The sequence below is a fragment of the Hydra viridissima genome, unplaced genomic scaffold, assembly GCF_058129835.1.
Source record: "Hydra viridissima isolate aposymbiotic clone 2 unplaced genomic scaffold, HvirCarnegie_v1 scaffold_10, whole genome shotgun sequence".
NCBI lineage: Eukaryota > Metazoa > Cnidaria > Hydrozoa > Anthoathecata > Hydridae > Hydra > Hydra viridissima.
In genome coordinates, this window is record NW_028324309.1 from 17,968,104 (window position 1) to 18,025,000 (window position 56,897).

Genomic DNA, 56,897 nt, shown 5'->3' on the forward strand with positions numbered 1-56,897 from the left:
TAGATACATACATACATACATACATACATACATACATACATACATACATACATACATACATACATACATACATACATACATACATACATACATACATACATACATACATACATACATACATACATACATACATACATACATACATACATACATACATACATACATACATACATACATACATACATACATACATACATACATACATACATACATACATACATACATACATACATACATACATACATACATACATACATACATACATACATACATACATACATACATACATACATACATACATACATACATACATACATACATACATACATACATACATACATACATACATACATACATACATACATACATACATACATACATACATACATACATACATACATACATACATACATACATACATACATACATACATACATACATACATACATACATACATACATACATACATACATACATACATACATACATACATACATACATACATACATACATACATACATACATTCATACATTCATACATGCATGCATACATAAATACATACATTCATGCATTCATACATACATCTAAGTTGTTAATTTTTCAAATACTACTACAAGTTTTGTGAAATTTTCATTTTTCAGAAAATCTAATAATGATAAAAAACAAGACAAGCTTTGAAAGTACAAGGAAAAGTTGCAAAACCCAAATGTTTTTCAACAATCATCTTTAGTCAACCATGTCTTTTTCAATTGTCTTTAGTCAACCATAAAGTTTTAATTGGTGGTGGAGCGAAATAAAATCTATACAAATATAAGAGAGAAATTTTTTAAATTTCTTCCTTGAATTTCATTAAAAACTTTTTTTCATTATATGATAACTACATTATAAAGTGTATGAAATACAAGGTGCTGGATAAATATTGACAATTTTTAAATCCTTGTTTCTCATAGGATTGTTAAAAATATATATCAAGCACTCTTCAAAATGCAATATATCGGAATGAGATCATAGTGTTAAGCAGATTGTTTTATCGCAAAGCTAAGAAATGATAGCATTGAATACTATTTAATCACTTTTTTTACCAATAATTGATCACTTTAAATAATTGTGTTAAATCTTACAAAAGGTTTTCGCTAAACTTCATTCTTTCATCCAGCTTCTCCATTGTTAATTTTTAGAAAATAATTTGGAAAACTTTTGGAAGTTGACAAAGGCTGATATATCCAAGGTTATGTAAAGCACATGGCGGATCAGACTGATGGCAGGGCCAGTAAACCTAAATTTAATGCAATTTAAAAGACAATCTTTAACTGTATTTTGTTTTAGAAAGAAAATGTTTTACTTCTTTATGTTTATCTATACGTTTTTATTTCCTAAGCTCATGTAAGTTATTATCTCATGATTGGTTAGAGTCAAATATTAAGATGTAGCCTGTGCTTGGGGTAATAAAATTATTAGGAAAAATATACACCAGGGTCGACCATTAGCCTTTTTGTATAATAGGCGAGTGACAAATACCTCTTAAAAAATCAAAAGACCTTTAGGGGGTATTTTACTTCGTTTTTCCTATTTCTACCGTGCAAATTTCGAATTACGCAACAAACAAAAAAACTGTACTAAGTTGAATAGGTTTAGAACATTAAATTCGAACCTAAGAACATAGCTAAATACTATAATTGTTTTTAGATGAAAGCTAAAATTTTAGGAGGCCTAAAAGAAACCCATCATTCTCAAAAAAAATGTGTGAAGATATTTAGTGCCAATTTCTTCACATTTGAAGAAAGATCTAGTAAATTATCCAATTTTTTCATTTAGAAAAATTTGGTTGAACAAATAAAGGCATTTCTGAGCAGTAATCTCAAAAAGGATGTAATATTTTGGAAAACAAAAGTTCAAGAAGATCTTACACTTTAAATAGGTAAATATAATCATTTATATTTAATAAAAATAAAGTACTTTTTTTTAAAAAAAATATGAATGTATACATTTTATAGATGTATATTTTTATCTATTATCGGCTGTTTCTATAAAAACAATGTCGGCATTTGATAACGGTATACTTAACGTCTAACTCTTAATGCGATCAATCCCGCGAGGTGAAAACACGTCACATGCGTTTAAACAAAAATAACACAAAAAAGAAACGAAATTTTCTCAGACTGACGTTAATACACCCGAGGAGGTTTTGATGGAGCAATTATTCAGTCTCTGTAAAAAATGAAATAGTTCTAAATAATAAATTTTGCTGAAGAGATAAATCAATTTGTTAGTCACTCTCCGGTACTTTATATAAGAGGAGGTTGCTAATTAATTTTAAGATTTCCCATTGTTTCGCACCTTATAAAGACCCCCACTTTATCAATTTTAACAAAAGGTGTCAAAAATACAATTTTGTTTTTATATGCTTAAAGATTACTGCTCAGCGTAGTGTAAAGAAATCCATATACTTGTTCTCTTGAGAGTTGAACCTTTTAATAAAAAATAAAGATAACCGAGATCCCGAAGAATTACATTAGCACAATCAAAGAATGGCCGAAAAAGATTACCCTAACTAATTTGAAAATTTGTTTGAATAGAAATTGAAATTACTCTATTTCAGCTGTGCCTCAGAATATTTTTGAAGAAAAAATACACATTCCTTCTTGATTTACACAAAATATTTACCCTCTCAGTTATTTAGACTTCTTCTTGTATTAAGCATCCGAGAGAGTAACTGTTCACAATGGATATAAAGAATCCATAGCATATGGAAAAAATTTTAAGTCATTGTCTATTTCATATTACACGCTAATTTTGTTTTTTTCTTTATAAAAGAAATAAGTTAAAATGTATAAAAATTTTTAACACACCTGAAAACCAATAAAATAAACTATAACCTGGTGAATGAACATAAAAGCATGAAAAATTTACAAGAACTCTATACAGTCGATATCTATACTGTCGATATTTATTTATGATAACCATCCTGAATATAAAAGCAAGTAAGCAACCCTTATGAAACATAAGGAAACAACAGCTCAACGATGTTATAATTTAAACAAAAACAAACAAGACACATGTGAGGCTTCTGAATAAGTTACTGAAACTTTATTTGGAGACATTAATGTTGAATCCAGAACAAAAGTCAAAGCTCAAAAGTTTGCTCTAAATCATCATCAAAATTAATTAATGTAGAAAAAGAAAATTTAGATTTTGAAGAAAATCAAATTCCTGAATGTTCAAAGGTATTACCTTCTGAAACAAGTAATTTGAGTGAAAGTGATAAGGTATACGATTTTCTAAAAAGTAATTCGTGTTCGATACACACGAAAAAAAGCTGGACTACGGATGAAATAAACGAGTTGCATAAGTTGTTTAACATTTCTAACAATTTAACATTAACTCAACCTTTAATTCATGAAATTGTTGCAGAAAATGACATTCCAAAATTTCGATCTCCAAAGCAAGTTTACAATAAATTGCTCCAATTAAGAAAGTGTAAAATTGTAGCTCTAAATGAAAATGAAGAGCCACAGTGTTTAAAGTTTTCATATATCGGTGTGTGTGTACATTTCAAGTTCTTTTTTTTTTAATCAATAAATCGTTGTGTTGGACATGTTAAACCTCTCATATCGGGATGTAAGTGCTACATTCTTTTCAACAATGTATACTTAACTGAATTATGAGCTATCCATTTCTGGGTACGTTTCTTTTGCAACAATAACTTTTCATGACTTTATCCCAAAATTCTGTCACGTGTGGTTTAATCTAATAATTTAATTTATCAAAAACTGTATTGTAAACTGCAATTATTAAAGTAAACTGTAATTATTAAATAATGTATTTTAATAACTATAAAAGTGTATATAAATCTGATATAGATTAGATATTCTAAACAACCATGCGCCACCAAAATATATCCCCTATATAAAAACTTATTTTATAGCTAAAGTTTTTTGCTTGTTAAATTTGAAACAAATAGTACTAAAATGTTTGTATTACACTTGACGTAACTTATGACGCATGCAATGCTTGAGATCAAATCTCTGCTTAACCGGGCACGTCATCCTCTTTTTAAGGCGGTTTACAAAGACTGTTACCTTACGAGTTGTATTTAAAATTGAAGATGTATCCAATACAAAACTAAAATACTCATTTAAATAAGTATAGCTAAGATATAGGTAAAGGGGCGACTGTAGGAACGAGCATTTTCAGAATCTTAAATAAAATATATTTAGTTTACAAGATTTTTCATATTTATATGACCTAAACTTTATGAATCTCATTAGGCATGTAAATATTATATTTTGGCATTTTACGCAACATTACGCAATCAGTGAATTAGAAACAGAAAGTGAACAGCTAGTGTTTTTCTATAAAGAGGTGTGGCGTTGTAATAAAAAGATGTTTTATCACAACCCCACACCTCTTTACAGAAAAACACTAGCTGTTCATTTTCTGTATCTAATTCACTGATTGCATGATGTGCACATACGCATGAGCTGAGGGTTTTAGATACCTAAAAAAATTCCTACTAGGGCCGAACCTGTCATAAACATCCTTTTCAGATCCAAAAGTAAGACCCTAGAAATTCAAATGGGTAATAATCCAGCGCCAACTCATTATTCACATTTTTTTCTTTTTGTTGAAACTAAATTTTTGAAATTTTGAAAATAATTACTTTTCTAAAAGAAATATAATTAGATTATTTCTAGGATAAGCATTTTTTCTAGAATAGACATTTTTGACATAAAATAACCAAACAGCCACCCAAGTAGCAGCGCTCCTATAGGCCAGTGCCGGTGTAGCGTTTTTAATTTACTGCCATTAAAATTTTACTGCGCAGTAAAATTCCAACGTAAAAGTTTTACTGCGCAATAAAATTTCAACGTTGGAATTTTACTGCTATCGTTATTTTTTTACTGACTTTTTTAATATACAGTTTCTGGCGTTTATTTTTTTGGTGTTTTCAAGATGTACAAAAATATTAACTTTCATGATATCAGGAAATACTTGAATGACAAAAAGTTTCCTGAAGGTGTAAATGAGAGAGGAAAAAAGGCAAACTTTAAAAGGCAATGTAAAAACTTTGCAATTATAGACAACAAATTGATGTATTGCAAAAAAAAATAAGGGAAAATGCATAGCTTTACATAAAAAAGTGAATCAAAATCTGGCCTGGAAAGTAAACTATCATTTAATGTATGCATTAAATTATAAAAGTTTCATTAAAAGAAAAATTGAAGTAACCTTAGTTTTATAAAACATGTATATTTTTACCCGCCCCTCCCAAAAACTTTAACATCTCTTCTTTTCTTGATGACAGTAAAAAAATAACGAGCGCAGTAAATTTTTCACGCTATAATTTTACTGCGCAGTAAATTTTTAACGTTAAAATTTTACTGCGCAGTAAAATTATAGCGTTACAAAATTACTGCGCAGTAAAATTTCAACGGAGTAAAATGTTAACATGACACCGGCTACGCCAGTTCTGGCGATCCATTTACGGGCCATTAAAGTTCTATGAATGGCATGCCGGAGCCGATATGAGCCATTGTTGTACCGTGAAAGGTTCACCAGAGCTGGTTTACCAGATAGCTACTGCCCTGTGGTCCGTTTGCGGCATGCCAGTCCTGGTTAGCCAATAACGGGCCGATATATTTACACAGATAGCACGCCAGAGCTGGCTAGCCACAAGTGGACCACTGCTCTAAAACATAACTGAATAGCGTTTACGGCAATTATCTTGAAGCAAGTTTTGGACTCTCAAGATGGCGACGGAATCAACGAAAGCTTATGTGAAAATTATAAACTGATTATAATGAAGTTTTACATCTTCAGTTCAAATATTGATAAATATATAAGTTTCAAATAAAAAAACTGTTTTTTTTTTTTTAACATAACATTTTTTGGCAAAAATATTTACATAAATTTCAAATATGTATATGTATATTTTTTGCTTAACAAAACATATTCTTACAATAATTTGTAGCATGTTACCTTTTGTTTTTCGTTTTTTATAATAAATATTATAAAATAAAGTACAAGTTCTCAGTAAGACTAAGTATAATTTTTATTTTTAGTTTGTTTAGATTTATTTTGCTAAATAGCAGTGAAGAAAAAGTCAAAGTTTTAAATTTAGACCAAAGAAACCTAGTTATTATATAGGTCTAAAATGATAATTGCTAACCAACTTACAACTGTTGGAAGCTGCCAGCATTGTAATTAAATGCTTGTGCAGAAATCTTAAATTTCAAGTAATAGTAAGTATAACAGTATATAATATTAATAAAAAAGTATAACAGATTATTTAAAAATTTCTTTATTTAGATGTTTATTATATAATATTAAAAAATTTAAGGTCTTCTTATATGCATTAATATCTTAATCTAGAAGGGATTATTGTTAAACTTTAAGGGATAATTATTAACATTTAAAGATATAAACTTATATGTATCATACTTTTTTTGATAACATATATAATGTATATTTTATTCTTAATATTATGTTTAGTAGCAAGTAATGTGTTGTATTCAACTACAAAGGATAATGTATATTCACAGGAGCATTAAGAAAAAATGATTCAACCAAAGATACATCCAAGTGACATCAAAAAAGCCGTTTGTTCACTATTTGGTAGGTGCTACTGATCATATCGGTGGCAGAAAACAAAGAGCCATAAGAAAGTCTGCTGAGATAAATAGCTTTAAAGATTGTTAAATACCAATCATCGGTAGTATGGTTGCCAGAATTGCAACCTGGCATAAATTATGTACACGGATTGATTTTACATTTTAGTTCTAAATGTTTCATAAAGGGATTTTGATGATGACACAAATAATTTATCAACTATAATTTAAAAAGTTGTAAAATAGGTAACCCCTTAATAAAACATTTCTGAAGAAATTTAAATGTATACAAATCACATCTTTTTGATATTTTTAAATAATAATTTATATAATATATTATGATAATGTCATATTTTATATCATATCATATTATTAATAATTTACTTTATATATAATATAATAATTAAGTCAAAAACAGTTTGTTTCTGTTAACGAATTCTTCTTTATAAGATTTATAAATAGAATTTGTTTGTTGAATTTGGTTTTATTTTGATGAAGCAATTTATATTCATTTTGTTTTAAATTTACAAATCGAAAAGAGTGATTTAACTTAATGGTATTTTCTCTATTCCATTAATAAGGAACGTTTAAATGGCAGGCTTTAATAATATAATTAAAATAAGTTAATAATCTAAAGCTTTGTTTTCACATTTGCGTGATATGTACATGCAATATATAAAACCGAAGAAGAGGAACGTTATAATAATAGCAATTTACTGTTTATGGCCCGTCACCGATTCGGCTCTGGTGAATCTATGGGCTTGCATAGAACCTTTTAGCATTTACCAGTGGTGGCCCGTTCAAATGCCAGAGCCTGCAATGGCTAGCCAGCCATGGGCCATAATTAAGCCAATATGCATGGTGGCACTGCGTCAGGTCTGGCAAACCAGGCCCGGTCCTGTTCCCCTCCCAGAACCGGACCATTGTCGGGCCATATATACGTTGCAACTTGGGCATGGCCAGATATCGGCCCGTTATTGGCTAACCAGGACTGGCATGCCCCAAACGGACCATAGGGCAGTTGCTATCTGGTAAACCAGCTCTGGTGAATCTTTCACGGTACAACAATGGCTCATATCGACTCCGGCATGCCATTCATAGAACTTTAATGGCCCGTAAATGGATTGCTAGAACTGGCGTAGCCGGCACTGGCCTATAGGAGCGCTGCAACTTGGGTGTATACGATGCTACTTAGGCATAGTTTTTGTTAGAGTTCGGTATTGCAACCTTTGTGTTCTCCGTAATGCAACTTTTTCAACATATTCATTATACAGTAGGGTATGTCATACTTTTAAAAAAGTTTAAACTTTCAAAAATAACAACTTGGGGAGTGATTTTATTATGTGGTAGGTATTTCTAAACAACATTGAAATAAATTTTTTTTTTTTTGGGTAAAAATGAACATGAAAATTGCAGTATTTAAGTAAATACCGTTAAAATGAAAACAATCGATAAAACTACGTTACATTTTTATAACAGATGGTATAAATTTTTATAACACTAAAAAAGTATTAAAATTTTAAAACTTGCAAATGAACTGCCTTAAATTGTTATATGTGAAACATCAAAATGTTTTATAGACGTACACGGATTTGTCTGAATATACTATAATTACATAAAATGTTTAAAACAAAACACGTTTTGATGGAAAATAAAATTTTTCACAAAAATCAAGCTTGAACATTAACTAAACAGTTTGATTAAATCTTTCTTGGATTTCAGATTTGGAATAACATCTCTGTGCTCTATTCCTGCTCTGATAAAACCATCGCGTCTCTGGAAACCTTAAACAGCAGCTGCTGCTTCAGTCACTTGCTTTACAACTCTTTCACATGACTGGGTGTGGAGAGGATAGTAAGGTACTTCCATTGGAGAATCAACTACTTTTTGTAAATCTTCTTTTGTCATATTGCATGTGAAATTCGGTTCCAAGATTTGTTCATTACTCCAGTCAATAAGTTCAAGGAGAGTCACAGCATCAAAGTTAAGTGTTGGTTTTTTTCGTTTTCTTACACTTACATCACCTTGCTCTGAGTCTCCTCTAACTTTCAGAATCCTGTTAACTGCAAAAGTTCTATTTTCATTTGATGAGCTTGCAAGAAGAGAAATAAGAAGAGACTCAGAATGAGCATGAAATGACCCATTTTGAATAGACTTTGTAACGGCATCCTTAACTTCGACTGTTTGGCCTCTTAATAAATAAAGAAGTTTTAGTAGATGATGGGGCCCATCAACAATAGAGTGTTTCACCTTGATTCTAAACCACATATGAAAGTAAACTTGAGCCACGAACTGAGAAAGAACTTTTAGATTTTTTAAAATATCACCTTCCAAGCCATGTTCACAAATGTAAAGCCAAAGGACTGCCTGACCAGTTGTAAGCCACCTGCAATGGCAAAGATTTCCACATTTTTTGTTGATAAGTGAAGGATTCAAGATACCTGATTCAAGACAAGAAACTAACTTGTAGCTTAGTAGAGCATTGGTGGACATTGACTTTAAAATTTCATCTGGAATTTTAATCACAGGTTCAATCTGTCTAATTGGTTCAAACTTTTCTAGTCGTTTTAATTGATTTACTTTTGATAATAGTTTGCCTATTGGCCCTTTAAATCCATCCTTGGAGTGTGTAGGCCCATCAAGAGTTGCAATTAGGTGTCTTAAAGGTAGCTCATTTGTATGCAACATGCAAATTGACCAAAAACATTTTCTTCCAATTAGTTTCTCCAGATGAGTTAACAATCCACCATTGTTACCAGACCCAGTCATTGAATTTGTAGAATCTGATCGAATCACAATTACAGTTTAATCAATACCTCTAGAAAACATCCAGTTACAAAGCCCGATTGCAGCTTCTTTAGCTGGTTTGTTTGGACCTTTTGAAGGTGTGTAATGGGTCAAATAGCTTCCATCTGGTTCAGAAGTAACACTTATGTTTTCTTGGTTTTTACAAATAGGGAAGTTTTTTGTTTGATATTGTTAGAGCTGTCTTCAGAAGATATTTCATTTGCATTCCTAATATTTTCAAGTGCAGTTTCTTGATTAAAGTCATGCCCCACTGATTCATAAACTTCATCTTCAACATTTTCTGTTTGAACCTGTGTATTAATGTGAGCTTTTTTAATCGAATTTTTTCTTTTCTCTTAAGATGCAATATCTGTTATTTTTCTTTTCCCTGCCTTAACCTGTCTTTCTGTTTCTACCTTGTCTATTTGGTACATTTGGTAGCCTGACTTTTCACCAACCTTATCTCTTTGAGATCTTAGCCATAATAAATCAAGTTATGGCACCTTAATATCTTTAGAACAACTGCATGAAATGTGAACTTCTGCAGCACATTTTTTAAGCTCCTTACATGGAGAATTTTCATCTGTGCAAAGTAATATTTTGCATCTACATTTTGTTATATCCAATACTTTGTCAAGCTTTCCTTCCCACAATTTGACAATTTTTTTTTTTTTTTTGTTTCTTTTCGATTAGAAATGTCTCTAAACTTAATCCAGGCAGTTAAAATTTTATCTGAAAGCGTCTTTTGAGATATGACTACAGGAGTCTTAAACAAGGAATTGGATTGAGACCATTGTTTTAATACCAAGTCTGCCAATACCACAGAGATTTCTTTTACAGATAGATGACATCTCCTACAAAAAATATGAAACTTAAACTGTTATAAAATTGTTTGTTAGAAATACTTAATTTTGTAATATTACCTACCTAGTTGTTACTTGACGTCCAAACACACCCAGCGGACATCCAGACGTCTAATGTATGTCCTATGGATGTCATTGGATGTCTTGTGCCCCACTAGATATAGATTGAAAATGCACTTTTTAACATCGTGTCAAAAAACTCACCAATCAAGATTGTCAGAAAGAAGCAAATTTTCTTGAATAGGTGGACCTTTCCTCAGTACATCCCTTAGTGTAGGAACTTCAATTTCCAGCCAATCTTTTCCTACTCCAAGGTATTTAGTTAAGTTAGTTGTAGAACTATGTCTAGTTTGTTTCAACTTTGAACTCTCCGTAACACAATATTTTATTTTATTTATCATTCACTGTAAAGCAAAAATAATTATAGTAAAAAACCACAAGAAAAATTAAACAAAAATAACAGGTGCATAAAGAAATCCACTTCTAACACAAAGCAAATACTAAGTACTGAGTAACTGTGTTCTATAATTCATAGACTTCAATTACAAATAGACTTAAAATCGATTAAAGTCCATTTGTCTAAGTTAGATGCTTAAAAAAGTAAAGTTTAGTTAATTTTTTGTAGTAAAAATGTAGTTTTTATCGTATTTTTACATTTTTCAAGCTGAATTTTACACAAAAATAATTTTTTTTTTGTAACTTTTTTTGGTTGAATATTGCTTAACTTGCCCAAACCCATAAAATAATTTTAGTATGACTATTATACAGTTAAAATTGTATTCCTTTTTGATGGTGAACTATTCTATTATCTTTCATACCAAATTTAATGGAATCCCTCACCCATTTCCATTTTAACATTTTTACGAAATAAAAATTATGGTTTTCTTAGTTTTATCCAGAAAGGTATAACTCAAGTATAATTAGTACCAAGTTATAGACAGTTAAGCAAAAAAATAAATTCATGATAAATTATGTTTTTGAGGTTATATGATAAAGGTGATCATAACTTTTTTAGGGGTGATTGACTCCTAATAATTATTAAAATCATTTCAAAACAACAGTTTAACCATCTCTCTAACTTTTCCCTTAAACTATAACAAAACATTAAAATTTCGGTACTGCAACGCGCCGTTAAATTGGAATAAAAGCGCAAGATTGCATTAATGAACAAGTTTTTACATACTGATGATGATGATGACGATGATGATGACGATGATGATGATGATGATGATGATGATGATGATGATGATGATGATGATGATGATGATGATGATGATGATGATGATGATGACAACGAAAATGACGATGATGATGATAACGATGACGATGACGATGATGATGACCAAAATGATGATGACTAAGATGATGATGATCAAGATGATAATGACCCCAAGATGACGATGAGAGTTTTTTTAAATGTTATCCGTATTTATTTAGCAGATGTTAAAGGATTTTAAAAATCGATTAGAGAACAGAATGTGTGTAAACTTTTGAATAAAAGGAATCAATCTGTTTGAGAAGTTTCGAGATATAGATTATCGTTTGAAGCTGGGAATTGTGAACGAGGTGATTTCAAACCCTCTTCGCTATGTTGCTGATAACTAACTTGAATTAGTCCGTTGTTTCACTCTAAATTGTTGTTACTGCGGTCCTCCAGTGTATAGGTATTTGATATCAGATTATCATCCAAAAAACATAGATGAAAAGCCAGACTGTGTCTGTTGTTCGTGCTCCTACAACAATGCTCCATGGTGCTGTGGGTCTTTGGAATACAACCGCGTTGCTGTAGACGTTTACTAAAACGATAAATAGTTGCATTTAGTGTTATCTTCAATATCCTTGTATATTTCACATATTTTTACATTTCAGTTATGCTAAGTTTTCTGACTGTTTTATATTCCTTTTACATTTGATGTTTTTACTAAAGCATTTTATTTTTTTTGAAATTGTTGAAGTGTTGTGCACAGTTTTAAAGTTACGTTTTCTAATTTGCTGATAAACCTTTAATTACATCTAACATGCTTTATTTTTAAGTTCTTTTTTTTTTAACTTTATTTCAAGAAATTTCTCATTGCTTTTAAGGACTAAGCCAAAACAATTATTGGTATGTTTGGTATTCTGTTTCTTTCAATACATTTTTTGATTTTCTGGAAAACTTCTATAATAATAACTTTGAAGATTTCATTATTAAATCGTCACCAGTTTGAAATGAGAATTTAGTTGTGTTTTGCTATACGTCATAAAATATATAAAACTCTTTCAAACTGATACCTCATGTAACTATGAAGTGACTCAGCTGTCGTTACTTTCAAACGTCAACTTAAAATATCACTAATCTTGTTCATTCCACTCCTTAAACCTCTGGCTCTCAATTTAATGATTTGGGCTTTTACTCTCAAAAATAACACCATTAGGTATACATCCCAAAACCGGTTACTGGATTACTACAAGTTTCTAATGAAGGTTAACGAAAGTTAAACGAAAATCAACTCACACACGCTCACACGGCTTTAAATCGAACGATATTAAATGATTTTGCTGTTAATTCTTTACATTGCTTTTTGTATCACTCACGTAAAAAAAATTTGAAATTAAAACATGTTAGGTGTAATTGAACGTTTATCAGCAAAAAAGACTAGCTATAAAACTGTGCACAACTCTTCAATGATTTCTTAAAAAGTAAAATGCTTTAATAAAAAAGTCAAATGTAAAAAGACTTTGGAACTCTTAGAAAACTTAGCATGAATCGTAACAGTATATAAACTATAGAAGGATATTGAAGATAACACTAACTGCAACTGAATATCATTTTAGTAAACGTCTACAGAAACGCGGTTGTATTCCGAAGGCCCACCGCACCATGGAGTATTGTCGTAGTAGCACGAGCAACAGACACAGTCTTGTCTTTTATTTATGTCTTTTGGATGAGATCTGATATCAAACATCTATACCCTGCATGGCTCATTTTTAGAGGTTTTAAGTTGAAGTTATTTTTACTTCAGATTTTTTTTAACTACTCTTTTGAGCAGGTTTACATGAAATAGAAACCGTTGAAAAGGAATAAAAAACCGCATCTTTTTTCTTTTTGACCATTTTTCTGAATATATAAAACCTTCAAAAAACGAGTGGATCCTAAACTTTATTTGGCTGTATCTTTTTAGTGTCAATATATATTTCGATAAAATTTTGAAACCTATTTACAATTTATGTTTGAATTCAATATAAATATTTTTTTTTTTCAAAAAATAATTTTTCTCAGTCAGGGGATCAGCGGTCAATTTTCAAAGGTATTACTGATCCTGAGATCCAACTGCCGTGATTTTTAGCAAAAAAATTATCATTTTATTGAATATTAGCAAAATAATAGCTGCAATTATCTTCTTGTCAAAAATTTGTTAGGGATGCAAATTTTCTATCTCTACTGACACACACAAAATATGAATAAATCTCCGATAACCAAATCAGACATGAAATGCCATAAACAGTATTTTAAAAATCATATTATGTTACAAAAATGAAAAAGAAATAGGTATTTTTTCAATCTAAATATATTCTTGAAAAATCTTTTTACAACCTCGTTGAACTGTATTCATCAACCATAGCTCTTAGCTTTTTACCTTGATGGACGTTTTTCTCATACACAACGAACCTTTTCAGTGTTTTGTTTAAGTTGTGGGGACGTCCATAAAGTACGTACGCAGTAAAACCAATGCTTTTGGACCCCCCCCCCCCCCTCCCCCTTGTACGCACTTGTACGCTTTTAACACCCCCTCCCCCTCTGCGTACGTACGCGTTATTTATTAAAAAGTATGACCTCCCCCCCTTCCAAAAAAAAAAAGTTTTCAAATCATTAAATACAAAAAAGATCAATTTAGCTATTTATATTTCCATAAGTGGTGACTTAAATAAATTGAAAATGTTATGGAAAACAGGCATGAACTCTGCTTCTAATCTTTCATTAGTAATCTACTTACTGACTTCTTCACTTTCACTTAAATCACTCTCCATATCATTCTTTATTTTTTGTTTTTTATGTGCTTTCTTGTGCCGTTTCATTGCTGCCTCGCTCGGCCAGTATTTATTGCATTTGTCGCAAATTCCGTTTAAAAGCTTTTTTTCCAATGAAAGACAATACAGATTAAATGGTATAATTTTGTACTTTAAGCCTTCTGTAGGTATAACTTGTAGCAAAAGCCTATGCGTCAGAGGTGCAAAGTTTGAATGGTTTGATATGTTTTTAAAATATCAAGACGGTTCCATCGAATTGTAACCATTCTCGCAGTACTCGTAGATGGCCGGAAATGGAATGAAACGTTCGGGAATGGTATTCAGTCAATTTGTTTCAAACGATGAACAACATAACTTGTCCTGGCATTTCAAAGTTTGTAGACAGTATCGCGATTGCTGGCAATGTTTCTCTGCCCAAACAGGATCAGGATTCGGCGGTTTATATGCTTTTCCAACTGGTACTGCTCGGCAATTAACAAGGTAACCGTCGATGACGGTTTTCTCCCAAATTTGGGATAAAACGTCAGCCGCTTTTTGGAAATTTTCTACCTCCAGTTCTTGGTTGATTGTCTTTCCAGAAGAATCAAGGTGATCGCCAAAATAATTATGGGGAAGAACTATTCCAGGCAAATCACGAGAAAGAGATGCCATTCTTCTTTTAATGGGGTTGAAGGCTGAAAGCCCTGCTGCATTCACACCGTGAAGCAAGACATCTAAATCCAGCAAGCGGAAGAGATCAACAGCAGTTGCTAACGTTTTAGGGAAGCGTGGTGCCTCATCTTGAGCTCCATCAGTCTCCATTAACATAATTGGTTTACGTCTAACCATCTTGGTTTCAAAAAGCTCCTTAACATCAAAAGCATGTGTAAAAGCATTCGATGTATCGTGTTTCCCACTTCTTATGCGTATGAAAGTGTTTCTACTGTAGGATACATTTCCATTACTGTTAACTTCGCATATGCCATACACCGATAGGATTACCTTGTGCTGTGGGCCAACGACAAAGTCATGATCCATAAGTTTGACCTTGTATTCCATATGCATCAGCAACGGCGCTTGAAGGCTTGCAGCAGTAAGACTCAACGGTACCCTGGCTTTATCTTAATTGGACATGAAAAGCACAGCTTTTGGCCCAAACATTTTGCAAACTTCAAACATGTCATCAATAAAAGATTTGGCAAACATTCTACCATCATTTCTTTTTCGCAGTGAATTTTCTGGACGTAGTAGCTTCACAGGAACTGTTTTTACATGCTTTTTTCCTTCATGAATGTTTTCACGTCGTGGTAAAAGACGAAGGTACAAACCACTTCTACTCAAGTTGAAGCCTATTTTCGTCAGCTCTTTCTAAAGATCATCCAAAGTGGAGACACTGCGAAGACATTCTGTTCTTCGACGCTCATCTGCTGCTGATGATTTTGCACAATTTTTATGATTGTTGATAAAAGTTACCGTTAAAATGAATACCGTTAAAATGAAAACAATCGATAAAACTACGTTACATTTTTATAACAGGTGCTATAAATTTTAAAATTTTTCTCAACTGCCTTAAACGAGAAGTCTAAAACGTTTAAAAGTTGTAAATTAAGTTTTAAATGAACTGCACCGAAAAAACTATACGACAGTTTAGCTGGTTAAAAACACAGAGGAGAATATTTTATAAAACTTAAGCGTTCTAAAGATGTCCTTTTTTGTTTTTGTTGTGTTGTTTTTGGTATTTTTTTCGATTGTTTTTAGTTTTTTTTTTTTGTTGTTTTTTTTATTGTGATCTAGCGATTGAGCACGTATGTATGAACGGTCTCATCAACCGATTGGCGCACGTGCTCGAACGCTCGAACTCTAATTGCTTTGATGTTTGAGAGATGAGAATGTCCGAGCAGGTTTTATTATTGATTTCATCGCTTGTGGCGAAGCAAAATCAAAACGCTGTTTGGACGAAAGAATAAAAGATTAAAGGAAAAAGTGAAGAAAAAAAAATAATAATAATAAAATAATAAAAACAAAAACAAAACAAGAGGTTATGTGTCATAAACATTTATTTTCTCACGCGATGACGTCTAGTTTTGTTACAGTAATTAAAATATGGTATCAAGTTTGTATTTTCTATCTTATTTTTAGTTACGGATAATTGCCAATCATGTCACATTTAGTATACACAACGCTGCTTTCTTAATAACAATATCATTTAAACAAGTTATAAAAAAAAAATTGTTCGCTCAATCTTCCTTAGCCAGTTGAACAAAAAGAAATTTTCACAACATATGATTGACTTGGCTCAGCATAAACGTTTCGTTTGTCCTAGCAAGCTGTTTTTAGCAAACGGGGTAGAGGTTTCAACTGTTGTTGATTGAAAACGAAAAATCTACCGTCAGCAAGAAATTTTTGAATTTCAAACCTTTTTTGCGCTTCTTAAAGCAAAACGCTGCCTGCATCACGCGATGGCTAACATAATGTACACAAAAGTGGCACTAACAAATGAAAATGTAAAAAAACTGTTTACCTTGATGCCAGACTCGCAGAGATGTTGTCGCTCGTTGTTATCGACTGCGAACAGCTTTGTTGTTTTTCGAAGTGCCTCTTTATCAACGCCTTTTACTTATACCCGATGTTTTGACTTCTAAAAAGTGTAGGAACGTCGTTAAGCTTAACGCGCTGCTTTAATTGTTGTTCGTGCGAAAACGAAATGCTTAAAAACGGATGAAAGTGTTGGCACTAATTACACTTTTCGACCGCGATGCAATTTTTCAACTCTAGCGTACTTTGTTGGCTCATGGAGCAAAAGCCTCATGATGATGGCAAAGGCTTAAAATGTCTTAATATGTCAGCAAAGGCTTAATATGTTTAATAAACTGTGGTTAAGTTTTTGCGGTGCAGTTCATTTACAACTTAATTAACAACTTGCTGGCCCAAGCCAACGTTTATGACTTCTTGTTTAAGACAGTTGAGCGAAATCAGTCGACTCACTCATTCTCCTTTTTCTGTTTTGCTTTTGTTTTGTTGTTTTTGTTTTTGTTTTTGTTTCTGTTTTTGTTTTTTTTTCTTTGTTTGTCTTTTGTTTAAGGTGGTAGTATAGTAATTAGCAAAAAAAATAAAATCAACTTTTTCAAATAAAAAAAAATTCTACAATGTGTAGTATAATATCAATAAGCAAAAAAAAGAAAAAGAAAAAAAATTATGACAAATCTTCTTCAGCATAATTATCGCTGAAGGCCCATAAATGGGGTAAACTACGACAGAGATTTTTCAAGAACCCTTATATATTTTTTATTGAATATTTGGCCGGTGATATATTACATGTGGCATTGCTACATAGACTAGAAGATTTTGATATGGTCAAAAAAATCAAAAAATATTTTCATTTGTGTAAAATTTTGCAATTTTGGGGGTAATTTATGAAAAAAAAAAAAATTAAAAATTACTGAACGAGAGAAGCAATAAAAATTATCCTAGTGTATGTTGTAGATACTAATGTAGTGAGTATGTGTGCCAAATTTCAAGTAAATCTGATAATTGGTTTTTTAAAAAATCCACGTCGCAAACCCCAAATACATAATTTTGAGAAAAACGCAATTAAAAAAAAAAAGAAGAACAAAGTAGTTCAAAATTCACCACTTTTATAAGTTACACCTTCCAGTTTTTCATTTTGGTCACAAAAACCTTTTTTTATTGCTCTTAACTTTTTTCTTCTTGATTTTGCTTTAGTACTACATTGTTTTTCTGCTTTAATGATTCGTTTATTGTCTTTACGTAAACAGTAATTTTGCGCATTTACACCGAATTCCATTCCAAGCTCATTAAAAAACTTATTTAAGAACTGCTGCCCTTCATTAAAATTTAGTACAGCTTAGGTTACTCCTATACTTAGAGCAGTTCTTTCAATAAATATATCTTTTGGGCATCGCTTCCATATCAACTGGTTTAAAGACTCATTGGGATTCTGCGTTTTTCCATGCAAACATTTTTCAAGAAGTTTATCGGAACCAAGGTCTATAAATATTGGTTTGATGGTGTTGTAGACAGCAGCGGGAATACAAATATTTTCTTTATATGAAATTTTGCCAGTCAGTTTGTCAGACTGGAATTTGCACCAAGAATCTTTGGTACGCAAACAAAACTGATGACGCGTTTCGTCATCACAACTTTCAGAACAGTGAAAAAGTACAGCTGCAACACTCTTTTTCATTCCATATAAATTTCCAACGTTTTCGTACAACACAATTAATTTTTTTATCCATTTTAGCCAATGAAAAAAATCGTTTCCCATTCACAATCACTGCAACAAATTTTTAGTTCAATACTTAGGCCATATTTTTTTGAAGAATCAAACTGCAAATTTACTAACTTGTTACATTCTGGGCATTTAAGGACCATTATTGCTTTTTTAAGTAAACCAAAGTTCATAATAAAGTTAAAGTCTTCATTTATTTGTTGAGGTTCATTTACAACTTCTTTGTTGAACAACTTCTTGTAGGATGAGGAACATGATATGTTTTCAACTGGAGGTATGGCTACGGTTTCATTATTTTTGTATGTCTGTTTCCATAAAACTTTCTTTTCTTATTTTGGTATACTCTTTTAGAAGATTGTTTTCTTTTCGTTCGACCCATTACACTTTTATTAAAATAAGATATTTTAAAAATTGACTGATGTATACTACACTATAGACTATTGGTGAACTTATAAAGAGCATAAAATAGCAATAGAGCGTGCTCATTTGCGTATAAATCGAGTCAATAAACAAGAAGTAACTGCTGATTAACAATTTTCATTATAAAAATTTAGCATGAAACTGTTTTTATCACTTATTTTATATAACTTTGATTGCAAAAACCCGTAGCAACCTGGTAAATAAAGCGTTGCTATGGATAAAAATTGATCTTGAACAATTTTAAAGCAATTTCAGAGGTATATACTTATTTTTTTTTATTATAAACCAAGATAAGATTTCGACTCTACAATAGTTATATTAGCTAAAAAATGTATTTTTGAAAAAATGAATTTTTCAATTTTAATTACTATACTACCACCTTTCAATAAGTAAACAAAGCAACAACTTTCCTTTCCTCGAAAGGAAAGTTGTTGCTTTGTTTGCTTATTAAAAGTTTTTGCCAGTTGCAAGACTTAGTTTTGTTTTTGTTTACTTGTTAAAATATCGAGAAAAATATTTGAAGACATCGCATTCTAATGGTGCCTTTATAACAACATCTAACGATTTAGCGTTTAATGTTGTGCTCAAAAGAAAAAATGCTTTTTATATCTCTCAATGGTCTCCAACCATAAAACTGCCGACCAATCGCAACGATTAAACAGCCAACCAATGGCGGCTCAATGGTCTCCAAACAAGAGACTGCCGACCAATGGCAGCTCAGTGGTTTGAGAAGTGAGATCATTCGATTTCGTTTTATTATCTCCAGTTTGAACTAGTGCTTGGCTTGTGGTGCAGAAACTAAAACTTCCCGTTTTTATATTTTGTTTTGAATTTCTTTGCTTTGAGCTTTTTAATCGAACGATAGCTTTAGCAGAAAAGAAGAAAGAAAGATAAAGAAGAAACCCTTCTGACAAAGTCTTGGCTTTTTTAAAAACGCTCAAATTTTGGCAAACAAATCTCATACGAAACGCTACTTTGATGTCAAACTTTCGTTACTCCCTAATCCCTTCTAGCGGAGGGCGGCAAAAAGGTGTTGCATCCTAGAGCTAAAAGGGAGGAGGGAAGCAAGTTTTTTTTCGTTTTGTTTGCTATTTTATGCTTTTTGTTTTATGATGGGGGGAGTTAGAAGGTAAGGGGGTTAGGATTAGAGGGGGTTGGGTTACAGTTTAAAAACCTAGGGACGAGGAAACCAAGCAGGAGTTTAGTGTTAAGGTTAAGGGGCCCACGAGGGGCGTCCTTCAATTGTAAAGTGCCTTTAGATGCACGTGTCTAGTCGTCTCGTTGCATCGACCTAGAGGAGTTCTCCGATAGGTCATGCGCATTGGGCTCAGTTAATCGGTCTGTATCCAATGTAAACACGGTCTCTACCGTTAGAAAATCGTTAACCAGGCGATTGTGAGCTTTAACAACCGTTAGGGTTAGGGTTAGGGTTAGGGTTAAAGGGCCCACGAGGGGCGTCCTTCAATTGTAAAATGCCTTTAGACGCACGTGTCTAGTCGTCTCGTTGCATCGACCTAGAGGAGTTTTCTGATAGATCTTGCGCTTTGGGCTCAGTTAATCGGTCTGTATCCATTGTAAACACGGTGTCTGCCGTTAGAAAATCGTTAACCAGGCGTTTGTGAGCTTTAACAACCATCCCTTTGAGTTTAAAACGAACGTTTCTTCAAAAGCCACTCGAGATGGAGGTACTCACGGAGGTTTGTTACGGTAACAACCCTGTGGTTGGCCATCTTCTTTCTTTCCGCAGCGTCGCAAACGCATCGGCCGGTCTCTTAGGTGACGAAAAAACGTCTGATCTCTCGACTGGAATGCTTAACGTACTAAGATTAGTAGAGTTAGTACTAAGAGTTGCATCTGGCCGCCGTAATTTTCTTCGATGATGTCTTGAAAATTTCGTGACGTCGTTTTCAAACCTCTAGGGTCGATTTTAACCTTCGACCTTAAAGTCGATTTTAGCCTTCGGTGTGGCTCTGTACAACTTTTGCGGTGAAAAAGCTTGCGCGGAGTCTACAGTTGTATTTAGCCGACAGACGCTGGCAACGCAGAAACAGAATGACTCTTGGGCGGCGCAAACCGAGCGTTCAGCAAATTTCTAGCATTTTACGTCCAAGCGGACAATCTGCACGACAAATAAAGCTAACTTTCTCGTTGCAACAGTTAGTCACTGGACGTTGGACGAGTGTGTACAGCTGTTTTGCGTCGAAAGCCGACCGGTGGTCGGATGCGACTCTTCTTTTCATTCGAAAATCAGAACCTGGCCATCAGTCGTGTATCACCATCGAATGCTTAATGTAGTGATTTCTCGAAACGACAAAAGCTTGTAAAACAAACAGCTTCGCTGTACTGTTGCCTAATATGTTAACGGATGGCCAGGAACAACCTTGGTCTGTAAAGAATGAGTTCGTTTTTCCATTCGAGGCACTAATTACTGCAGTTTTAAAAGTCACCTAAAGTATAAGCTCATCTCTCCATTCAAGAAAAACAAGCATCAGAGTTTCGGAAAGTTTGCATGCACGACACCACCATCGATGATACTTAAACAAACAGAAAATGAATTGCAAAACAGAACCACTGAATTGCAAAACATAACAACGGACAGCTTGTAAAAAGCATGGTGATGAGCTTCTTCAATCCAATCAAGGAACCAAGCATCACAGTTTCGGCAATGGTGCATGTGCAAATCAGCAAACTGTGATACTTAATCAAACAACTTCACTGTTTTGCTTAGTTTGAGAACGGATGGCTAAGAACAACCTCGTTAGTGAGTATGAAGTCATCTCTTCATTCAAGGAATTAATAATCAGAGTTTTAGAAGTCTCTTACGTGCGATACTACTAATCAACGGTACTTAATCAAACAGCCTCTCAGAATGGCCTAGTTTGAGAACGGAAGGCTAGGAACAACCTTAGTAGTGGGTCATCAGTTCAACTTTTCATTCAAGGAATTAAGCATCTAAAATCTGAAAAATAAAAAGAACAGCTCTTTGTTAGAAGTTCTTATTTTTATTTTTCCTCAACTTCTATTTCTTTTCTTTTTTTCTTTTTTTTTTTTTAATGATAGTTTTTCTTTTTTTTTTATCTATTTTGTTCGTTTAAATTAATACAACAGGCGTTTTAGGTCGTTTCTGTAACATTATTTAACACTTTAAATTGTAATAAATATTTGAACAGAAGAAAATCCTTTTCGTAACGTTAAAATGTCATAAGAACATTTCATCTTTACCAAATACGCTTGTAAGAATAGTTTCACTTTTAAAGTTTGTTGTATATGTCTTTTAATTTAGTGAATCGCAATTTGGATTTTCTTCGGCGCACATCTACTTTAGTTGCTTTTTAGAAAGGTCACCAGAGTTTTCTTACACAGCTCCTGCAGCATAATCTTTAACAAAATACTTTTTTGAAAAGTTTTACATTGAAATAAACAAAAGCCATTTGCGTAAATAGAGATAAATTAGAGAATAAAAAGTGCATAAACGCCTCGCTACTTTGATGAAGAAGAAACGGATGACTGGATGCAACTTTTTAATTTCGTGTGCTATCTCTTTCGATTATGGTACTTTTTGAATATTTTTTCAAAGAAATGTTAGCGTAGTTTTCCTTTTTTAAATTTAAATCATGTTTAAAGGTAGTTTTTGAATGTTTTTTCAAAGAAATGTTAGCGTAGTTTTCATCTATTAAATCTAAATCATGTTTAAAGGTAGTTTTCGAATATTTTTTGAAAGAAAAGTTAGCGTAGTTTTCCTCTTTTAGATCTAGCTTATGTTTAAGGTAGTTTTTGAGTATTTTTTCAAAGAAAAGTTAGCGTAGTTTTCCTCTTTTAGATCTAGCTTATGCTTAAGGTAGTTTTTGAGTATTTTTTCAAAGAAAAGTTAGCGTAGTTTTCCTCTTTTAGATCTAGCTTATGTTTAAGGTAGTTTTTAAATATTCTTTTAAAGAAAAGTTAGCATAGTTTTCCTCTTTTGGATATAGCTTATGTTTAAGGTAGTTTTTAAATATTTTTTTTAAAGAAAAGTTAGCGTAGTTTTCCTCCTTTAGATCTAGCTTATAATTCAGGTAGTTTTTGAATATTTTTTCAAATAAAAATTAGCAAAGTATAGTTTATTTAGCATGACATCACAAAATACTAAACTCAAAAAGGCAAGATAAAGTATAAGATAAACGTAAAATAAGATATAGATGAAACAAATGTTAGGCTGCATAAAATCAAAAACTGCATTGCCTATCATAAACACAAATGTCTAGTGAGAGCTTTTAAAGTTTGTTCATTATCGTCTTTTAATTTGGTGAATCGCGATTTGAATTTTCTAAGGCGCACATGTCTTTCAGTTGCTTTTTTCTTAAGGAAAGGTCGCCAGAGTTTTTTTACGCAGCTCCTGCAGCATAATCTTTAACAAAATACTCTTTTGTATATCATTACATAGAAATAAACAAAAACCATATGCGTAAACAGAGATAAATTAGAACGCAAAAGTGCATAAAAAGCCTCGCTACTTTGCTAAAGAAGAAGTGGATGACTAGATACAACTTTGTAAATTCGTGCACTACCTCAATGGATTAAGGTATTTTTCGAAAGTTTTTTAAAAGCATAAATAGCGTAGTCTTCCTCTTTTAAACCTAGCTTATGTCTAAGGCAGTTTTTGAATAGATTTTCATAGAAAGGTTAGCGTACTTTTCCACTTTTAAGTTTAGCTTATGTAGCTTGACAAAACAACACACAAAAAGACAAGATAAAATATCAGATAAACGTAAAATAAAATATAAATGAAACTAAAGTTAGGCTGCATAAAAAACAAACAACTTAGTAATCTACTAGACATGTTTAGGTTGAATTAAGTAAAGTCCTTTGCGCAAATTTGGATAAATAAGAGAGTAAAAATCCATAAAAAGAAGAAGTGGATGAGTAGATACAATTTTTTAAATTTGTGTGCTATCTCTATCGAATAAGGTAGTTTTCGAGAGTTTTTTCAAAGCAAAATTAGCGTAGTGTTCCTCTTTTAAATCTAGATTATCTCAAAAATAGATTTCGAATAGTTTTTCAAAGAAAGGTTAGCGCAGCTTTCCTCTTTTAACATTAGCTTATGTAGCTTGACATCACAGAACACAAAAAGATAAAATAAAATATAAGACAAACGTAAAATGAAAAATAGATGTAGCTAAAGTTAGGCTGCATAAAAAACCAACAACATAATAATCTACTAGGCATGTTTAAATTGAATTAAATAAAATCCTTTTCGCAAAAATAGGTATGTTAGAGAGTAAAAGCGCATAAAAAGCCTCGCTACTTTGTTTAAGGTAGTTTTTGAATTGTTTTTCAAAGAAAGGTTAGCGTAGTTTTCCTCTTTAAAGTTTAGCTTATGTAGCTTGACATCACAGAACACAAAAAGATAAAATAAAATATAAGACAAACGTAAAATGAAAAATAGATGTAGCTAAAGTTAGGCTGCATAAAAAACCAACAACATATTAATCTACTAGGCATGTTTAAATTGAATTAAATAAAATCCTTTGCGCAAAAATAGGTATGTTAGAGAGTAAAAGTGCATAGAAAGCCTCGCTACTTTGCTGTGAAAGAAGTGGATGACTAGATACAACTTTTTAAAATCCTGTGCTATCTCTATCGATTAAGGTAGTTTTCGAAAGTTTTTTCAAAGCAAAAATAGCGTAGTCTTTCTCTTTTAAACCCTATGCGCAAATGTAGGTATGTTAGAGAATAAAAGCGCATAAAAAGCCTCGCTACTTTGTTTAAGGTAGTTTTTGAATAGTTTTTCAAAGAAAGTTTAGCGTAGTTTTCCTCTTTAAAGTTTGGCTTATGTAGCTTGACATCACAAAACACAAAACACTAAAAGGAAAGGTAATATAAAAGTTAATCCTAAAATAAAATGTAGGTGAAATTAATATTAGGCTGCATAAAAGAAAAAAAAAATCGTAGCATAATAATCTTCTATATATGTTTGGATTGAATTAAATGAATTCCTTTGCGTAAATATAAGCAAACTAGTGAGAAAATGTGCATAAAGAGCCTCGCTACTTTGCTGCAGAAGAAGTGGATGACTATATGCAATTTTTTAAAATCGTGTGCTATCTCTATCGATTAAGGTAGTTTTCAAAAGTTTTTTCAAAGTAAAAATAGTGTAGTTTTCCTTTTTTAAATCTAGCTTTTGTCTAGGGTAGTTTATGAATAGACTTTCAAAGAAAGGTTAGCGTAGCATTCCACTTTTAAGTTTAGCTTAAGTTGCTTGGCATCACAAAACTCAAAACTCAAAAAGAAAAGATAAAATATATGATAAACCTAAAACATAATATAGATGAAACTAAAGTTAGGCTGCATAAAAAACCAACAACATAATAATCTACTAGGCATGTTTAAATTGAATTAAATAAAATCCTTTGCGCAAATGTAGGTATGTTAGAGAGTAAAAGTGCATGAAAAGCCTCGCTACTTTGTTAAAGGTAGTTTTTGAATAGTTTTTCAAAGCAAGTTTAGCGTAGTTTTCCTCTTTTATGTTTAGACTATGTAGCTTGACATCACAGAACACAAAGCTCAAAAAGGCAAGATAAAATATAAGTTAATCGTAAAATATAGATGTAACAAAGTTTAGACTGCATAAAAAACCAACAACATAATAATCTACTAGGCATGTTTAAGTTGAATTAAATAATGTCCTCTGCGCAAATATAGGAAAGTTAGAGTAAAAATCCATAAAAAGCCTCGATACTTTGCTGAAGAAGAAGATGACTATATGCAACTTTTTAAAATTGTGAGCTATCTATATCGATTTAGGTCCTTTTTGAGTACTTTTTCAAAGAAAAGTTAGCGCAGTTTTCCCCTTTTAAGATTAGATTATGAAGCTTGACATAACAAAACACAAAACTAACAAAGGCAAGATAAAATATAAGGTAAACGCAATATAATGTATAGATGAAACTAAAGTTAGGCTGCATAAAACAAACGCGTAACAATACTCTTCTATGTATGTTTACATTGAGTTAAATAAAATCCTTTGCGCAAATATAGGTATGTTAGAGAATAAAAGTGCATAAAAAGCCTCAGTACTTTGCTGTAGAAGAAGTGGATGAGTAGATACAATTTTTTAAATTTGTGTGCTATCTCTATCGAATAAGTTAGTTTTCGAGAGTTTTTTCAAAGCAAAATTAGCGTAGTGTTCCTCTTTTAAATCTAGATTATCTCAAAAATAGATTTCGAATAGTTTTTCAAAGAAAGGTTAGCGCAGCTTTCCTCTTTTAACATTAGCTTATGTAGCTTGACATCACAGAACACAAAAAGATAAAATAAAATATAAGACAAACGTAAAATGAAAAATAGATGTAGCTAAAGTTAGGCTGCATAAAAAACCAACAACATAATAATCTACTAGGCATGTTTAAATTGAATTAAATAAAATCCTTTGCGCAAAAATAGGTATGTTAGAGAGTAAAAGCGCATAAAAAGCCTCGCTACTTTGTTAAAGGTAGTTTTTGAATAGTTTTTCAAAGACAGGTTAGCGTAAATTTCCTCTTTAAAGTTTAGCTTATGTAGCTTGACATCACAAAATACAAAACTCAAAAAGACAAGATAAAATATAAGATAAACGCAAAATAAAATATAGATGAAACTAAAGTTAGGCTGCATACAAAACCAACAACATAATATTCTACTAGTTATGTTTAAATTGAATTAAATAAAATCCTTTACGCAAATATAGGTAAGTTAGAGAGTAAAAGTGCATAAAAAGCTTTACTTTGCTGAAGAAGAAGATGAATAGATGCAACTTTTTAAATTCGTGAGCTATCTCTATCGGTGTAAGGTAGTTTTTGAACAATTTTTCAAAGAAAAGTTAGCCTAGTTTTCTTCTTTTAAGTTTAAATTATGTAGCTTGACATCACAAAATACAAAACTCAAAAAGGCAAGATAAAATATAAGATAAACGCAAAATAAAATATAGATGAAACTAAAGTTAGGCTGCATACAAAACCAACAACATAATATTCTATTAGAAAAGTTAGCCTAGTTTCATTCTTTTAAGTTTAGATTATGTAGCTTGACATCACAAAACACAAAAAGGCAAGATAAAATACAAGGTAAACGTAAAATAAAATAGAAGTCAAACAAAAGTTAGGTTGCATAAATACAAAAACTGCATTGCCAAAAATAGAATTTGTTGTCTAGAAAGACCTTTTAAACTTTGTTTCTTTCGTTTTTTGACTTAGTGAATCGCGATCTGGTTTTTCTTAGGCGCGCTTGTTTCTTAGTTGTTTTTTTTGTAAAGAAACTTTATTCAGACGTTTTTTTTTACGCAACTCCTTTAACATTATTTTTAACAAAGTATTCTTTTATACGTGTTTACATTGAAATAAAACCCTTTGCGTAAATAGAGAAATAGAGATAAATTAGAGAGCAAAAGTACATAAAAAGCCTCGCTACTTTGCAGAAGAAGAATTGGATGGCAAGATTCGTGTGCTTTCTCTTTCGTTTAAGGTACTTCTTGAATATTTTTTCAAAGAAAAGTTAGCGTAGTTTTCCTCTTTTAAGTTTAGCTTACGCAGCTTGACATCACAAAACGCAAAAACCAATAAGGCATGATAAAATACAAGATAAACGTAAAATAAAATAGAAGTGAAACAAAAGTTAGACTGCATAAAAACAAAAAAAAAAAAAAAAAAACATAATATACTTCTATGTATGTTTACATTGAACTAAATAAAATCCTTTGTGTAAATATATGAAAAAATAGAGAGTAAGAGTTCATAAAAAAGCCTCGCTATTTTGCTGAAGAAGAAATGGATGTCTAGGTCTTTTAAAATAAGGAACTTTTTGATTTCTTTTTCCGAAAAATGGTTGGAGCAGTTTTCCTTTTTTAAATTTCACTTATGCAGTTTAACATCACAGGAAATATTATTTTGCTTTTTAACAAACTCTTAAAAACATCAGAAGTAATTCTAAATGCAACTCTATTAAAAGTTTTCACAGAATAACAAAACGACTTCTTTTTTTTTTTTTTTAAAGATAAAAAAAAGTTTGAACTATCTTTAAATAAGAAATGTGAGAACAGTTTAACAGAACTTCTTGTTTATTATGTCTTTAGCGAAACAGATAAAAATATTTGCAAAAGCATAGATAAAACAAACTACACAAAAGGCCCATCTTTATTGCCAAACTGAACAAACTTATCTAAACTACATAAATGGTTTCACGATATTGCCATATTGAACAAACTTTTCTAAACTACCCTCTTTTTGAATTTTTAGCTTCATGTTTTTAATTTTGTCTTTAATATGGCTTTGGTAGGAGTACTTTTGCAAGACATGAATGAGCTTGTCACTGCTATGATTTGCCAAGATGCCAAGGTAATCTTTGTACGAGCAACTTGAGCTTACATCTGTAAACACGTCTTGCAAGATGTATGCCAACACCAAAGCTGCACATCGTGGAAAACTTCTGGTGTTGAACCATTCGTTGTGGCCAGGGCAAGCATTCAGCTTTTTAACTATTTCATCTAAAATTTTACAAACTCAAGTCATAACACAAAGTGATTAAATCAAATATTCATTTGGTTCTGAAGTAAGACAAGATTTATTCTGTTTTTTTTTTTATTTATTTTTTTTTTGTTGACCTTATTGTTTGCACTGATAGCAATAACTGGTTTTTGAAAGATTACCTAAATGGCATTGGCTAACTTCTGCTTTGTTTTCCTTTGTTCTTGGCTGAGTTGATCCTGAAATAAAATAAAACCATGTTCATTTTTCTAATTCATAAAAACCATCAACAGTTTCTAAGTGTTAGAGATGATAACAAGCTGTGCATGATTTCTAACGGTGATGTTTCTAACTTCATCATTAGAAATCGGGTAGACACAACTTTCTAAAAGTGCACTTAGCAATGATGGCTAGTTTTTGTTAACAGTTAACCATCTGAAATTGTGCAAGAAGAGGTTTGTGTTTATATATCTTTGTATAAATTAGGTTTTACATTACCGATGAGTTCTTGAGTGAAAGATGGCATTTCCAACTTGATTTTTTTTCTTCTTGGATCTTTTACTTCTAAAACATAATCAGTTTTAGTATCATTCACTTGTATAAACATTTAAGCAATCACAGAATTAGTCCTGCAACAAATACATACACACTTCTGTGTTGTTTTTTTGGTTTGTTTTGTTTTTTTTACAGCTTTAACAATAAAAATAGGGCAAGGAGTTGATTTGGGCATTTTCATTTTTTGAAAGCGTGTTGAGATTTGCATAAAAATCAAAAATCAAAAATCAAAAAGAGTTTACCTCTGGATGTAGAGGCAAGACTTTGGCTAAATAGGCTACCAACAGATTGAACAGCATAAGGTGAGAGCTGCTTTGCAAGAACAGTACCAGCCTGTTGGACTGAAACAGCTGAAACTGGATCAGATGAAAGAAACAAACTGGGTTTGGCCAATGTTTGCTGAAAAGCAACAAGGCTAGGAGTCAGAGGAACAGAAAAGACCTCTTTTGAAGGACAGAAAGCGACTTGCTGAGAAGGAGAAGCAGAAACAGGTTTGGCAACCACTTGCTCACTAAAGTAAACTGGAGAAAGATTTGCATGGTGTTCAATAAAATCCGGTTCATCAGGAAATAATGTTAATGCAAGAGGAGAACAAGCTGTGCCAACAGGAACAGCTAGAGTCTGATCTACATCCATACAAACAGTTTGTTCTTTAGGAACTAGTTGTGCAAGAGCAGGGGATAGTTCAAGAACTGGACCAGCGATTGTTTGTTCAGATGGAACAGACGAAACAGGAGTTGAGGTAGGTTCACACAAGAAATCTACAGCATGGTCGTTGCTATCCTCTAAAGGAACTTTGTTTTCTACAGCTGGAGCAAACGGAACCACTGTGGTACAGCTGAAAGTAGCAGCACATTCTTCAGAGTCAGAACCGGAGTCTAAATCTTCCTCAAAGATGTCCTCAACCTCATGAAAACCGTACTCCTCTGCATTAGTTTGGAGCCAGTCCATCACATCCTTCTCCTTCTTTGGTGGTCTCTCAGACTTTTCAACAGTCAAAGACTCTATGACTCCGAAGGACTGTCCGATGCCCAGGGCAAAGCGCAACTCCTCTGCAGCGTTCCACTGGGACACATAAAAGCTATCCATTGTGTTCCTGCTGTGCTTCATGTAGAGTGTAGCGAACCGCTCGCGATCTTCTTTGCTGTTGTTGGCAAAGTAAGTGGCTATCGAACCGCGAATGCAAGTGGGAGTAAGACGCTTCATGGGAATGTTTACTTGGCTTTTTCTGAAGCAGGACGTCAGGCAAGAGGAGATAGCAGAGGAACCCATCTGGTAAACAGGCACTCTAGTTGCACCGAGTGTCACACATTCGTCTTTGTTGGGTCTCATCGATAGAAAAAGGGGCCTGTAGCAGTCGCTCAACTCCAAAACAGTCTTGGTGTCTGCAGCCATGTAGTGAGAGTCGTTGACAAGAAGGTCTCTGTATCTCAGCAAATAAATATCGATCAACACTTTCAAGTCGTTCGGCACTAGAATGTTTTTGGCTCCGTACTTGTATGCTGTTTTGTAGCGCTCTTGCACAATGCAATATCCACACTCACTCTTCTCAGCAGCCATGTAGTCTCTAATGTTTAAAAGAGCAATGTTAGATTTTCTTAAACTGTTAATTACAGTGACAGAGAGCAGAAGATGGTTTCGTAGAGACACAGCATTGTCTCTAGTCAGCGGAAGAGACGCCTTTCTAATCGATTCCACTAAGTCTCTTACGTATGCAGACTTGCCATATTCGGTCAGCAAACTGACATTGATGATGTTGATGCTTTTTCTTCTTTTCACAAGGCTCCTCCTCAAAGAACGAAAGGGCCTCAGCACTTTTTGTAACTCCTCCACCTTGCAGCGCAAACGTCGGATGGCCTCATGAGAAAGTCCGAAATAGACATTCCTGGCTTCACTGAAACGAAACAGGAGACAAAGGTAGACGAGGCGGTTGTACAACGTGTGACAAGACATGGCTTTTGTTTGGTCAAGTTCACTCAGCTTGGAATTGAGCTGAATGTTTTTAAAGTGCATGGAAAAGTATCTATCCTCCAAAACGTTGGAATTGGTGAGAGCATTCGGGTGCAGCGTCAGCGTGCTGTCACAACATGTCAATATTTCAACAACTGCATTTTTGTAGATCTTTGCTTGTGACAAAGTGTTGTTGTTGGCTACCACAAGCCACTTTTCAAAATCTCTGAAGAGCTCATCTGCTGACTGGTAATAAAAGTGAAAAGCATCTTTGTCCAGCTGAAACAAGAGTCTCTTATCTTCTGTCAAGACGGAGGAGTTGGAAACCAAGTGCTTTAAGGAATTAAAATCAGAGTCTAGGACAGATTCGGTTTTCAGCTCTTTGTTTTCTACAGAGGTGCAGTGGTTTGCAGAAGGAGCCTCGGACGAACCAGCAACTGATGAGGGCAAGCTTAAAAGAGGATCAGAGGAAAGAACCGGAGAAGAAAAAGAGGAGGAAGGCCCAGGAGCAGAGGATGCAGAGCCTGATGCAGACGCTTGTTCAGCTACTGGCTTAATACCAAAGAAGGCAGGTCGAATAAATTGAGGGACATAGAGCTTCTCGTTGTCGTATCGCTTTGCCTCTGCAATCTTTTGTTTGATCGTCTTGGAATCGTAGAAATGAGTCTCTTTCAAGTGTATGTCCAGTCGGTCGTAATACTTCCAACATTGCAAACAGGGGTAAGGTTTTGGACAGCCGGACTTGCGTTCGAGACGAGCATGCTGAAACTTCCTGACCATTGCAGAGTAAAAGATGGAAGCTTCATCCAAAGTCCAAGAATGATCTTTTTTAGTCAAGTGTCTTTTAATGCTTGTGGAGGAATGTTTGCAGAAAGGCATCGGACAGCTAACAGCGTACCTCTTCTTGGTACCATAGAAAGGTACAACCCTGTTTACGGAGCCACACGCTGCAACTAATGCGGCCCTGACTTTGTTTTTGAGCTTTAAGTCTCTCTGTTCTTGTGACTGCCTTCTTTTCTTTTTTTTCGCTTTAGAGTTCGGAGAAGGGGCAACAACAGTGTTGTTTTCTTGTGAAGAAGACATGTTCAGGTGTTTGTTTGCAACGGTTTATGCTAAAAAAAAGAAAACAGTTAGTGAGAGTGTTTTTCTTCTGCCTGCATCCATTCCTGGAATGTTTACAACTGCAGGGAAGAGCTGTGTTTTTTCGAATCCTCTGCAAAAGAGAAAAAAGAAAGAAAAGAGAGCAACAAGAAGAAACAAAGATTCCACTAGCAAATGAAAAAGAATGAGAGCAACTAGCATTACATGCATGGTGGCAGCAGTGATTGCTATTATGAGAAGGAGAACGAGAAAAAAAAAAAAAAAAGAAACAAATAAATAAAGAGATGGAGTTTGAGAGGATCTCGCAACCATATGACTCAAAGAAAGAAACTGTGTTGAAAAAAGGCAAGAGAGGGCAAATAGAACTTGCTAACAAGGACAAATGACAGACATAACTACAACAGTAACAACTCTCATTGCAAGCATAATAACAACAGCATCAGCATCACTGACTCAGAGAGTGTTGACAAAACAAAACAGATTAAAAAAACAAGCAATGTGGCTGAACCGTAACAACAATCATTGCATGTATAACAACAACAACAACAACAACAACAACAACAACAACAGCATCACTGACTCAGAGGGTATTGATAAAAAAAAACAAGCAAAACAAAAACAAACAAAAAAAAACAAAACAAATAAAAAAACAAAACAAGCAAATTGGGTGAACAGTAACAACTCTCATTGCAAGCATAATAACAACAACAGCATCAGCATCACTGACTCAGAGAGTGTTGACAAAATAAAATAGATAATAAACAAGCAAAGTGGGTGAACAGTAACAGCTCTCATTGAAAGCATAATAACAACAACAGCATCAGCAACAGCATCACTAACTCAGAGGATATATAAAAAAACAAACAAACAAACAAACAAACAAACAAACAAACAAAACAAGCAAAGTGGCTGAACAGTAACAGCTATCATTGCAAGTAAAATAACAACAACAGCATCAGCAACATCATCACTGACTCAGAGAGTGGTGATAAAATAAAACAGATTAAAAAACAAGCAAAGTGGCTAAACAGTAACAACTATAACTACAAGTAAAATAACAAAAGCAGCAACAGCATCACTAACTCGCAGGGTGTTGATAAAAAAAACAAACAACAAACAAATAAAGCAAGCAAAGTGGGTGAACATTAACACTCATTGCAACTATAATAACACCAACAGCAACAGCATCAGTGACTCAAAGGGTGTTGATAAACAAAAACAAAAGCACAAACAAAACAAGCAAAGTGGGTGAACATTAACAACACTTATTGCAAGCATAATAACAACAACACCATCAGCATCACTGACTCAGAGAGTGTTGATAAAATAAAATAATTTATAAACAAGCCAAGTTGGTGAACATTAACAAACACTCATTGCAGCTATAATAAGAATAAGAACAACAGCAACAGCAACACCATCACTGACTCAGAGAGTGTTGATAAAATAAAATAGATTATAAACATGCCAAGTTGGTGAACATTAACAAACACTCATTGCAACTATAACAACGACTACAGCAACAGCATCACTTACTCAGAGAGTGTTGAGAGAAAAAACAACAAAAAAAAACAAAAAACAAAACAGAAAACAAAAATACAAGCCAAGTGGGGGAACATTAACAAACACTCATTGCAACTATAACAACAACAACAGCAACAGCATCACTTACTCAGAGAGTGTTTATAAATAAAACAAAAAACAAAAACAAAAAACAAAAATACAAGCCAAGTGGGTGATTACTAACAGCGCTAACAGCAGCAATAACAGTGTCCTTAGAAACAACAAACAAGTACAACAGCAACAACTGCTTTTACAGAGTATAACAATAACAACAACATGGCTGACACAAGTGTCAATGGCACTAACAACAACAAAAGGGTTGGAATAAAAACCTGTAGGCAAAAGGAGAGCTGCATTCAGACAAGATCGATTACAAAGAGGCTCTTCTTTAAGACAGAGGAGAAACTGCTTTTGAGGGACAGAGGGACTTTTGTTGTTGCTGTTGTGCAGAAACCAACAAACTTTTATTGAACCGAATATAACCGAACATAACCGAAAGTCTTGTTTGCTTCTGTTTTGTGCCATCAAGAAGGGAAAACAAAACATCACGAAACAAACGAAGCAAACGAAACAAACAAACAAACAAACGAACGAAACAAACAAACAAACAAAAAAATTAAATAAATTAACAAACAAACAAACAAGCAAACAAACAAAAACAAATAAGAAAAACAGAAAACGCAGTACCGAAACCTCGCCATTTTTTATCCTTCCTCAAGCTTTCTTTGGGCGCCAAAGACCGAGAAAGCTGCGCAAGCGTGACGTTTAGGGGGGTGGGGGGGGTGGGTACTTAAGGCCAGCAGACCGACCAATGGCAAGCTTAGGAGAGACCCACGTGAATGCTACATTTTCTTTCTATGTACGCTGGATCCGCTCAAAGTCTGGAATTTTCAGCATTCACGTGTCATCACTCCAGCCACCAGATTGGCCCACACTTTGCACACTTTCAAGACTAGAACCTCACTTATACGCAAATTGAGCCAAAAAAAAAAACTAAGTCTCGCATGGCGACAACTTTTCCAAAAGCAAACAAAGGCAAACGAAGGCAAACGAAGAAAAAACAAAAACAAATAAACAAAAACAAAACCGAAAAGGGAGAGAGAGAGTGAGTCGACTCATTTCTTTCGACTGCCTTAAACGAGAAGTCTAAAACGTTTAAAAGTTGAAAACTAAGTTTTTTAAATGAACTGCACCGAAAAAACTTTACGACAGTTTAGCTGGTTAAAAACGCAGAGGAAAATATTTTATAAAATTTAAGCGTTCTAAAGATGTCCATTTTTGTTTTTGTTTTTTTTATTTTGGTTTGTTTCTTTTTTTAAATTCTAGCGATCGAGCATATTTGAACGGTTTCATCAACCTGTTGGCGCACGTGCTCGAGAGCTAGAACTTTGATTGCTTTTGTTGTTGAGCATTGAGAATGTCCGAGCAGGTTTTTTTATCGATTTCATCGCTTGTGGCGAGGCAAAAATCGAAACGCTTTTTGGACGAAAGAAAAGAGATTAAAAGGAAAAAAGAGAAGAAAAAAAAAACAAAAAAATGGGTTATGTGTCATAAACATTTATTTTCTCACGCGATGACGTCTAGTTTTGTTAGAGTAATTAAAATATGGTATCAAGTTTGTAATTTCTATCTTATTTTTAGTTACGGATAATTGCCAATTATGTCACGTTTAGTATACACAACGCTGTTTTCTTAATAGCAATATGATACAAACAAGTTATAAAAAAAAAAGCGTTCGCTCGATCTTCCTTAGTCAGTTGAAACAAAAAGAAATTTTCACAACATATGATTGATTTGGTTGTCCTAGCAAGCTGTTTTAGCAAACGGCTAGAGGTTGCAACTGTTGTTCATTGAAAACGAAAAATCTAGCGTCAGCAAGAAATTTTTGAATACATAATGTACGCAAAAGTGGCACTAACAAATGAAAATGTAAAAAAACTGTTTACCTTGATGCCAGACTCGCAGAGATGTTGTCGCTCGTTGCTATCGACTGCGAACAGCTTTGTTGTTTTTCGAAGTGCCTCTTCATTCTACTTATAGCCGAAGTTTTGGCTTCGAAAAAAAATACGAACGTCGTTAAGCTCAACGAGCTGCTTTAATTGTTGTTCGTGCGAAAACGAAATGCTTAAAACGGATAAAAGTGTTGGCGTAATTACACTTTTCGACCGCGATGCAGTTTGTCAACTCTAGCGTACTTTTTTGGCTCGTGGAGCAAAAGCCTCATGATAATAGCAAAGGCTTAAAATGTCTTAACATGTCAGCAAAGGCTTAATATGCTTAATAAACTGTGGTTAAGTTTTTGCGGTGCAGTTCATTTACAACTTAATTTGCAACTTGCTGGCACAAGCAAACGTTTATGACTTCTCGTTTAAGACAGTTGAGCGAAATCAGTCGACTCACTCATTCTCCCTTTTCTGTTTTGTTTTTGTTTTGTTTTTTTGTTTTTGTTTTTGTTTTTGTTTGTTTTTTTTTTTTCTTTGTTTGTCTTTTGTTTAAAATGTAAAAAACTCGAAAGGAAAGTTGTTGCTTTGTTTGCTTATTGAAAGTTTTCGCCAGTTGCAAGACTTAGTTTTGTTTTTGTTTACTTATTAAAATATCGAGGAAAATATTTGAGGACATCGCATTCTAATGGTGCCTTTATAACAACATCTAACGATTTAACGTTTAATGTTGTGCTCAAAAAAAAAATTCCTTTTATATCTCTCAATGGTCTCCAACGATAAAACTGCCGACCAATCGCAACGATTAAACAGCCAACCAATGGCAGCTCAATGGTCTCCAAACAAGAGACTGCCGACCAATGGCAGCTCAGTGGTTTGAGAAGTGAGATCATTCGATTTCCTTTTATTATCTCCAGTTTGAACTAGTGCTTGGCTTGTGGTGCAGAAACTAAAACTTCCCGTTTTTGTATTTTGTTTTGAATTTCTTTGCTTTGAGCTTTTTAATCGATCGATAGCTTTAGGAGAAAAGAAGAAACCCCTCTGACGAAGTCTTGGCTTTTTTAAAAACGCTCAAATTTTGGCAAACAAATCTCATACGAAACGCTACTTTGATGTCAAGCTTTCGTTACTCCGTACTCCCTTCTAGCGGAGGGCGGCAAAAAGGTATTGCATCCTAGAGCTAAAAGGGAGGAGGGAAGCAAGTTTTTTTTCGTTTTGTTTGCTTTTTTATGTTTTTTGTTTTTTTGAGGGGGGGAGAGTTAGAGGGTAAGGGGGTTAGGATTAGAGGGGGTTGGGGTTACGGTTTGGAAACCTGGGGACGAGGATATCAAGCAGGAGTTTAGTGTTAAGGTTAAAGGGCCCACGAGGGGCGTCCTTCAATTGTAAAATGCCTTTAGACGCACGTGTCTAGTCGTCTCGTTGCATCGACCTAGAGGAGTTTTCTGATAGATCTTGCGCTTTGGGCTCAGTTAATCGGTCTGTATCCATTGTAAACACGGTGTCTGCCGTTAGAAAATCGTTAACCAGGCGTTTGTGAGCTTTAACAACCATCCCTTTGAGTTTAAAACGAACGTTTCTTCAAAAGCCACTCGAGATGGAGGTACTCACGGAGGTTTGTTACGGTAACAACCCTGTGGTTGGCCATCTTCTTTCTTTCCGCAGCGTCGCAAACGCATCGGCCGGTCTCTTAGGTGACGAAAAAACGTCTGATCTCTCGACTGGAATGCTTAACGTACTAAGATTAGTAGAGTTAGTACTAAGAGTTGCATCTGGCCGCCGTAATTTTCTTCGATGATGTCTTGAAAATTTCGTGACGTCGTTTTCAAACCTCTAGGGTCGATTTTAACCTTCGACCTTAAAGTCGATTTTAGCCTTCGGTGTGGCTCTGTACAACTTTTGCGGTGAAAAAGCTTGCGCGGAGTCTACAGTTGTATTTAGCCGACAGACGCTGGCAACGCAGAAACAGAATGACTCTTGGGCGGCGCAAACCGAGCGTTCAGCAAATTTCTAGCATTTTACGTCCAAGCGGACAATCTGCACGACAAATAAAGCTAACTTTCTCGTTGCAACAGTTAGTCACTGGACGTTGGACGAGTGTGTACAGCTGTTTTGCGTCGAAAGCCGACCGGTGGTCGGATGCGACTCTTCTTTTCATTCGAAAATCAGAACCTGGCCATCAGTCGTGTATCACCATCGAATGCTTAATGTAGTGATTTCTCGAAACGACAAAAGCTTGTAAAACAAACAGCTTCGCTGTACTGTTGCCTAATATGTTAACGGATGGCCAGGAACAACCTTGGTCTGTAAAGAATGAGTTCGTTTTTCCATTCGAGGCACTAATTACTGCAGTTTTAAAAGTCACCTAAAGTATAAGCTCATCTCTCCATTCAAGAAAAACAAGCATCAGAGTTTCGGAAAGTTTGCATGCACGACACCACCATCGATGATACTTAAACAAACAGAAAATGAATTGCAAAACAGAACCACTGAATTGCAAAACATAACAACGGACAGCTTGTAAAAAGCATGGTGATGAGCTTCTTCAATCCAATCAAGGAACCAAGCATCACAGTTTCGGCAATGGTGCATGTGCAAATCAGCAAACTGTGATACTTAATCAAACAACTTCACTGTTTTGCTTAGTTTGAGAACGGATGGCTAAGAACAACCTCGTTAGTGAGTATGAAGTCATCTCTTCATTCAAGGAATTAATAATCAGAGTTTTAGAAGTCTCTTACGTGCGATACTACTAATCAACGGTACTTAATCAAACAGCCTCTCAGAATGGCCTAGTTTGAGAACGGAAGGCTAGGAACAACCTTAGTAGTGGGTCATCAGTTCAACTTTTCATTCAAGGAATTAAGCATCTAAAATCTGAAAAATAAAAAGAACAGCTCTTTGTTAGAAGTTCTTATTTTTATTTTTCCTCAACTTCTATTTCTTTTCTTTTTTTCTTTTTTTTTTTTTAATGATAGTTTTTCTTTTTTTTTTATCTATTTTGTTCGTTTAAATTAATACAACAGGCGTTTTAGGTCGTTTCTGTAACATTATTTAACACTTTAAATTGTAATAAATATTTGAACAGAAGAAAATCCTTTTCGTAACGTTAAAATGTCATAAGAACATTTCATCTTTACCAAATACGCTTGTAAGAATAGTTTCACTTTTAAAGTTTGTTGTATATGTCTTTTAATTTAGTGAATCGCAATTTGGATTTTTTTAGGCGCACATCTACTTTAGTTGCTTTTTCTTAAAGAAAGGTCACCAGAGTTTTCTTACACAGCTCCTGCAGCATAATCTTTAACAAAATACTCTTTTGAAAAGTTTTACATTGAAATAAACAAAAGCCATTTGCGTAAATAGAGATAAATTAGAGAATAAAAAGTGCATAAACGCCTCGCTACTTTGATGAAGAAGAAACGGATGACTAGATGCAACTTTTTAATTTCGTGTGCTATCTCTTTCGATTAAGGTACTTTTTGAATATTTTTTCAAAGAAATGTTAGCGTAGTTTTCCTTTTTTAAATTTAAATCATGTTTAAAGGTAGTTTTTGAATGTTTTTTCAAAGAAATGTTAGCGTAGTTTTCCTTTTTTAAATTTAAATCATGTTTAAAGGTAGTTTTTGAATGTTTTTTCAAAGAAATGTTAGCGTAGTTTTCATCTATTAAATCTAAATCATGTTTAAAGGTAGTTTTTGAATATTTTTTCAAAGAAAAGTTAGCGTAGTTTTCCTCTTTTAGATTTAGCTTATGTTTAAGGTAGTTTTTGAGTATTTTTTCAAAGAAAAGTTAGCGTAGTTTTCCTCTTTTAGATCTAGCTTATGTTTAAGGTAGTTTTTGAGTATTTTTTCAAAGAAAAGTTAGCGTAGTTTTCCTCTTTTAGATCTAGCTTATGTTTAAGGTAGTTTTTGAGTATTTTTTCAAAGAAAAGTTAGCGTAGTTTTCCTCTTTTAGATCTTGCTTATGCTTAAGGTAGTTTTTGAGTATTTTTTCAAAGAAAAGTTAGCGTAGTTTTCCTCTTTTAGATCTAGCTTATGTTTAAGGTAGTTTTTAAATATTTTTTTAAAGAAAAGTTAGCGTAGTTTTCCTCTTTTAGATTTAGCTTATGTTTAAGGTAGTTTTTGAGTATTTTTTCAAAGAAAAGTTAGCGTAGTTTTCCTCTTTTAGATCTAGCTTATGTTTAAGGTAGTTTTTGAGTATTTTTTCAAAGAAAAGTTAGCGTAGTTTTCCTCTTTTAGATCTAGCTTATGTTTAAGGTAGTTTTTGAGTATTTTTTCAAAGAAAAGTTAGCGTAGTTTTCCTCTTTTAGATCTAGCTTATGCTTAAGGTAGTTTTTGAGTATTTTTTCAAAGAAAAGTTAGCGTAGTTTTCCTCTTTTAGATCTAGCTTATGTTTAAGGTAGTTTTTAAATATTTTTTTAAAGAAAAGTTAGCGTAGTTTTCCTCTTTTGGATATAGCTTATGTTTAAGGTAGTTTTTAAATATTTTTTTTAAAGAAAAGTTAGCGTAGTTTTCCTCCTTTAGATCTAGCTTATAATTCAGGTAGTTTTTGAATATTTTTTCAAATAAAAATTAGCAAAGTATAGTTTATTTAGCATGACATCACAAAATACTAAACTCAAAAAGGCAAGATAAAGTATAAGATAAACGTAAAATAAGATATAGATGAAACAAATGTTAGGCTGCATAAAATCAAAAACTGCATTGCCTATCATAAACACAAATGTCTAGTGAGAGCTTTTAAGGTTCGTTCTTTTCGTCTTTTAATTTGGTGAATCGCGATTTGAATTTTCTAAGGCGCACATGTCTTTCAGTTGCTTTTTTCTTAAGGAAAGGTCGCCAGAGTTTTTTTACGCAGCTCCTGCAGCATAATCTTTAACAAAATACTCTTTTGTATATCATTACATAGAAATAAACAAAAGCCATATGCGTAAACAGAGATAAATTAGAACGCAAAAGTGCATAAAAAGCCTCGCTACTTTGCTATAGAAGAAGTGGATGACTAGATACAACTTTGTAAATTCGTGCACTATCTCAATGGATTAAGGTATTTTTCGAAAGTTTTTTAAAAGCATAAATAGCGTAGTCTTCCTCTTTTAAATCTAGCTTATGTCTAAGGCAGTTTTTGAATAGATTTTCAAAGAAAGGTTAGCGTAGTTTTCCACTTTTAAGTTTAGCTTATGTAGCTTGACAAAACAACACACAAAAAGACAAGATAAAATATCAGATAAACGTAAAATAAAATATAAATGAAACTAAAGTTAGGCTGCATAAAAAACAAACAACTTAATAATCTACTAGACATGTTTAAGTTGAATTAAGTAAAGTCCTTTGCGCAAATTTGGGTAAATAAGAGAGTAAAAATCCATAAAAGGAAGAAGTGGATGAGTAGATACAATTTTTTAAATTTGTGTGCTATCTCTATTGAATAAGGTAGTTTTCGAGAGTTTTTTCAAAGCAAAATTAGCGTAGTGTTCCTCTTTTAAATCTAGATTATCTCAAAAATAGATTTCGAATAGTTTTTCAAAGAAAGGTTAGCGCAGCTTTCCTCTTTCAACATTAGCTTATGTAGCTTGACATCACAGAACACAAAAAGATAAAATAAAATATAAGACAAACGTAAAATGAAAAATAGATGTAGCTAAAGTTAGGCTGCATAAAAAACCAACAACATAATAATCTACTAGGCATGTTTAAATTGAATTAAATAAAATCCTTTTCGCAAAAATAGGTATGTTAGAGAGTAAAAGCGCATAAAAAGCCTCGCTACTTTGTTTAAGGTAGTTTTTGAATTGTTTTTCAAAGAAAGGTTAGCGTAGTTTTCCTCTTTAAAGTTTAGCTTATGTAGCTTGACATCACAGAACACAAAAAGATAAAATAAAATATAAGACAAACGTAAAATGAAAAATAGATGTAGCTAAAGTTAGGCTGCATAAAAAACCAACAACATAATACTCTACTAGGCATGTTTAAATTGAATTAAATAAAATCCTTTTCGCAAAAATAGGTATGTTAGAGAGTAAAAGCGCATAAAAAGCCTCGCTACTTTGTTTAAGGTAGTTTTTGAATTGTTTTTCAAAGAAAGGTTAGCGTAGTTTTCCTCTTTAAAGTTTAGCTTATGTAGCTTGACATCACAGAACACAAAAAGATAAAATAAAATATAAGACAAACGTAAAATGAAAAATAGATGTAGCTAAAGTTAGGCTGCATAAAAAACCAACAACATAATAATCTACTAGGCATGTTTAAATTGAATTAAATAAAATCCTTTTCGCAAAAATAGGTATGTTAGAGAGTAAAAGCGCATAAAAAGCCTCGCTACTTTGTTTAAGGTAGTTTTTGAATTGTTTTTCAAAGAAAGGTTAGCGTAGTTTTCCTCTTTAAAGTTTAGCTTATGTAGCTTGACATCACAGAACACAAAAAGATAAAATAAAATATAAGACAAACGTAAAATGAAAAATAGATGTAGCTAAAGTTAGGCTGCATAAAAAACCAACAACATAATAATCTACTAGGCATGTTTAAATTGAATTAAATAAAATCCTTTGCGCAAAAATAGGTATGTTAGAGAGTAAAAGCGCATAAAAAGCCTCGCTACTTTGTTTAAGGTAGTTTTTGAATTGTTTTTCAAAGAAAGGTTAGCGTAGTTTTCCTCTTTAAAGTTTAGCTTATGTAGCTTGACATCACAGAACACAAAAAGATAAAATAAAATATAAGACAAACGTAAAATGAAAAATAGATGTAGCTAAAGTTAGGCTGCATAAAAAACCAACAACATATTAATCTACTAGGCATGTTTAAATTGAATTAAATAAAATCCTTTGCGCAAAAATAGGTATGTTAGAGAGTAAAAGTGCATAGAAAGCCTCGCTACTTTGCTGTGAAAGAAGTGGATGACTAGATACAACTTTTTAAAATCCTGTGCTATCTCTATCGATTAAGGTAGTTTTCGAAAGTTTTTTCAAAGCAAAAATAGCGTAGTCTTTCTCTTTTAAACCCTATGCGCAAATGTAGGTATGTTAGAGAATAAAAGCGCATAAAAAGCCTCGCTACTTTGTTTAAGGTAGTTTTTGAATAGTTTTTCAAAGAAAGTTTAGCGTAGTTTTCCTCTTTAAAGTTTGGCTTATGTAGCTTGACATCACAAAACACAAAACACTAAAAGGAAAGGTAATATAAAAGTTAATCCTAAAATAAAATGTAGGTGAAATTAATATTAGGCTGCATAAAAGAAAAAAAAAATCGTAGCATAATAATCTTCTATATATGTTTGGATTGAATTAAATGAATTCCTTTGCGTAAATATAAGCAAACTAGTGAGAAAATGTGCATAAAGAGCCTCGCTACTTTGCTGCAGAAGAAGTGGATGACTATATGCAATTTTTTAAAATCGTGTGCTATCTCTATCGATTAAGGTAGTTTTCAAAAGTTTTTTCAAAGTAAAAATAGTGTAGTTTTCCTTTTTTAAATCTAGCTTTTGTCTAGGGTAGTTTATGAATAGACTTTCAAAGAAAGGTTAGCGTAGCATTCCACTTTTAAGTTTAGCTTAAGTTGCTTGGCATCACAAAACTCAAAACTCAAAAAGAAAAGATAAAATATATGATAAACCTAAAACATAATATAGATGAAACTAAAGTTAGGCTGCATAAAAAACCAACAACATAATAATCTACTAGGCATGTTTAAATTGAATTAAATAAAATCCTTTGCGCAAATGTAGGTATGTTAGAGAGTAAAAGTGCATGAAAAGCCTCGCTACTTTGTTAAAGGTAGTTTTTGAATAGTTTTTCAAAGCAAGTTTAGCGTAGTTTTCCTCTTTTATGTTTAGACTATGTAGCTTGACATCACAGAACACAAAGCTCAAAAAGGCAAGATAAAATATAAGTTAATCGTAAAATATAGATGTAACAAAGTTTAGACTGCATAAAAAACCAACAACATAATAATCTACTAGGCATGTTTAAGTTGAATTAAATAATGTCCTCTGCGCAAATATAGGAAAGTTAGAGTAAAAATCCATAAAAAGCCTCGATACTTTGCTGAAGAAGAAGATGACTATATGCAACTTTTTAAAATCGTGAGCTATCTATATCGATTTAGGTCCTTTTTGAGTACTTTTTCAAAGAAAAGTTAGCGCAGTTTTCCACTTTTAAGATTAGATTATGAAGCTTGACATAACAAAACACAAAACTAACAAAGGCAAGATAAAATATAAGATAAACGCAAAATAAAATATAGATGAAACTAAAGTTAGGCTGCATACAAAACCAACAACATAATATTCTACTAGTTATGTTTAAATTGAATTAAATAAAATCCTTTACGCAAATATAGGTAAGTTAGAGAGTAAAAGTGCATAAAAAGCTTTACTTTGCTGAAGAAGAAGATGAATAGATGCAACTTTTTAAATTCGTGAGCTATCTCTATCAGTGTACGGTAGTTTTTGAACAATTTTTCAAAGAAAAGTTAGCCTAGTTTTCTTCTTTTAAGTTTAAATTATGTAGCTTGACATCACAAAATACAAAACTCAAAAAGGCAAGATAAAATATAAGATAAACGCAAAATAATAAAATATAGATGAAACTAAAGTTAGGCTGCATACAAAACCAACAACATAATATTCTACTAGAAAAGTTAGCCTAGTTTCCTTCTTTTAAGTTTAGATTATGTAGCTTGACATCACAAAACACAAAAAGGCAAGATAAAATACAAGGTAAACGTAAAATAAAATAGAAGTCAAACAAAAGTTAGGTTGCATAAATACAAAAACTGCATTGCCAAAAATAGAATTTGTTGTCTAGAAAGACCTTTTAAACTTTGTTTCTTTCGTTTTTTGACTTAGTGAATCGCGATCTGGTTTTTCTTAGGCGCGCTTGTTTCTTAGTTGTTTTTTTTGTAAAGAAACTTTATTCAGACGTTTTTTTTTACGCAACTCCTTTAACATTATTTTTAACAAAGTATTCTTTTATACGTGTTTACATTGAAATAAAACCCTTTGCGTAAATAGAGATAAATTAGAGAGCAAAAGTACATAAAAAGCCTCGCTACTTTGCAGAAGAAGAATTGGATGGCAAGATTCGTGTGCTTTCTCTTTCGTTTAAGGTACTTCTTGAATATTTTTTCAAAGAAAAGTTAGCGTAGTTTTCCTCTTTTAAGTTTAGCTTACGCAGCTTGACATCACAAAACGCAAAAACCAATAAGGCATGATAAAATACAAGATAAACGTAAAATAAAATAGAAGTGAAACAAAAGTTAGACTGCATAAAAAAAAACAAACAAACAAAAAACATAATATACTTCTATGTATGTTTACATTGAACTAAATAAAATCCTTTGTGTAAATATATGAAAAAATAGAGAGTAAGAGTTCATAAAAAAGCCTCGCTATTTTGCTGAAGAAGAAATGGATGTCTAGGTCTTTTAAAATAAGGAACTTTTTGATTTCTTTTTCCGAAAAATGGTTGGAGCAGTTTTCCTTTTTTAAATTTCACTTATGCAGTTTAACATCACAGGAAATATTATTTTGCTTTTTAACAAACTCTTAAAAACATCAGAAGTAATTCTAAATGCAACTCTATTAAAAGTTTTCACAGAATAACAAAACGACTTCTTTTTTTTTTTTTTTAAAGATAAAAAAAAGTTTGAACTATCTTTAAATAAGAAATGTGAGAACAGTTTAACAGAACTTCTTGTTTATTATGTCTTTAGCGAAACAGATAAAAATATTTGCAAAAGCATAGATAAAACAAACTACACAAAAGGCCCATCTTTATTGCCAAACTGAACAAACTTATCTAAACTACATAAATGGTTTCACGATATTGCCATATTGAACAAACTTTTCTAAACTACCCTCTTTTTGAATTTTTAGCTTCATGTTTTTAATTTTGTCTTTAATATGGCTTTGGTAGGAGTACTTTTGCAAGACATGAATGAGCTTGTCACTGCTATGATTTGCCAAGATGCCAAGGTAATCTTTGTACGAGCAACTTGAGCTTACATCTGTAAACACGTCTTGCAAGATGTATGCCAACACCAAAGCTGCACATCGAGGAAAACTTCTGGTGTTGAACCATTCGTTGTGGCCAGGGCAAGCATTCAGCTTTTCAACTATTTCATCTAAAATTTTACAAACTCAAGTCATAACACAAAGAGATTAAATCGAACATTCATTTGGTTCTGAAGCATGACAAGATTTATTTTGTTTTTTTATTTGTTTTTTTTGTTGACCTTATTGTTTGCACTGATAGCAATAACTGGTTTTTGAAAGATTACCTAATTGGCATTGGCTAACTTCTGCTTTGTTTTCCTTTGATCTTGTCTGAGTTGATCCTGAAATAAAATAAAACCATGTTCATTTTTCTAATTCATAAAAACCATCAACAGTTTCTAAGTGTTAGAGATGATAACAAGCTGTGCATGATTTCTAACGGTCATGTTTCTAACTTCATCATTAGAAATCGGGTAGACACAACTTTCTAAAAGTGCACTTAGCAATGATGGCTAGATTTTGTTAACAGTTAACCATCTGAAATTGTGCAAGAAGAGGTTTGTGTTTATATATGTTTGTATAAATTAGGTTTTACATTACCGATGAGTTCTTGAGTGAGAGATGGCATTTCCAACTTGATTTTTTTTCTTCTTGGATCTTTTACTTCTAAAACATAATCAGTTTTAGTATCATTCACTTGTATAAACATTTAAGCAATCACAGAATTAGTCCTGCAACAAATACATACACACTTCTGTGTTGTTCTTTTTTTTTTTTCGTCTTTTTTTTTTGTTTTTTTTTTTTTTTTTTTTTTTTTTTTACAGCTTTAACAATAACAATAGGGCAAGGAGTTAATTTGGGCATTTTCATTTTTTGAAAGCGTGTTGAGATTTGCATAAAAATCAAAAATCAAAAAGAATTTACCTCTGGATGTACAAGCAAGACTTTGGCTAAGTAGACTACCAACAGATTGAACAGCACCAGGTGAGGGCTCTTTTTCAAGAACAGTATCAGCCTGTTGGACTGGAACAGCTGAAAGAAACAAACTGGGTTTGGCCATCGTTTGCTGACGAGCAACAAGATTAGGAGCCAGAGGAACAGAAAAGACCTCTTTTGAAGGATTAAAAACAACTTGCAGAGAAGGAGCAACAGGAACAGGTTTGGCAACCACTTGCTTATGAGCAGGTTCAAGAAGAGCTGGTTCAAGAAGAGCAGCTTCAAGAGGAGCATGGAAAACACGTGTGACAGCCATAAGATTATCTTGCTGTGAAGCAACATTAGACACTGTTTCCAGCAGAACAGAAAAGACCTCTTTTGAAGGACTGAAAGCAACTTGTTGAGCAGGAGCAGCAGAAACAGGTTTGGCAACCACTTGCTCACTAAAGTAAACTGGAGAAAGTTGTGCATGGTGTTCAATAAAATCCGGTTCATCAGGAAATAATGTTAATGCAAGAGGAGAACAAGCTGTGCCAACAGGAACAGCTAGAGTCTGATCTACATCCATACAAACAGCTTGTTCATTAGGAACTAGTTGTGCAAGAGCAGGGGATAGTTCAAGAACTGGACCAGCGATTGTTTGTTCAGAAGGAACAGACGAAACAGGAGTTGAGCTAGGTTCACACAAGAAATCTACAACATGTTCGTTGCTGTCCTCTAAAGGAGCATTGTTTTCTACAGCTGGAGAAAATGGAACCACTGTGGTACAACCGAAAGTAGCAGCACATTCTTCAGAGTCAGAACAGGAGTCTGAATCTTCCTCAAAAATGTCCTCAACATCATGAAAACCGTACTCCTCTGCATTAGTTCGGAGCCAGTCCATCACATCCTTCTCCTCCTTTGGTGGTCTCTCAGACTTTTCAACAGTCAAAGACTCTATGACTCCGAAGGACTGTCCGATGCCCAGGGCAAAGCGCAACTCCTCTGCAGCGTTCCACTGGGACACATAAAAGCTATCCATTGTGTGTCTGCTGTGCTTCATGTAGAGTGTAGCAAACCGCTCGCGATCTTCTTTGCTGTTGTTGGCAAAGTAAGTGGCTATCGAACCGCGAATGCAAGTGGGAGTAAGACGCTTCATGGGAATGTTTACTTGGCTTTTTCTGAAGCAGGACGTCAGGCTAGAGGTGATAGCAGAGGAACCCATCTGGTAAACAGGCACTCTAGTTGCACCTAGTGTCACACCTTCGTCTTTGTTGGCTCTCACCGAAGGAAAAAGGGGCCTGTAGCAGTCGCTCAACTCCAAAACAGTCTTGGTGTCTGCAGCCATGTAGTGAGAGTCGTTGACAAGAAGGTCTCTGTATCTCAGCAAATAAATATCGATCAACACTTTCAAGTCGTTCGGCACTAGAATGTTTTTGGCTCCGTACTTGTATGCTGTTTTGTAGCGCTCTTGCACAATGCAATATCCACACTCACTCTTCTCAGCAGCCATGTAGTCTCTAATGTTTAAAAGAGCAATGTTAGATTTTCTTAAACTGTTAATTACAGTGACAGAGAGCAGAAGATGGTTTCGTAGAGACACAGCATTGTCTCTAGTCAGCGGAAGAGACGCCTTTCTAATCGATTCCACTAAGTCTCTTACGTATGCAGACTTGCCATATTCGGTCAGCAAACTGACATTGATGATGTTGATGCTTTTTCTTCTTTTCACAAGGCTCCTCCTCAAAGAACGAAAGGGCCTCAGCACTTTTTGTAACTCCTCCACCTTGCAGCGCAAACGTCGGATGGCCTCATGAGAAAGTCCGAAATAGACATTCCTGGCTTCACTGAAACGAAACAGGAGACAAAGGTAGACGAGGCGGTTGTACAACGTGTGACAAGACATGGCTTTTGTTTGGTCAAGTTCACTCAGCTTGGAATTGAGCTGAATGTTTTTAAAGTGCATGGAAAAGTATCTATCCTCCAAAACGTTGGAATTGGTGAGAGCATTCGGGTGCAGCGTCAGCGTGCTGTCACAACATGTCAATATTTCAACAACTGCATTTTTGTAGATCTTTGCTTGTGACCAAGTGTTGTTGTTGGCTACCACAAGCCACTTTTCAAAGTCTCTGAAGAGCTCATCTGCTGACTGGTAATAAAAGTGAAAAGCATCTTTGTCCAGCTGAAACAAGAGTCTCTTTTCTTCGGTCAAGACATAGGAGCTGGAAACCAAGTGCTCTAAGGAATCGAAATCAGAGTCAAGGACGGATTCGGTGTTCAGCTCTTTGTTTTCTACAGAGGTGCATTGGTTTGCAGAAGGAGCCTCAGACGAACCAGCAACTGGTGAGGGCAAGCTTAAAAGAGGATCAGAGGAAAGAACCGGAGAAGAAAAAGAGGAGGAAAGCCCAGGAGCAGAGGATGCAGAGCCTGACGCAGACGCTTGTTCAGCTACTGGCTTAATACCAAAGAAGGCAGGTCGAATAAATTGAGGGACATAGAGCTTGTCGTTGTCGTATCGCTTTGCCTCTGCAATCTTTTGTTTGATCGTCTTGGAATCGTAGAAATGAGTCTCTTTCAAGTGTATGTCCAGCCGGTCGTAATACTTCCAACATTGCAAACAGGGGTAAGGTTTTGGACAGCCGGACTTGCGTTCGAGACGAGCATGCTGAAACTTCCTGACCATTGCAGAGTAAAAGATGGAAGCTTCATCCAAAGTCCAAGAATGATCTTTTTTAGTCAAGTGTCTTTTAATGCTTGTGGACGAATGTTTGCACAAAGGCATCGGACAGCTAACAGCGTACCTTTTCTTGGTACCATAGAAAGGTACAACCCTGTTTACGGAGCCACACGCTGCAACTAATGCGGCCCTGACTTTGTTTTTGAGCTTTAAGTCTCTCTGTTCTTGTGACTGCTTTCTTTTCTTTTTTTTTGCTTTAGAGTTTGGAGAAGAAGCAACAACAGAGTTGTTTTCTTGTGAAGAAGACATGTTCAGGTGTTTGTTTGCAACGGTTTAAGCTAAAAAAAAAAGAAAACAGTCAGTGAGAGTTTTTTTTCTTCTGCCTGTATCCAATCCTGGAATGTTGCGTGGATTGATGAGAAACACAACTACAGCGAAGAGCTGTGTTTTTTCGAGTCCTCTGCAAAAGAGCAAGAAGAAAGTAAAGAGAGCAACAAGAAGAAACAAAGCTTGCACTAGCAAAAGAAGAAGAACGAGAGCAACTAGCATTACATGCATGGTGGCAACAGTGATTGCTATTATGAGAAGGAGAATGAGAAAAAAAAAAGAAACAAATAAATAAAGAGATGGAGTTTGAGAGGATCTCGCAACCATATGACTCAAAGAAAGAAACTGTGTTGAAAAAAGGCAAGAGAGGGCAAATAGAACTTGCTAACAAGGACAAATGACAGACATAACTACAACAGTAACAACTCTCATTGCAAGCATAATAACAACAACAGCATCAGCATCACTGACTCAGAGAGTGTTGAAAAAACAAAACAGATTAAAAAAAACAAGCAAAGTGGCTGAACAGTAACAACAACCATTGCATGTATAACAACAGCAACAGCATCACTTAATCAGAGGGTATTGATAAAAAAAACAAACAAAACAAAAACAAAAAAAAACAAAACAAATAAAAAAACAAAACAAGCAAACTGGGTGAACAGTAACAACTCTCATTGCAAGCATAATAACAACAACAACATCACTGACTCAGAGAGTGTTAACAAAATAAAATAGATTATAAACAAGCAAAGTGGGTGAACAGTAACAACTCTCATTGCAAGCATAAAAACCAACTACAGCAACAGCAGCATCAGCAACAGCATCACTGACTCAGAGGATATTGATAAAAAAAAAAAACAACTAACAAACACACAAACAAAAACGAATAAAAGCAAAGTTGCTGAACAGTAACAACTATCATTGCAAGTAAAACAACAACAACAGCATCAGCAACATCATCACCGAATCAGAGAGTGGTGATAAAATAAGATAGATTAAAAAACAACCAAAGCGGCTGAACAGTAACAACTCTAATTACAAGTAAAATAACAAAAGCAGCATCACTGACTCACAAGGTTTTGATAAAAAAAAAACAAAAAACAAACAAAGCAAGCCAAGTCGGTGAGCATTAACAAACACTCATTGCAACTATAATAACAACAACAGCAACAGCATCACGGACTCAATGGGTGTTAATAAACAAAAACAAAAACACAAACAAAGCAAGCAAAGTGGGTGAACATTAATAAGACTCATTGCAACTATAACAACGACAACAGAAACAGCATCACTGACTCAAAGGGTATTGATAAACAAAAACACAAACACAAACAAAACAAGCAAAGTGGGTGAACATTAACAAACACTTATTGCAGCTATAACAAAAACAACAGCAACAGCATCACTGGCTCAAAGGGTGTTGGTAAAATAAAAAAATAAATAAAAACAAAACAAGCAAAGTGGGTGAACATTAACAAACACTCATTGCAGCTATAACAAAAACAACAGCAACAGCATCACTGGCTCAAAGGGTGTTGGTAAAATAAAAAAATAAATAAAAACAAAACAAGCAAAGTGGGTGAACATTAACAAACACTCATTGCAGCTATAACAAAAACAACAGCAACAGCATCACTGGCTCAAAGGGTGTTGGTAAAATAAAGAAATAAAAACAAAACAAGCAAAGTGGGTGAACATTAACAACACTCATTGCAGCTATAACAAAAACAACGGCAACAGCATCACTGGCTCAAAGGGTGTTGATAAAATAAAGAAATAAAAACAAAACAAGCAAAGTGGGTGAACAGTAACAACTCCCATTGCAAGCATAATAACGACAACAGCAACAGCAACACCATCACTGACTCAGAGAGTGTTGATAAAATAAAATAGATTATAAACAAGCAAAGTGGGTGAACATTAACAAACACTCATTGCAAGCATAAAAACTTACTCAGATAGTGTTTATAAATAAAACAAAAAACAAAAAACAAAAATACAAGCCAAGTGGGTGATTACTAACAGCGCTAACAGCAGCAACAACAGTGTCTTTAGAAACAACAAACAAGTACAACAGCAACAACTGCTTTTACAGAGTATAACAATAACAACAACATGGCACTAACAACAACAAAAGGGTTGGAATAAAAACCTATAGGCAAAAGGAGAGCTGCATTCAGACAAGATCGATTACAAAGAAGCTCTTCTTTTGGACAGAGGAGAAACTGCTTTTGAGGGACAGAGGGACTTTTGTTGTTGTTGTTGTGCAGAAACCAACAAACTTTTATTGAACCGAATATAACCGAACATAACCGAAAGTCTTGTTTGCTTCTGTTTTGTGCCATCAAGAAGGGAAAACAAAACATCACGAAACAAACGAAGCAAACGAAACAAACAAACAAACGAACGAAACCAACAAAAAAACGATTAAATAAATAAACAAACAAACGAAACAAACAAACAAACAAAAACAAATAGGAAAAACAGAAAACGCAGTACCGAAACCTCGCCATTTTTATCCTTCCTCGAGCTTTCTTTGGGCGCCAAAGACCGAGAAAGTTGAGCAAACGTGACGTTGAGGGGGGGGGGGGGATACTTAAAGCCAGCAGACCGACCAATGGCAAGCTTAGGAGAGACTCACGTGAATGTTACATTTTCTTTCTATGTACGCTGGATCCGCTCAAAGTCTGGAATTTCCAGCATTCACGTGTCATCACTCCAGCCACCAGATTGGCCCACACTTTGCACACTTTCAAGACTAGAAACTCACTTGTGCTCAATTTGAGCAAAAAAAAAAAAAACTAAGTCTCGCATGGCGACAACTTTTCCAAAAGCAAACAAAGGCAAACGAAGGCAAACGAAGAAAAAACAAAAACAAATAAGCAAAAACAAAACCGAAAAGGGAGAGAGAGAGAGTGAGTCGACTCATTTCTTTCGACTGCCTTAAACGAGAAGTCTAAAACGTTTAAAAGTTGAAAACTAAGTTTTTTAAATGAACTGCACCGAAAAAACTTTACGACAGTTTAGCTGGTCAAAAACGCAGAGGAAAATATTTTATAAAATTTAAGCGTTCTAAAGATGTCCATTTTTTCGTTTTTGTTTTTTTATTTTGGTTTGTTTCTGGGTTTGTTTTTTTTTTTAAATTCTAGCGATCGAGCATATTTGAACGGTTTCATCAACCTGTTGGCGCACGTGCTCTAGAGCTAGAACTTTGATTGCTTTTGTTGTTGAGAATTGAGAATGTCCGAGCAGGTTTTTTTATCGATTTCATCGCTTGTGGCGAGGCAAAATCAAAACGCTTTTTGGACGAAAGAAAAGAGATTAAAAGGAAAAAAGAGAAGAAAAAAAAAAAAAAAAAATATAGGTCATGTGTCATAAACATTTATTTTCTCACGCGATGACGTCTAGTTTTGTGACAGTAATTAAAATATGGTATTAAGTTTGTAATTTCTATCTTATTTTTAGTTACGGATAATTGCCAATTATGTCACGTTTAGTATACACAACGCTGTTTTCTTAATAGCAATATGATACAAACAAGTTATAAAAAAAAAAGCGTTCGCTCGATCTTCCTTAGTCAGTTGAACAAAAAGAAATTTTCACAACATATGATTGATTTGGTTGTCCTAGCAAGCTGTTTTAGCAAACGGCTAGAGGTTGCAACTGTTGTTCATTGAAAACGAAAAATCTAGCGTCCGCAAGAAATTTTTGAATACATAATGCACACAAAAGTGGCACTAACAAATGAAAATGTAAAAAAAAATGTTTACCTTGATGCCAGACTCGCAGAGATGTTGTCGCTCGTTGCTATCGACTGCGAACAGCTTTGTTGTTTTTCGAAGTGCCTCTTCATTCTACTTATAGCCGAAGTTTTGGCTTCGAAAAAAAATACGAACGTCGTTAAGCTCAACGAGCTGCTTTAATTGTTGTTCGTGCGAAAACGAAATGCTTAAAACGGATAAAAGTGTTGGCGTAATTACACTTTTCGACCGCGATGCAGTTTGTCAACTCTAGCGTACTTTTTTGGCTCGTGGAGCAAAAGCCTCATGATAATAGCAAAGGCTTAAAATGTCTTAACATGTCAGCAAAGGCTTAATATGCTTAATAAACTGTGGTTAAGCTTTTGCGGTGCAGTTCATTTACAACTTAATTTGCAACTTGCTGGCACAAGCAAACGTTTATGACTTCTCGTTTAAGACAGTTGAGCGAAATCAGTCGACTCACTCATTCTCCCTTTTCTGTTTTGTTTTTGTTTTGTTTTTTTGTTTTTGTTTTTGTTTTTTGTTTGTTTTTTTTTCTTTGTTTCTCTTTTGTTTAAAATGTAAAAAACTCGAAAGGAAAGTTGTTGCTTTGTTTGCTTATTGAAAGTTTTCGCCAGTTGCAAGACTTAGTTTTGTTTTTGTTTACTTATTAAAATATCGAGGAAAATATTTGAGGACATCGCATTCTAAAGGTGCCTTTTTAATAAAACATCTAACGATTTAGCTTTTAACGTTATGCTCAAAAGAATGCCCGTTTCGGTTTCTTTTTTCTTTTTTTTTTTTTTTTTTTTCCTTTGTTTCAATTGGGCAGAGTGCTCATTTGAGCAGCCCGCCCATGATCCAAAATTAGGACTTTTCTACGAGATACTTTTCATGGACTGTTGTAAGTTCAGTAGACCAACACGGTGACTAGTTGGTAGTGTGTGTTAGTTCCGCTTTCATTCACGGTTGAGCGGACCTGTTCGGTTATTCGAACATTGGTTACGTCTGGAACGTGAGAATGCTAGAGTGCGTTTTACTAACAATTTTATCGCTTGTGGCCAGGAAAGCAAAACTTTCCGTTTTTGTCTTTTGCATTCTAAAGGTGCCTTCTTAATAAAACCTCTAACGATTTAGCTTTTAACGTTATGCTTAAAAGAATGCCCGTTTCGGTTTCATTTTTTTTTTCTGTTTGTTTTTGTTTTTGTTTTTTTTTTCAATTCGGCATTTTAAGGGTGCCTTTATAACAAGATCTAACGATTTAGCGTTTAATGTTGTGCTCAAAAAAAAAAAAAAGTGCCTTTTATATCTCTCAATGGTCTCCAACGATAAAACTGCCGACCAATCGCAACGATTAAACAGCCGACCAATGGCAGCTCAATAGTCTCCAAACATGAAACTGCCGACCAATGGCAGCTCAGTGGTTTGAGAAGTGAGATCATTCGATTTCGTTTTATTATCTCCAGTTTGAACTAGTGCTTGGCTTTTATAAAAATTGTCAAATTTTGCCAAGCAAATCTTATACGAAACGCTACTTTGATGTCAAACCTTCGTTACTACCTATTCCCTTCTAGCGGAGGGCCGGCTAAAAGCTAGAAAAAAAGAGAAAAGGAAACTTTTTTCTTTTTTTCTTTTTCTTCTTTTTTTTTTTTTAAGAGGGGTGGGGGGGGGGGGGGGGAAGGAGTAAGAGAATTACGGGGTTAGGATTGGAGGGGGATGAGGTTACGGTTTGGAAGCCTGGGGACAATGAAAAATTGCGATCGTATAGTGTTAAGGTTAAAGGGTTAGGGTTAGGGTTAGGGTTAGGGTTAGGGTTAGGGTTAGGGTTAGGGTTAGGGTTAGGGTTAGGGTTAGGGTTAGGGTTAGGGTTAGGGTTAGGGTTAGGGTTAGGGTTAGGGTTAGGGTTAGGGTTAGGGTTAGGGTTAGGGTTAGGGTTAGGGTTAGGGTTAGGGTTAGGGTTAGGGTTAGGGTTAGGGTTAGGGTTAGGGTTAGGGTTAGGGTTAGGGTTAGGGTTAGGGTTAGGGTTAGGGTTAGGGTTAGGGTTAGGGTTAGGGTTAGGGTTAGGGTTAGGGTTAGGGTTAGGGTTAGGGTTAGGGTTAGGGTTAGGGTTAGGGTTAGGGTTAGGGTTAGGGTTAGGGTTAGGGTTAGGGTTAGGGTTAGGGTTAGGGTTAGGGTTAGGGTTAGGGTTAGGGTTAGGGTTAGGGTTAGGGTTAGGGTTAGGGTTAGGGTTAGGGTTAGGGTTAGGGTTAGGGTTAGGGTTAGGGTTAGGGTTAGGGTTAGGGTTAGGGTTAGGGTTAGGGTTAGGGTTAGGGTTAGGGTTAGGGTTAGGGTTAGGGTTAGGGTTAGGGTTAGGGTTAGGGTTAGGGTTAGGGTTAGGGTTAGGGTTAGGGTTAGGGTTAGGGTTAGGGTTAGGGTTAGGGTTAGGGTTAGGGTTAGGGTTAGGGTTAGGGTTAGGGTTAGGGTTAGGGTTAGGGTTAGGGTTAGGGTTAGGGTTAGGGTTAGGGTTAGGGTTAGGGTTAGGGTTAGGGTTAGGGTTAGGGTTAGGGTTAGGGTTAGGGTTAGGGTTAGGGTTAGGGTTAGGGTTAGGGTTAGGGTTAGGGTTAGGGTTAGGGTTAGGGTTAGGGTTAGGGTTAGGGTTAGGGTTAGGGTTAGGGTTAGGGTTAGGGTTAGGGTTAGGGTTAGGGTTAGGGTTAGGGTTAGGGTTAGGGTTAGGGTTAGGGTTAGGGTTAGGGTTAGGGTTAGGGTTAGGGTTAGGGTTAGGGTTAGGGTTAGGGTTAGGGTTAGGGTTAGGGTTAGGGTTAGGGTTAGGGTTAGGGTTAGGGTTAGGGTTAGGGTTAGGGTTAGGGTTAGGGTTAGGGTTAGGGTTAGGGTTAGGGTTAGGGTTAGGGTTAGGGTTAGGGTTAGGGTTAGGGTTAGGGTTAGGGTTAGGGTTAGGGTTAGGGTTAGGGTTAGGGTTAGGGTTAGGGTTAGGGTTAGGGTTAGGGTTAGGGTTAGGGTTAGGGTTAGGGTTAGGGTTAGGGTTAGGGTTAGGGTTAGGGTTAGGGTTAGGGTTAGGGTTAGGGTTAGGGTTAGGGTTAGGGTTAGGGTTAGGGTTAGGGTTAGGGTTAGGGTTAGGGTTAGGGTTAGGGTTAGGGTTAGGGTTAGGGTTAGGGTTAGGGTTAGGGTTAGGGTTAGGGTTAGGGTTAGGGTTAGGGTTAGGGTTAGGGTTAGGGTTAGGGTTAGGGTTAGGGTTAGGGTTAGGGTTAGGGTTAGGGTTAGGGTTAGGGTTAGGGTTAGGGTTAGGGTTAGGGTTAGGGTTAGGGTTAGGGTTAGGGTTAGGGTTAGGGTTAGGGTTAGGGTTAGGGTTAGGGTTAGGGTTAGGGTTAGGGTTAGGGTTAGGGTTAGGGTTAGGGTTAGGGTTAGGGTTAGGGTTAGGGTTAGGGTTAGGGTTAGGGTTAGGGTTAGGGTTAGGGTTAGGGTTAGGGTTAGGGTTAGGGTTAGGGTTAGGGTTAGGGTTAGGGTTAGGGTTAGGGTTAGGGTTAGGGTTAGGGTTAGGGTTAGGGTTAGGGTTAGGGTTAGGGTTAGGGTTAGGGTTAGGGTTAGGGTTAGGGTTAGGGTTAGGGTTAGGGTTAGGGTTAGGGTTAGGGTTAGGGTTAGGGTTAGGGTTAGGGTTAGGGTTAGGGTTAGGGTTAGGGTTAGGGTTAGGGTTAGGGTTAGGGTTAGGGTTAGGGTTAGGGTTAGGGTTAGGGTTAGGGTTAGGGTTAGGGTTAGG

At 34.3% G+C, this 56,897-nt stretch overlaps 3 protein-coding genes and 1 pseudogene across 3 annotated transcripts; all 4 read right to left on the bottom strand.

The window, feature by feature from the left end:
* Nucleotides 1-17,853: 17,853 nt before the first annotated feature.
* LOC149883459 (uncharacterized) lies at nucleotides 17,854-18,735 on the bottom strand (annotated as a pseudogene).
* A 9,319-nt stretch (nucleotides 18,736-28,054) lies between these two features.
* LOC149883460 (uncharacterized) lies at nucleotides 28,055-31,976 on the bottom strand. The gene is made up of 4 exons (XM_090100689.1): nucleotides 29,186-31,976; nucleotides 28,887-28,952; nucleotides 28,571-28,627; nucleotides 28,055-28,408 (listed from the first exon to the last, which is right to left on the bottom strand). Exons 1-4 carry the CDS (start codon nucleotides 31,974-31,976, stop codon nucleotides 28,089-28,091), a joined length of 3,234 nt encoding a protein of 1,077 aa, XP_089956815.1. The 3' UTR covers nucleotides 28,055-28,088.
* Nucleotides 31,977-45,258: 13,282 nt separating this feature from the next.
* Nucleotides 45,259-46,139, bottom strand: LOC149883461 (uncharacterized). Its single transcript, XM_090101207.1, has 3 exons — nucleotides 46,085-46,139; nucleotides 45,769-45,825; nucleotides 45,259-45,612 (listed from the first exon to the last, which is right to left on the bottom strand). The coding sequence occupies exons 1-3, from the start codon at nucleotides 46,110-46,112 to the stop codon at nucleotides 45,293-45,295; spliced, it is 405 nt and encodes a 134-aa protein (XP_089957333.1). The 5' UTR covers nucleotides 46,113-46,139; the 3' UTR covers nucleotides 45,259-45,292.
* Nucleotides 46,140-46,310: 171 nt separating this feature from the next.
* Nucleotides 46,311-51,977, bottom strand: LOC149883462 (uncharacterized). The gene is made up of 2 exons (XM_090101081.1): nucleotides 51,906-51,977; nucleotides 46,311-49,414 (listed from the first exon to the last, which is right to left on the bottom strand). The coding sequence occupies exon 2, from the start codon at nucleotides 49,383-49,385 to the stop codon at nucleotides 46,311-46,313; it is 3,075 nt and encodes a 1,024-aa protein (XP_089957207.1). The 5' UTR covers nucleotides 49,386-49,414; nucleotides 51,906-51,977.
* Nucleotides 51,978-56,897: the final 4,920 nt, after the last annotated feature.

Bases quoted from the DNA above. Each gene is read 5' to 3' on its own strand.
- LOC149883462 (XM_090101081.1), bottom strand. From the start codon at position 49,385: ATGTCTTCTTCACAAGAAAACAACTCTGTTGTTGCTTCTTCTCCAAAC.
- LOC149883461 (XM_090101207.1), bottom strand. From the start codon at position 46,112: ATGCCATCTCTCACTCAAGAACTCATCG. The intron at 45,826-46,084 runs GTAATGTAAAAC...ATTTTATTTCAG, and splicing joins TCTCACTCAAGAACTCATCG to GATCAACTCAGACAAGATCA. The intron at 45,613-45,768 runs GTAATCTTTCAA...GTAAAATTTTAG, and splicing joins AGTTAGCCAATGCCAATTAG to ATGAAATAGTTGAAAAGCTG.
- LOC149883460 (XM_090100689.1), bottom strand. From the start codon at position 31,976: ATGTCTTCTTCACAAGAAAACAACACTGTTGTTGCCCCTTCTCCGAAC. The intron at 28,628-28,886 runs GTAATGTAAAAC...ATTTTATTTCAG, and splicing joins TTTCACTCAAGAACTCATCG to GATCAACTCAGCCAAGAACA. The intron at 28,409-28,570 runs GTAATCTTTCAA...GTAAAATTTTAG, and splicing joins AGTTAGCCAATGCCATTTAG to ATGAAATAGTTAAAAAGCTG.